Raw genomic sequence first — 69,982 nt, forward strand, 5'->3', positions numbered from 1 at the left:
GAGAGAGAGAGAGATACACACTGAGTCTCGCTACTGGTGACATCTACTGAGAGGAGAGCATCAGCTGTGCTTCGGCTGGAGAGGCCTCCCCTAGGTGCACCAGGCTGGCCTCCAAAGGCCAGACAGGAGTCTTTGGGTCCCAGAGCCACTGGGGGCAGCAGCTTTATAACATCCCTTAGCAAAATTGCATTTTGGTAAGGGGATGGGCCGCAGAAAGATGTCTTTTCCATTGCAGATACCATTATGTCACTCAGGTACCATTATGTCAATAAAGAACCACATAGCCAAGACACAGTTACTAGTTGAAGCAGCATTTTTTCACTCATGCAAGCTGCATAATAATAAATATTTGTCTGCTTGCTAATTCTAATCACAACGCAACAGCCAATAAGATTTTGCACCATAGAACACGAAAAAATATAATCCTGAGGAATCCAGCAAACCCAGAAAAAAACAAACAAAAAAAAAAACCACACATATATATATATGTTCTTCTCCACTATAGACACCAGACATTATCTTGGATTTGGCAGTTGGAACTTTTGCAGATTTCCCAAGGTACATGGGTTATGAAAGTGCTATTCAGACACAAACATCACAACGATGAGGATGTTCACAGACATGATCACCATGTAAATCATGAGGAACACTAGAAAGAGAGGTATTAATATTTATAAATGTTGCCAAATGCCCAAAGAATGATTTTCCTGACGTGTTTTTAATGTCCTCAATATCCTCATTCTTTTTCTTCTCCTTCTTTCATTTTTCTTTCAATGAATTGCAACTAGAAAAATGAATAATGTTAAAAATGAGGTCAAAAACATTAATGAGAGCAGTTCTACATGTATTCTGTATTTGAAACATACTCTAGTGTGCTTCATTCAGCAAAGATCAGACCCAAAGGGGAAAATTTTCTGCCCTCTTCTAACACTCATTTTAAAACAGGTATCTAATGGGACTGATGGAAGAGTGTGAATTGCCTTCAAGAATTTTCTCCTTTTGCACTTACTGCAGGTAGCGAGAAGACCTGTGGAAGATCTGGTGAGGAGTCATTGACTGGTAGAGTACGTGATAGCTGACCCAGCTTGTGAGACTATACACTGACCAAGTTCCCATCAGAACCAGACATACATATGACCGCTCCATTCTTAGAACCAAATGTGTCTTCCTCGGCAACACTGTTTTTCCCTAAGATCCACCATTTATCTGTTACAAAGCTTGAAATTCTGGGTGAATTTCTCTGTGCACAGATGAGCATCTCTTGGGTAGAATGGGTGGCCCAGATGTTCTTCCTTCATCTCTGGCTATACAGAGATCTGCATCCTTGATAAAACAGCCTATGAATGCTACAGGGCCAGCTGCAACCCTGGGCACTATCTCATACGTATGGGAAGTGAGTACATGGGGTGGGCACTCCCTAAGCTAACTGGGAGAAAAGCAGCCACAGAGGAGAAATAAAGGCTAGAGCAAAAGCAGTGGCAGTTTCCAGGGTCAGCTGTTGTTTTTCAGCTTTATCAACAAGAGATAAATTTCACTGTGACAAACTGGCACCTAATCTCCTTCTGTGCGGATAATCCTGGTACCTCCATTTGTGCATGCAGATGAGACTGTTTGAACTCTCTTGCCTCGCTAAGAAACATAGAAAAAGGAGATTTCTTTCAAAATTAAGTTACCATACAAAAGATACCACATTTTACCTTTATTTTGGAAGTGTGTTCAGAGTAATGTGCAAGTTTCCATTTTGAGCTAAGATTTTAGCAAGCCAAGGCTTAGTTAATTCCTTTGCTTGATTTATCCTTTCCTTTCCTTTCCTTTCCTTTCCTTTCCTTTCCTTTCCTTTCCTTTCCTTTCCTTTCCTTTCCTTTCCTTTCCTTTCCTTTCCTTTCCTTTCCTTTCCTTTCCTTTCCTTTCCTTTCCTCTCCTCTCCTCTCCTCTCCTCTCCTCTCCTCTCCTCTCCTCTCCTCTCCTCTCCTCTCCTCTCCTCTCCTCTCCTCTCCTCTCCTCTCCTCTCCTCTCCTCTCCTCTCCTCTCCTCTCCTCTCCTCTCCTCTCCTCTCCTCTCCTTTCCTTTCCTCCCCATCCTTTCCCTCTTCCCTTCCCTCCCCTTCCCTTTCCTCCCCTCCCCTCCCCTCTCCTCTCCTCCTCTCTTCTCTTTTTTTTTCCCCTATCACTGTTCAAAAGCAGTTTTAAATCTTCCATAGTTCTTACTGACAGAGCAATTAAAGATGAAATGAAAAAGTGGAGAAAATAACCCTGCTCATGCTTGATTTTTTTTCTGTTGCTATGGCCAGGAGATAATAAACATAATGCTTGAAGTCATTAGCCATAGTGTTTATTAATATTTCTCCCTTTTAAAGCAAAATCCCCTAAGATGAATGCTTGAAGGAACAATCTTTTGCCACTTCATGGGACCTTTTGATTGGCAATAGTTGCAATACTTGCAGGGTGCAGATTTTCATTTCTTATGCAGAGGCCTTCCTCCACATTGACTTTATGATCCCTGTCCTAAGTCCAAGGCATTTGGACAGAGCTCATGGACTGCACTGTGTTCTCCCTGTGTGGAAACTTGGTATTAGCTCACCTAGAAGACCTTTAAGAAGGCAAAGTGAGTTATGTGGCTTTATGGGTGAACATTAAAATGGACTCTGAACCTCTGTGCAAGGTGTAGCCACACAGATTTGCTGGGTGACTAAGTGGACTCACAGCTCTACTCCCAGTGGACTTATTAAATCTATTCCAAAGCTCATGCTGTCAGCTGCCTAGGATGATTTAACAAATCCCTTTGGGACTCACTAGTAAAGCAGGAATTTAACATTCCTTGAGTCTCAGAGCTGACTTTATACAAGCATACAGCTGCAGCTTTGTCAGTTCTCTATGACTTTATCACAGCACAAAAGGTTCTGCATTGGGTGTTGAGAGTAATTGAGTACCACAAGCCCTGGCTCTCCAGAACTAGCTGTTATAGGACAGGGTTGAAGGTGTAAGTCACTTCTACATCCTTGCGTATTCTGTCAGTGTTGAACTTCAGCTTCTCATTTAGGGCTTATCTTCTTCACATTGGCAGGAATGCTTTGGAAGTAGGCAGAAAGTTCAGCTTCTATTTTGTTTTTTTACAATGTTCATGACCTATCAAGATTCTTTTCTGTTTGCTTGTATTTGTTCTGTTTTAAGTAAAGTCTTGTACTACTTAAATATCAGAACCATCCCCCAGTATGAGGTGACCATCTGCTCAGGATAACTTGGGTGTATTAGGGGGACCATAAAAATTTTTATTCTCTTTTTCAAAAAAGTAATAGTAATAATAAAAATTAAAGCAAATACTTTCTGTTCTGTTGTCAGACTCACTAGTTCCTTTGGCTAGAAGAATTTACAGATGCTGATAAAAAGGAAGAAATTTATTTACCCATTTTCACTTTTTACACCAAAAATTACTTTTTCTTTTATGGAGAGAAAAGACTTCATTTCAGCTCATTCAAGTCAAAACCATTCTTTTTCCGGATACCACTGGAGACTACGTAAGCTCATTTTTCCTACTCTTTTTCACTTTGGGTTTCTTGCAGAGAGAAGGGGCTGAGACATTGACTAGAAAGAGAATAACACTTTGATTTGGTTGATTTTCAGTTGTTTTTGTAGGATCTTTAGTGCAGGAGAAAAAAAAAAGCATATGATTAGAGACATCAGCATCTATCTCTCAGCAGACTCGAAGAAACAGAGGAGCATCCGTGCATGTCCTTGGCATCTTTAAAGCCCTACGAAAATGTCAGTCGCGGGAGTTGTAGCAGAGTAAACTACCAATGTAATTTCACACTTAACAGGCTTGTGGCTCCACTGGTAACAGCTGTCGACCACTTTTGGGGTATTCAGCCATTTCTGGAGCATCTACCTGCTGTTAAAAATGTAGCGATCATCCAGGTGCTTGGTTAGACCTGTGCTCAGAAGCTCAGCATTAGCTGCAGCAAGGAAATCACAGTACCGTTGATTTCCAAATACAAGAACCCTGCATTCATACTCAGACATGGCTTTAGTTTAGCAAAGTGGGGAATTTTGACATGTCCTGCCACTTCCCACATCATTATTTTTGTTGTTTGACTGTCTTGAACCATACATTGTAAACAAGCTTCTCCTTTGTTGGACAGGGTTCCAATTTGATGTCCTCCTATTTCTCTGCTATTTGGAAGATGAGAATTTGTGTTTGTGTATTTTTGATTATTTTGCCAGTGTTTCCAAATTTTCATTTCAGAATGAAAATAAATAGGCAGGAATAGTGAAATACAAAATGGGGATAGATATTCAAGCTCTGAATTTGTGACTGCTGATCCCTCATAAATATGCCAGATATCAAGCCGCTAAGGTTCCTGACTGAGTGAAACACAGGTGAATCTGTCCTCCTCGAACAAGTTCACAACCGGGAAGGTGAAATCCACACACAGCTGAATTTGCAGAGCGCTCTCCATCAGGGAAAGAAAGTGTCATAGCATTCTCAGAGTCTGTGATGGGAGTTCTTCTTTAGGGAAGAGGTTAGAAACTCAGACAAGATTTAGCAAATAGTAGCAACAAGTATGTAGGGCTTTCAAATGATCTTGCAGTTGTCTAAACCTGTAATCTGTGAGATCTATGAAGAAGTTGTCAGCTGAGATCTCTGAAGCCTGTTCAGATGTCATCTCACTAAACTGCAATGACCAACACAGAAGTTTTCCACTAAGCATTTGCTTTCCTCTACAGTGAAGGAAGAGAAATATCTATAGGCACAGATTCATGCATTTCATGTCTGATAATTGCAGAAAGTAGCTTAAAGTAGACCCCTGAAATCAGGAAAGATGGTTCATGAGATTTATTCTGCCAGGAGGCAAATCCTTCTGCTTACTGATAGCTCCTGAATAATTCAGAGAAATAGATCAGCTTGCACTGCATTGTCTGGAAACGGAAGAAGTCCAGGTATCTCACTTGAAAGCCTGCTCTGGTACTCACTGTGCTCCAAATTGAATACTTCTGCTAATATTAGGCATCGCCTTTTGGGTGAGACTACTAGGCTCCACCCTGTTTTGTCTTTTGTTCCTCCATACAGCTCTAATTTGTAAGGCTGCCATCATGTTCTTTCCTCTCATACCATCAATTTAATTCTCCTTTCACTGTGTCCTTTCTCCTAGGTGCACCACAGCAGAAGACATGGTGTGGCAGAATCACACTAGGGTGAGTGATTTTTTCCTCTCAGGCCTCACCACCAACCATGCTGTAGAGCTGGCCCTCTTCATCTTCTTCATGATGATCTATGTGCTGATTATTTTGGGCAACAGTCTCATCATCTTCACAATTACGCATGATCAGTGTCTGCACACTCCCATGTACTTCCTCAGTAACCTCTCTGTCATTGACATCTGCCACTCCTCGGTGGTGATTCCCAGGATGCTAGCTGACTTCCTGGCAGACAAAAAGAGCATCTTCTTTGAGGAGTGCATGGCACAGATGTTCTTCCTCCACCTCTTTGCCTTCACAGAGATTTTTCTCCTCACCATCATGGCCTATGATCGCTACCTAGCCATCTGCAATCCCATGCATTATGGCACCATCATGAGCCGGAAGATGTGCCTCCAGCTGGCCACAGTCATGTGGATGGGAGGGCTGATACATCCTGTAGCCTTCACTGTCCTGACTCTCAACCTCCCATACTGTGGTCCCTGTGCCATCGACAACTTCTTTTGTGATGTCCCCTTGGTCATTAAGTTGGCCTGCACAAACACCCATGTCTTAGAAATGCTGATTATCTCCAACTCAGGCCTCATCTCTGTGGTCTGCTTCCTGGTGCTAGTGACTTCCTATGTGGTCATCTTGGTCTCACTGAGGAACCATCTCTCGGAAGGGCAGCACAAAGCCTTATCCACCTGTGCGGCTCACTTGACAGTTGTGACAATGTTCCTAGGACACTGCATTTTCATCTATCTCAGGCCAGCCAAGAGTTTAGCGGCAGACAAAGTAGTGTCAATCTTCTTCACTGCCATCACCCCTCTGATGAATCCCATTATCTATACTTTAAGGAATGAAGATATGCAAAATGCTTTGAAAAAGCTATGCAGGCGGCAGATTGATTGCCAAGACAAGTGACACAAGTGACACTGCTGGAGGTGACCGTGAGGATTCCAATCCCTGGGTATTGTCTGTGCCTATCCCCTTCACACAGGGTATTCTCCGGTCATTAATCTTCAGCTTTTGCCTTCTCTGCACCCAGAACATGGACTTGAAATCAAACAATGACATTAGGTTCAATGACATCTTATCTTAATCCTATCTTCTTCTTTTTATCAAGAACAGAAATTAATCATAGATGCATTTATGGCGTTGAACGTACTTTGGAGGCCACACTAGCTTCTGCCCCCTCCCAGCTTGTTTTCAACTGTATTTCTTGCAGCATATTAAAGCATTTTGTACCTGAGTGAGAGATTCCCCTTGCTTGGCGCTTCTACTAAATCTATGTCATTGAACGAGTGGTGGAGGGGGTGAGTGACACAATGCACTTCACTTGTGTGAAAGAGATAGTAATTGGTTTTATTGATGTGGACAATGGTTTCATGAGATTCTGTGGCAAGGTCACTTATTATTTACTGCATGGGGTACAAGATGATACACAGAATTACCAAGGAGACCCTCGCAACTCAGGAGCCTGCTGATCAGACCCCATACCTTCAAAGAGCTCACACTCTACCTGTGCTTGATGGAGATCACTCCCTGCCCTGCCATCATGTTATTCACACTCTTCCTCTGCCTCTGTCGTACTATCATATGAATTACAACTCGAATAGTTAGTTCCTCTAAGACCTGCTGTAAATATTTCACTTTTTTTTTCTTCATAAACATGCAGCACACATACAAATTAATAATGACGGGGATCAGTGTCGTCTGTGTTTTCTGTTAGGAGGGCACATATAATGATCTTTCTGCCAGCAGGAGGGCAGGTACAAAGTCTGTGCATGCTGCAGGTGGCTTCATCCCCACTATGGCCATTAGGGACAAAACTGGCCTTTGAGAGCCAGCATGCCCAAGGAAGAGAAGCAACGTAGGAAGTCACTATGAGGTCAGCTCACGTCCATGGGCCCAAAGCAGGTAGTGAAGTAGTGAAGCTCCAGACCCAGGAGGGGAGGAGGGGTTCACAGGTCTGTGGAGGTGATACTCTTTCTGGGAAGGAGTGTGCACTTCGTGCCTACCCCATCTTCCCCTCTTCTACCCTTTGGGTCCCTGACAGGGGGGCCTTGAGGTTGGAAGGGAAGTGAGCCTCTCCTTCATTCTCCATGGGGTGGCACTGGAGTCCAGTCCCCCAGCATCAGGGAAGATGGGGAAGGGCAGAGCTCCAACCAGCTACCTCACCATTGCCAAGTAATAGGGAACAGAGATGATCCCCAGGATGCTCAGGCCTGTAAGATCAGTGGGCTCCTCCACAGCTTCCCAATGTAGACAGCCAGTAGGTTCTCCGCAGTGTTGTGGTGGGCACAGGCAGCACAGGGATCTGCTCTGGGGTAGGTCTGGGCTGGAGCCCTGGGCAGGAAAGGGTTCGGAAGGGCAGTGACAGGCCTCCACAGAGAGCAGGTCTGTTCCCCTCCAGGCCAGAGCAGGTGAAGGGCCTCAGCACATTGACTGCACTGCAGAGTGCTGTGCTGAGCACATGAGCCCGGGCCCTCGTCCAGACAGCCCACAGGACATTGTGTGCCAGAGGGGAGATACTGTGTCAAGTTGGGGCCCTGCTCCGGCATCTCAGCTGCAGTCCTCTAGGACAATATGGGTTGCTGGGAGTGGTCTGACATACAAAATCCTGCAGTAGGGTGATGTAGAGCAGGTAATGGGGAGGAATGTTCCTGCAGTGTTCCTTTGCCTTTTTCAGGATACAATATTCAATTGCCAATGGATGGGTTTTCACTGGCTCCAGAATCACCACACTGAATGTGTGAAGTTCACATCTGGGTGGTGGCAAGCCAAGCACTACAGCAGAGGAGGGTCCTTGTAGTTAAGGCTCTTCTCCACATTAAAGGCTAATTCCTCGTGATTTCTGCAATTTAGAGATTTTGGATTTGTGAGGCAGAGAAGAGACCCAGGTTCACCTAAACATGTCTGTTCATCCCTCCCTTGCTTCAGATGGAAAATGGGCCAGATGACTGCTGAAAGGATTTAGTGGGGTGCTGCTAGGTGGAGGAAGGAGAGAGAAGGTAATGATGCTGCAGGTGGCTTGGGAGAATTTGGCTTTGCAAAAAAATTTCTGGCACAATCTGTGAATGTTTTTTGTTGCTGTTGTTGTTTTTTGCTTGTACATAGTTTTGTATATAGTTCTGTGAGGAGGACCACATTTGGTCCTCAAGGAACCCCAGATCAGCAACAGAATTTTTACCCAAGATCAACGTGCCAGTAGCCCAACGGGCAAATCTGTTCTTCATGGCCTGCAAAAGTGCTGCATTTTGATCTACTGCACTATGCCTCCTAGAGACTCACAGCAGTCTTCACTGCATAGCCTGGCAAGTTCCTCCATTTCCCAGATGTCTGAGCATTGTATAGGAAAAGGAGAATAGAAAATCCTATACAACTGTTCACCATCACCCTCTGGGGGTGGACATCCAGCCAGTCTTTCACAAAGGGAAGAGAATGGGTGTCTAAGCAATGAGCTGCCAGGTTCTCAAGGAGAAGGCACCCTGTGAGAGCTAAAAGCAGGCAGTAAGGAGTGTGCTGTGATGCTGATGAGGAGGTGCTCTGTGTTGGGGAGCAGAGCATGAGGAACTAGAGGCAGGACCGTGAGGACAGCAAGGACTCCCAGAAGGTGTCCGAGAGAGAGCAGATGTATTGGGGAGGTAAGGCAGCTTGAGGTAATGATGCTGTGAGTGGCATGAGGCCTGGGAGAGCCCCTAGTGGAGAGACTAGCAGGAAGGCCCCTAGGCCAAAACGAAACATTAGGCAGAACCCCTAAATTAGGCCTTGCCTCCTGCCTTTCCTCTCTTTCTGAACACCACAGTCACAGTGCTGTGTACAAGGAGCCATCTCTGCCCTCTCTCCCAAATTCTTCTCCTATGAACTGAAGCCAATCCCTACTGTTCCTTGCGTGCCTTGAGGTACTGGACTCTGTTACGCCCTCCGTCGCAGGACAAACATATGCTCTAGGGACCCATGCAAGGCTCTAACTAAAACCTGAGCACAAAATGCAATGGCAAGCCTGAGATACCATGTCAAAGCTTTCCCTGATGCCACAAAGGCCAAACTGCATCCATGCTTGAAGCCTTGGGACAAAGTGGTTCCTTAAGAGCCTCTAAGCATGCTGGTGTCTTTTAGGCAAATCTGGAAGGACTTTCGGAGGTGCCCCGGCCATCCTTAAACACTAGCTGGTGGCCAAACGGCGAGATAAGGCGAGACACCAAACACAACGAGTACGTAGGTATCAATGTCCAACCCCCCTGCACATACAGGGTCACCTAGAGCACGTTGCACAGGACTGCATCCAACCAGGTTTTGAAGATCTCCAGAGAAGGAGAATCCACAACCTCTCTGGGCAGCCTGTTCCAGCGCATTGTCACTCTCACCGGTAAGAAATTTTTCCTTAAGTTCCCGTGGCACTTTTGATGCTTCAGTTTCCGGCCATTTCCTCTAGTTCTGTCGGTGGCCACCACTGAAATGAGGCCAGCACCATCCTCCTCACTGCCTCCCTTGAGGTACTTCTAGACACTGCTCAGGTCCCCTCTCAGCCTTCTCTTCTCAAGGCTGAACAGGCCCAGCTCCCTCAGCATCTCCTCATAGGGCAGATGTTCCAGGCCCCTCATCATCCTTGTGGCCCTGTGCTGGACTCTCTCCAGCAGCTCCACATCCTTCTTGTACTGTGGGGCCCAGAACTGGACACAATACTCCAGATGTGGCCTCACCAGAGCTGAGTAGAGGGGCAGGATCACCTCCCTCGACCTGCTGGAGACGCTCTTCTTAATGCACCCCAGGATGTCATTGGCCTTCTTGGCCACGAGGGCACATTGCTGCCTCATGGTCCATCATAGAAGGCTATCAGGTTAGTCAAGCAAGATTTCCCCTTGGTGAATCCATGCTGATTACTCTTGAGCACCTTCTTATCCTCCATGTGCCTGGAGACAACGGCCAGTATGAGCCATTCCATCACTTTTGCAGGGACGGAGGTGAGGCTGACTGGCCTGTAGTTGCCTGGGTCCTCCTTCTTGCCTTTTTTGAAGACTGGCGTGACATTGGCCTTCTTCCAGTCTTCCGGCACCTCCCCCGTTCTCCAGGATCTTTCAAAGATGATGGAGAGCGGCTTAGCTATGACCTCTGCCAGCTCACGCAGCACTCTGGGGTGCATCCCATCAGGGCCCATGGATTTGTGGGTATCGAGGTTCCTTAGGTGCTCTCTGACCCAATCTTCCTCTACCCAGGGCAAGTCTTCCTCCCCACCGGCTTCTTCTCTTGTCCCTAGGACCTGGGGCTCTAAAGGGCTGCCCTTGGTAAACACCGAAGCAAAGAAGGCATTGAGCAACTCTGCTTTTTCTGTGTTATTTGTAACCAGGGTGCCCATCCCGTCCGCCAGCGGACCCACGTTTTCCCTGATTTTCCTTTTGCTGTTAATGTATGTGAAGAAATTTTTCTTGTTATTTTTAACGTCCCTTGCCAGATTGCGTTTCAACCGCGCCTTTGCTTTCCTTGTCACATCTCTGCATTCCCTGACTACGTTCCTGTATTTCTCCCAGGGGACCTGTCCTTTTTTCCACATTCTGTATACCGCTGCCTTCTGCTTGAGCATTGCCACAAGCTCCCTGCTCATCCACACAGGTCTCCTGCCCCCTCTGCCTGACTTCTTACACACAGGGATGCACTGTTGCTGGGCGTGGAAGAAGTGCTGCTTGAAAACTAACCAGCTCTCTTGGGCCCCCCTACCTTCTAGGGCTCTAGCGCATGGGATTCTTCCGAGCAGGTCTCTGAAGAGACTAAAGTTGGCCCTCCTGAAGTCCATCGTCGCAAGGGTACTTACAGCCCTGCCACCTCCTCATTGGATCCTGAACTCCGCCAACTCATGGTCACTGCAGCTGAGGCTACCCCTCACCTTAACACCTCCTGCTAGGCCCTCCCTATTTGATAACACGAGGTCCAGTAGCCCACCTCTGCTTGTCGGCTCCTCCACAACCTGCGTCAAAAAGTTATCGTCGACACTCTGCAGGAACCTCCAGGACTGCTTATGCCTGGCTGTGTTGTCCTCCCAGTTGATGTCGGGGTAGTCGAAGTCCCCCATGAGAACCAGGGCCTGTGACCGTGAGGCAATATCCAGCTGCCTATAGAAGGCTTCATCAACCTTCTCGTCTTGGTCAGGTGGCCTGTAGCAGACACCCACCACAGTGACTCCCACAATAGCCTGCCCTCTAATCCTTACCCACAAGTTCTCAATCTGATATCCAGATGAGCCCACCAAGAAGATCTTTCTCCCTTCCTGTTGGCAGATGATTGTGCAGCAGAGTGCACAGGCCCTAAGACATGCATGCCCTCCATTCAGAGCAGTTGCGCAGCCAGTTGCAAGCAAGGGAAGGAGACTGGTGCTCTGCACGGAACGGGGACCTGTTACCTCGGTGTGTAGCCACACAAATCCTGCGGTGCTCGGGCACAGGCATTTTGGGCCCTCTCTCTGCACAATGCACGAGCTCTCCCTGTCTCACAGAGGGAGGAGATGCTGCTGGCTGGAACCAGGTGCTACGTCAAGGAAGTCAAGCAGTGTCAGTGCTGCTTCCCCTTGCCACCATAGCCGGGCTGGGAGTGTGCACCCTGTGCTTTGCAGGGGCTGCCACAAGCAGGCAATGCCCTCCACAGCTGGGGGAACACACAGAGCTCCCCCCGCGCAAGCCCCCACACAGAGAGCTCTTTCTTGGGAAGGACCTTCTCTGGAGTCTTCTGCTGCAAGTGTTGCAGCAAGTTGGGCTCTCTTGCCCTGACCTGCCCCCACTTTCATCTCTCTGCCACTCCCATGTCTTTCTCACCTAGTCCTGGAAATTGCACCTGCTGCAGCACTGACATTGTTTGACTTCCTTGCAGACGACATCCAAATCGAGCCACTGAACTACCAGCTCTTGTCCCTGGTGACGTCCTTGCCACGGCGTGTGGTGGAAGCCTGTGTGGAAGAGACCATCCACTTATTCTCTTTCCACTTGGAGAACAAGCAGAATGTGGCCTTTGCCTTCCGGGACATTGGTGTGCTGAGCCGCCAGGGAGACACGCTCTGCATGATGTTTTACGCCAGCTGCATCCAACGGCTGGGGAGAAGGGCAAGCCTCTTTGCAGCCCTTCGCAGTGTAAGTTGCTCATCTTCCCAGGCCTACTTCCATTGCTTTGGGAAGCCTTCGTGGCCATCCTGCATTTGGCGGGCTACACAAACACCTTCCGCAGTGCGTGTCCCCCCACCCAATTCCCCACTCCCAAGGAAAACATTCCCTGTCTTCCTGGATGCCTGTCTCTACTAAATGCTTGGCATGCCTATTGAGCACTTGCAAGTCTTTGCTGTGGAGCATCTCCACTCCACAACTAGGGGCTAATGTGCATGGCAGAGGACTCAGAAGAGGGATTTGCAGCAGCAGGCTCCTCCTGTAGCAGGATGAGGGGCTGCTGCCTTTGTCAGCAGGCAGGGAGCTGCCCTGGAATCCTCCCAACGGGCCTGGGTTCCCTTGCAGGTCCCTTGGGCAGCGGATCCTGTTGAGCCAAGCGGAAACATTGTTACTCCTGGCACCAGGTCTAGCCGCGTCCACGTGTTCCCGAGGTGAGTGCGTTTCCTCTGCAGCCCTTAGCTTTGCTGACAGGGCCGCCCCCTAGATGCTGCTCGCACTCTGCACTGCCCATGCTCAGTGCTCTCAAGAACTTAAGCCACGTCCTCTGCCTTTGGACAGACACTGGCAAAAACCCTCCAAGAAGCAGATGGCAGGCAAGGTGTTCTCCGACAACAGGGAGGAGCATTAGTGCCAGCAAGAGGCCAGGGGCAGACAGCCGCCTTTCTTCAAACCTGCCTTGTCTTCTGCTTTCCAGGTTTCAGCTTCTGGAGGAAGGCAGCCCAGAAGCCAAGGCTGCTCCCGCTGCCCCTCCACACACACAGAAAAAGCCTGAGGTGCCCCAGTGTCCCAGGGCCAAGAGAGGTAAGGTCAAAGCTGCTGGCCTGCGGGGCACGTTGGCTCCCTGTCCCCCCACGCTGCCTCACAGCAGCCAGCTGGAAAGGTGCTGCTCAGCAGGCTCTGCTCAAGAGCTTCCTCCCTTTCTCCTTGCAGAATGGCAGCCTAGAAAGCTCCTGCGGCAGCGCAAGGAGCTGTGTCTGCCCATGCTGCCAAGCTGGGGGGCAGGCAGGAGGCGGCAAGGCCCCGAGAAGCAGCCTGCTGCCAGGTGAGAGCCTTGGCGGAGGCGGAAGGGACGAGGGCTGCGCTTGTTTGGACCTCTGCACCAGAGCGGGCCCCTTTGCACATGCTGGGCCTAGGACCTCCAAAAGGCTCCCGACACACACCCCACTCAAGGCTGTTCTCTTGCTGGAAGGCAAGCGTGTAGCACTTTGCGTGGGAGCCTCCCATAGCCATATCTTACCTCCAGCGTCAGGATGTTTTGAGAAGCCAAATGGAAATGCCTAGTGCAGGAGTGTTTGTCCAGGAAAGAGTCCCTCGGGACTGCAGGGAATTCCATCCTTTTCCTTGTGGGAACAAATGCTCCCTGTCCTAAACCTCTTGCCTCTCATGGTGTCTTCTCAGCAACTTGAACAAACAAGCGGGGCACATGAAGGACCCTTTGGGGCAGAAGGAGGGGAAAGTGGAGCACCGCCCACATCCTCCATCCGCTCCTCGGACTTCTGCTGCCCGTGCTGCTCCCAGGGCTGCCGCACAGGTGTGTGATGGGATGTCGCGGAAAGGGCCCTGAGCGCGGGCTCCCTACAACGCCCAGTGGGCTCTTTGGGATGTGTCCTACAATGATGCAAATTGTCTCCACACTTGCAAGCGTCTGCCTACTCATATAACATCTGCAAAACCTCTTCTGGGATTTTTTTAATCACAGAAATGGGTGGGTTTGCCCTCGAAGGCATTGCAAAGATGCCGGTGGCTCTTTCGTCCCTGATCAGTTAGGCCAGAGAGCCATATTCCCACTGTGCTGACACAGGACAAGGAGCCAGTGAGGCTCAAGGGCAGTGGTGGAAGAGAGGGGGAAGAGCAACAGCCAACAATTCCCCAATGTCCCAGTGTGGACCCTGCTTGAAAAGAGACCCTATGGGATGCCTTTGACAGCCCTCAGAACAGGGTGCATCATCCAGGAAGCCAGCTCTTGTAGCCCGTTGCATCAGCTGCTTGTATAGCCTGAGCACGGCTCTGGAAGGCTTAGGCGCCTCCTCTATGAGTGGGCTAGTGCTCTCTCCCCCGTTCTCTCCTCCCCGCTGAAACCACTTCTTCTTGCTCTTGCAATACAGATCCGAGTGCTGAAGCCTGCACGCCACCCTGAGCAGCACTGTTCCCCACACAGAGGGGTGCCCCCTGACAAGTGAGTGTGCCCTGGCATGCCAGCTGCCAGGCAGGGCCTGGCACCATGGTGGCTCCTGACCCTGTGCAGGTGCTGGCACTCAGCTGCTGAGCTGAGTCCCTTTCAGGCTCGAGAGCATCTTGGATAAAGGAGCCGGATACACAAGATGCACCATATGCTCAAGGCTCTTCTTGGGGTGGAATTGTCCAGGTGACTTCCTTAGCCAGAAAGGTGCGGGGAATGGATTTGGAAACTTAACTCTTATTCTCAGGACTCGCCAGCATGCGCTGCTGCCATGGCAATGGGACGTCATATCCAGATGAGCCCACCAAGATCTTTCTCGCTTCCTGTTGACAGATGATTGTGCAGCAGAGTGCACGTGCCCTAAGACATGCATGCCCACCATTCAGAGCGGTTACGCAGCCAGTTGCAAGCAAGGGAAGGAGACTGGTGCCCCGCAGAGAGCGGGGTTCTGTTACCTCAGTGTGTGGCCACACAAATCCTGCAGTGCTTGGGCACAAGCATTTTGGGCCCTCTCTCTGCACCATGCAGAGCACACAAGCTCTCCCTGTCTCACAGAGGGAGGAGATGCTGCTGGCTGGGTCCAGGTGCTACGTCTGCCCTGCTGCCTAAGGGCCATTCCCAGCACCACAGGCCGTTTCCTAGCAGCAACCGGAGTGCCTGGGGGCCTTGTAGCTCCTGGCCTCAGCCACTTGAGATGAGCCCAGGACACGCAAGATGGCAGCTGGGGCCCTTCCATGGACACAGAGCGGCACGGAGTGGCAGAAGTGGTCATCACTTTTCCAGGAAAAGTCTGACTGTCCTCCTGTGCTGAGACCAAGGACCCATGCAGAAAGAGCCCCACACACCTAAAAAGGTAATGGGACATTTGCAACAAGGACCGAGCCCAGTGCCTGGCAGCTGGCATGCCAGTGCACACTCACTTGTCAGGGGGCACCCCTCTGTCTGGGGAACAGTGCTGCTCAGGGTGGCGTGCAGGCTTCAGCACTCGGAGCTGTATTGCAAGAGCAAGAAGAAGAAATGGTTTCAGTGGGGAGGAGAGAACGGGGGAGAGAGCACTAGCCCACTCATAGAGGAGGCGCCTAAGCGTTCCAGAGCTGTGCTCAGGCTATACAAGCAGCTGATGCAACGGGCTACAAGAGCTGGCTTCCTGGGTGATGCACCCTGTTCTGAGGGCTGTCAAAGGCATCCCATAGGGTCTCTTTTCAAGCAGGGTCCACACTGGGACATTGGGGAATTGTTGGCTGTTGCTCTTCCCCGTCTCTTTCACCACTGTGCTTGAGCCTCCCTGGCTCCTTGTCCTGTGTCAGCACAGTGGGAATATGGCTCTCTGCTGCCCTAACTGATCAGGGACGAAAGAGCCACTGGCATCTTTCCAATGCCTTTGAGCGCAAACCCACCCATTACTGCGATTCACAAAGCCCCAGAAGACATGTTGTAGATGTTATATGAGTAGGCAGATGCTTGCAAGCGTGGAGACAATTTGCATCATTGCAGGACACATGCCAAAGAGGAAACTGGGCGTTGTAGGGAGCCCGCGCTCAGGGCCCTTTCCGCGACATCCCATCACACACCTGTGCGGCAGCCCTGGGAGCAGCACGGGCAGCGGAAGTCCAAGGAGCGGATGGAGAATGCGGACGGTGCTCCACTTTCCCCTCCTTCTGCCCCAAAGGGTCCTTCATGTGCCCCGCTTGTTTGTTCAAGTTGCTGAGAAGACACCATGAGAGGCAAGAGGTTTAGGACAGGGAGCATTTGTTCCCACAAGGAAAAGGATGGGATTCCCTGCAATCTCGAGGGACTCCTTCCTGGACAAACACTCCTGCACTAGGCATTTCCATTTGGCTTCCCAAAATATCCTGACGCGGGAGGTAAGCTATGGCCATGGGAGGCTCCCACGCAAAGTGCTACACGCTTGCCTTCCAGCAAGAGAACAGCCTTGAGTGGGGTGTGTGTCGGGAGCCTTTTGGAGGCCGTAGGGCCAGCATGTGCAAAGGGGCCCGCTCTGGTGCAGAGGTCCAAACAAGCGCAGCCCTCGTCCCTTCCGCCTCCGCCAAGGCTCTCACCTGGCAGCAGGCTGCTTCTCGGGGCCTTGCCGCCTCCTGCCTGCCCCCCAGCTTGGCAGCATGGGCAGACACAGCTCCTTGCGCTGCCGCAGGATCTTTCTAGGCTGCCACTCTGCAAGGAAGAAGGCAGGAAGCTCTTGAGCAGAGCCTGCTGAGCAGCACCTTTCCAGGTGGCTGCTGTGAGGCAGCGTGGGGGGACAGGGAGCCAACATGTCCCACACGCCAACAGCTTTGGCCTTACCTCTGTTGGCCCTGGGACACTGGGGCACCTCAGGCTTTTTCTGTGTGCGTGGAGGGGCAGCGGGAGCAGCCTTGGCTTCTGGGCTGCCTTCCTCCAGAAGCTGAAATCTGGAAAGCAGAAGACAAGGCAGGTTTGAAGAAAGGGGGCTGTCTGCCCCTGGCCTCTTGCTGGCACTAATGCTCCTCCCTGTTGTCGGAGAACACCTTGCCTGCCATCTGCTTCTTGGAGGGTTTTTGCCAGAGTCTGTCCAAAGGCAGAGGACGTGGCTTAAATTCTTGTGAGCACTGAGCATGGGCAGTGCAGAGTGCGAGCAGCATCTAGGGGCCGGCCCTGTCGGCAAAGCTAAGGGCTGCAGAGGAAACGCACTCACCTGGGGAACACGTGGACTCGGCTAGACCTGGTTCCAGGAGTAACCATGTTTCCGCTTGGCTCAACAGGATCCGCTGCCCAAGGGACTTGCAAGGCAGCCCAGGCCCTTAGAGAGGTTTCGAGGGCAGCTCCCTGCCTGCTGACAAAGGCAGCAGCCCCTCGTCCTGCTACAGGAGGAGCCTGTCGCTGCAAATCCCTCTTCTGAGTCCTCTGCCATGCACATTAGCCCCTAGTTGTGGAGTGGAGATGCTCCACAGCAAAAACTTGCAAGTGCTCAATAGTCATGCCAAGCATTTAGTAGAGACAGGTATCCAGGAAGACAGGGAGTGTTTTCCTTGGGTGTGGGGAATTAATTTGGTGGGGGACACACACTGCGGAAGGTGTTTGTGTAGCCCGCCACATGCAGGATGGCCACAGAGGCTTCCCAAAGCAATGGAAGTAGGCCTGGGAAGCTGAGCAACTTACACTGCAAAGGGCCGCAAAGAGGCTTGCCCTTCTCCCCAGCCGTTGGATGCAGCTGACGTAAAACATCATGCAGAGCATGTTTCCGTGGCGGCTCAGCACACCAATGTCCCGGAAGGCAAAGGCCACATTCTGCTTGTTCTCCAAGTGGAAAGAGAATAAGTGGATGGTCTCTTCCACACAGGCTTCCACCACACGCCGTGGCAAGGATGTCACCAGGGACAAGAGCTGGTAGTTCAGTGGCTCGATCTGGATGTCGTCTGCAAGGAAGTCAAGCAGTGTCAGTGCTGCAGCAGGCGCAATTTCCAGGACTAGGTGAGAAAGACATGGGAGTGGCAGAGAGATGAAAGTGGGGACAGGTCAGCGCAAGAGAGCCCGACTTGCTGCAACACTTGCAGCAGAAGACTCCAGAGAAGGTCCTTCCCAAGAAAGAGCTCTCTGTGTGGGGAGTTGCGCAGGGGGAGCTCTGTGTGTTCCCCTAGTTGTGAAGGGCATTGTCTGCTTGTGGCAGCCCCTGCAAAGCGCAGGGAGCACACTCCCAGCCCAGCTACAGTGGCAAGGGGAAGCGGAGGGTGGACCCTGCTGTCTCACCAGGGAGAGTCACTTCGGGGCACGTGAGCCCACGCGGCCAGACCATCTGCATGCCCAACTTGAAAATGGGTCTTCGAACCCAGAGCACCTCTTCTGCACCCAGGTACAATGGCTCTTCAACTGTACAGAAGGTGCCAAGACCCTCCAGCAGGACACCCTGCACACGGAAAAGACAAAAACATGACGAGTAAGCAGTGTGTTGGTGGAAAAGGGGAGGACTCTGCAAGCACGGGCAGGCTGCTCTGTGCTCTCCCTGCTGCTGCTGCTGCAGCTGCAATAAGGAGCACTGTGGAAAGCTTTGGAGGAGAGCTCCTTGCTGCAATGTTGTCTTCACCCTCCTCTGCACATATGGCCCTCCCTGTCCTCCGAGTATTTCCTAGCATCTCAGAGCACAAGAAGATGCCAGGGCTCTCCCCGAGCACCAAGGGAGGAAAAGGACACTGTCTCTCTGCTTGATCTCTCCATTCTGGCCACAGGCAAAAGAGTAGGCCCACGAGGTGCCGACTGGTTTCTCCCACAAGCTCTGCACGTGCTTTCTCTCCAAGTTAGCTAAGGAGCTGCTCTGCCGCACGCTGGCCGGTGGCAGTGCGCTGCCATTGCGCTGGGGGAAGGATCATTCCCAGGGCCCAGGACGGCCTGGGAAACTGCAAGGCTGCAGTGCGAGGGGAGCAGGACGCCAGCCCACCTTGCCAATCACAAGCTGCTGCAGGATGTATCGGGAAACAACATCCCAAACCATGACAATCTCTGTGAAGCAAGGGAAAGAAGTGTCAGGCAGCTCCAAGCTCTGCGCAAGCTGCTCCTCCCGGGGTGACAGAGGCACGCACATTCAAATCAACCAAAAAGCCACCTCGCAGCTGCCGAGCTTGTCTATGGCACCGTTGCAGGCTGCCCGCCTCCCGCTGATCCCCATGGAGGTGCAGAGAAGAAAGCGGGACAAGGGAAGGGTTTGGCAGAAGGGCAGCGGCCACCTGCCTCCTGGCCAAGGATGCCATCTCCAAGCTCAAGCTATGTTCTGCCCACTGGAGGCCCACGAGGATACAGGAGGAAGAAACAGAGCTTGCGTCAAACAAGAAGAGAGGCGGCATTGGTGGCAGGCTCTTTAGAGACCCGTGGGAATGCCGGGACACCTGCAGCCCCTGGAGGAAGGACCCCTTCCCACCCAGAGCCAGTCCACAGAGGGCCTCCCCCTTCCCAGGCAGATCTGACCCCACACTGCAACTCCCTGAGCAGAGGGAGCTCTGCCCAAAGCAGCATGGAGCTCAGGGCAGCAGCACGACCAAGAACCATGAGTCCCGCGCAACACTCTGTCTCCCAAGATGGATAGGATCCTCGGGCTAGGCTCTTACAACAGCCCCCAGCCCTCTGCAGGCTACAGCCCCGGAACCACAGCTGCTTTGGCAACTAACATGGTCTGCGGCACCTGCTGAAGCAGTGCCCAAAACCCTTACCCTCAGCAGAGAGCTGCAGGAGCACGGGGAACAAAACTACAGGCCTGTCAAGTTCCCCTTTAATTGTTACACTGTTCCTAGGACATTACATTTTCATCTATCTCAGGCCAGCCAAGAGTTTAGTGGCAGACAAAGTTGTGTCGATCTTCTTCACTGCCATCATCCCTCTGATGAATCTCTGATGAATCTCTCTGTGTTTGTGGCGGACCTTGTAAGTGGGATGTGAGATGTGGTCCCAAATGATTAATACCTGTTTGAATCTGAGCTGTCTGGAAGGACTGCCTTCCATTCCAAACCTGTAAAAGATGCCCTGCTTCTCCCCGGCTTCATTAAATGCACAGTTGTGACACCAGCAAGTGAGGGAAGTGCATTCAGGGATGAAGGAGCTTCCTACTCTCACCACCTACTATGCAACGAAACCACAAGCAAGGGAATGGGGTAGGCGAAAGGAGTGTGGAAAGAAGGAGCTCTTGAGCTTGACTCTAGTCTGATGCTGTGAAGAGACATGAGTGGCATAGAAGAAGGGGGAGGCCTGAGTGGTGCAATGTGTGCTGCAGCCCTCCCGCTGAGGAAATACCGCTCTTCTGATCATTTCTTCACTTCTGTGATGAGGCAGGAGATATGATTGAGGAGAACCTCAAAGGCCTCTCATTTCTGGCTTCAAGTGCCCCTCACTTCTTGGTTTAAAGTGCTCCTGGGAGGACATCAGCTGTGGAGCTTGAATGGGACTGTCAGTGTGTCAAACTGCATGGTTGAGTTGAGGAAGGACCCTTTTAAGAAGCACCTTTCTTAGACAAAGTCCTTCTTTGTGAAGAGAAGAGAAAAATTCCCAGAGCAGACAAAGGGTGCTTGCTCATTCTTCATGAGCTTTCCGTTTTGCTTTGCCTTCTTTCTGTTTGTGGTGGAACTTGAAGGTGGAATGGGCAAAGTGTTCTCCAATGACACATGCTTAGTTAGGTTTGACCTGTGGAAAGGATCACCCTCCAAACGAAACCCAGAAAAGGTACTCTGCTTTGTGCAGGGTTCATTTAAGATCCGAATTTCAGCTCATTTCTTTATGGAGGTTCGTGAATGGATGAACCAATGGAGATTCCCACTCTCCGTACGTACTATCCCGCAACGCCACAACCAAGAAGGCACTGGGTGGAATGATGAGGGAAGGAGGAGATGCTATTGAGCTTGACTCTAGGTGGACATTCTGAGGAGGTCGGCAAGGTACCCTGCTTCATAAAGGTTTCATTACATAGCCATATGCCATCTCATCTAACTAGCGGCATGCATGCATGGATGAAAGGCCTTGTCACTGTCCCTCCCTACTATGCAGCAAAACCACATCCATGGTTACGGGTATTGGATGAATGAGTGTGGAATGAGGACGCTGTTGAACTTGACTCTCTTCTGGTGTGAAGAGTCGTGAGAGTTGTAGAATAAGTGGGAGGCCCTGTGTGAATATAAGGTGTGACCCAAAGTGTGTGTAAAACGTCTGTTGGGGCTGGGCATGCTCCACTGATCACGTGGCTGCTAGTCAAGTGGGAAAGTAGGGTCCCTGGGTTGGTGCCCCAGTTTGGTTGGTGCCTGGCAGCGGACTTAGAGCTGGTGTGGCCCAGGGGAATCTGGCTGTTTAATTGAAACAAAGCATCAAGGCCCATGATGGATGTTGATGCAATGTGATTTCTGCCCAGCATTATGAATCCAAAGGTGAAGAAATTGAAAGAAGTGCAGGTAAATGGCGGGAGTAACTATGACTCTCCTAGGATGGGACCATAGTTACTAACTGGGCATTGCTGCAGAGGCAACACCTCCTTGCCGGTCCTGCTGGAGCCCAAGTTTTGGGTGACTAAGCTTGCCTCTGCCCCAGTCTTGTTACTCTCTCCCTACTGACCAGAAATCACCAGCTGCTCAGTAGTATCTCAAGGTGACTGCAAATTTATCTGAGCCAAGATTATTCATATCTAGGTCATAGCCCTTTCCCTTGGGGCTTCAATTTGCATCCCAGTTGAATTTGAGGGATTTGTTCTTCCGAGTTAATCCAAGCCTCTAGAGACATGTTTTCCAAACCAGTGAAATGCCGGGCCGTAAAGTTTGTTTCTGGGAGCACGCAGGCTGAGGAATTGCCCAGTGATACTGCAAGGACACATCCTGCAGTTGTTAGAGGTGAGCCTGTGTTCCATGTTAACCCAGGGGTCTATGAGATGTTGGCTGCCAGAGGCTCATCTCTGAGAACAGTGGTGGAATCACTCCCCAAGGAAGAGGTGAAGCCCAGTGAAGTTGCATCTGCCTCTGGGCCTGCAATCTCTTTGCCTGATGCTGTCCTGGGTGCCTCAGACCAGGCAACTGAGGTGGGAACATCAGTCGTCCAGCTACCACTAGACCACCCAGCATGTCCATGCTGTGGTACCAGAGTGGAGAAAATGGCAGCCCTAGCAGAACATTTAAAGAGGACCCATGGCCATCAACGAGTCCTTTATCAGTGCTCCCGTTGTGAGAGAACAAATGAGAACCATCATAGTATTGCCTGTCACTTCCCAAAGTGCCGTGTGCTCCCAGCTGAACCAGAAGAAGGACCCTCGGAAGTCCCAGCGTGGCAGTGTGAGGAATGTGATCGCAAGTTTAAGACCAGGAGCGGCCTCTCTCAGCACAAGAGACATGTGCATCCCATCATGAGGAACCTGGAACAGATTGAGCAGTCTCTCCCTAAGGGACAGGGTTTGAGAGGTATGCATAAGAGCTGCTGGTCTGAGGAGGAAACGGCGCAATTGATCGAACTTGAAGAGAAATTTAAGAATATGCGCTTTATTAATAAGCAGATTAGTGAACATTTGCCCACAAAAAACACCAAAGCAGATCAGTGATAAGAGATGGCAGCTGGAGGCAGCAGGGAGGGCATCGGTGCTGCCACTGAGAGCTGATCCAGAGCATGGGAGGGACATACACACTGAGATGGAGAGAGTGGAGGTTGTGAAGAGGAAATACAGGTGAGGGATTGGGGAACAAATCAGCCCTGGGCTCGTCTATCCTTGGTGGATATTATTCTATATATTATTCTAAGTTGGAGGCTCCATGCACGTACAACCTGTGCTTTGGGCTGGACAGTGGTGAAATACCTCTATTTTGATTGCTTTTGCATTTCCCTGGTGAGATGCTGGGGGGACAGAGTGGGGAGGGTGGTGACATTACCACAGTATGCCAGCAAACGATGACCACATGTGGCACCCACTTCCCTGGCAGTCTGGCTAAGCTCATGGTTCCCCATGGGCAGATGTGGCACCTCCACTTCTCCCCATGGAAGGAGGAGGGGGATGGAGGGGTGCCTGGAAGAGAGGTGAAGGGGAATGAAGAGGTGGGGAGGGGAGAGGAAGAAGCACCCATGGGAAAAGGAAGCCCAAATGGTGACTGCGTAACTCTAGATTCATAAAGGTTCTCTGTCCCTGCTGTAGAGCAGTTTGCTGATGGATTGCTGTCAACTTGACAGTTGAATTACACTCACATACTAGGACATCTGAAACAGTACTGGATTTATACTTCTAGAGCTGGTGTGACTTTCTGAATGATTATAAAGAATTCCAGTTTGCCTTCATGCATATCTTCTCCGTTTCTACCACAGACTAGCGGCAAGTGTTTGTCTTACTACTAAAATATTCACTCATAAACTGTCTCATATACGTTTTAGGAGATTGCGTGCTAAAGTTTTCAATGAAAAGAGAAAGAGAATTGCTTAGGCATCTTTAGCATAAATGTAAACACTTTTCTGCACCCTTAATGATCTTAGCAATCCTGTGCACAGAAAAGCACTGAGAACAATAGACTAAGTAATGGACTGAATCCTTGGTACAAGATCTTCTATCAGCTTCATCTCCAAAATATACACAACCTGAGAGCACTCCCTGTGCACCTAGTATTGCATTATTCGGTGCTCTTTTAGGTATTCAAGGACTTTTACAATTAACATAACTTGTTATCTCCATCTTTAGAAGAAAAGAGAAAAGAAGTGAAAAGAAGTGAAAAGAAGTGAAAAGAAAAGAAAAGAAAAGAAAAGAAAAGAAAAGAAAAGAAAAGAAAAGAAAAGAAAAGAAAAGAAAAGAAAAGAAAAGAAAAGAAAGAATTATAAAGGGATCAAAGGAAAGGATGTTAAGATAGAGACCTTAACAGGTTAACTGTGTAGTGGTATCAAAAGCAATGAAACCATGCTACCTATTCAACCTAGTATACCTGGGAATATCAAAAAGATGTTACACACTTCTTCAGAAAAGCCACATTAAAAATAATCTTTCTGAGAATTAGGCATTATATCCTTGCATATTTGAATATGTATATATTTTTATTCTACACCTTCCTCCTGTTTATGGGAGCTTGCTGTACAAATAATCATTACCAATATTAACAGGGTGTGGCTAGAGGAAAACTCATTGTTATTTTATCAGTTCAACTCCCACAACATCATAGCTTTCTATGCCCCTGAAATGCTATGCCTTGGTGTTTTCTGAAGTAAACCCCCTAAGATTCAGAGGCTTGATCCCAAGAGGAGTTAGCAAAGAGACAGGAATTTTCCTTGGCCAGAAATAAATGTGATCACTTCAGTGGCAGAGAGTACTATATAAAGAAGGAAGAATGAAAATTAATCCTCTTTGACAGCAGTGCATTATATGGGATCTACTCCACTGCTATAGTTCTCTCAGCTTCTTGAAAGATACCGTTTATTCAGCTAGGAACTGGAATGAAGAAGAAAACCTACTGCAGGACTCTTCTTTGATTTCTTTTTTATTTTTTTAAAAACGAAAACCTACAGGATTTCAGAGTAATCTTCATGCAAACATTAGGTAAACAGCCTTCCTTTTTCCATTCATCGCTGCCTGCCTTCCCCATAAATTTCTTTGCTTGCTGTTTTCAAATATGCCATTCCTTTCAGTGGGCTGGTATACAGGTGGCAATTACAGCGTCACTATCGACCCTAGAGCTTACAGCAATTCCAGCATTTGTTGAAGGGTCTGGAGTGGGACATCAAGTAATTCTTCTGTGCCCTTTTCCACAAGATCTGATACAAATCTGTGTCCTGGATTGGTATCTGATCTTTTTGATTTATGAAGCAGCATCAGCTGCTGATGCACCTTATAGAGGAGGGCTCTAGGGAATGTGTAGAGTAGCTCAGGATGGAAAGATAGCAAGCTACTGCTAAGTTAGTGTCTCTTTCCCTGCAGGCATGGAGAACCACACAGAGGTGAGGAAGTTCATCCTCCTTGGCCTGAGCAATGTTCAAGGGCTGCAGCAATTCCTGTTTGTGCTCTTCTTGCTGCTCTACCTGTCTAGCCTGCTGGGGAATATGGCAATCATGATCGTAGTGGTGTGCGAGTCCCAGCTACACACCCCCATGTACTTTTTCCTCTGCAACCTCTCCTGCCTGGATATTTTCTACTCCACAGTTACTGTACCCAAGATGCTGGCTGGCTTCCTCTTGGGGCACCCCCAGGACATTTCCTACACGGGCTGCCTAAGCCAGCTCCACTTCTTCCACTTCCTGGGCAGCAGCGAAGCTTTGCTGCTGGCTGTCATGGCCTATGACCGCTTTGTGGCCATCTGCAACCCCCTGCGCTACACCCTGCTCATGAGCCCACGGGCCTGCCTCCTGCTGGCTGCGGCCACTTGGGCTACGGGCTTCCTCCACGCTCTCATGCACACGGTCATGACCTCCCAGCTCCATTTCTGCGGCCCCAACCACATCCACCACTTCTTCTGCGACATCAAGCCTCTGGTGAGACTGGCTTGCAACAGCAACCAGCTCAACCTCAACCTTCTCAGCATCATCACTGGGGCCATTGCGATAGGCTCTTTTGTCTTCACACTTTTTTCTTACCTGTACATATTTTCCTTCCTCCAACTGAAAGTCCGGTCCACGGAGGGAAAGAGGAAAGCCTTCTCCACTTGCATCTCCCATCTCACAGTAGTCGCCTTACTTTATGTCCCTGTCATTTCTAACTATGTGCCACCTTCCTCAAGGAATTCACCCAAGAGGGACATGAGAGGCTGAGGGAGCTGGGCCTGTTCAGCCTGGAGAAGAGAAGGCTGAGAGGGGATCTAATCAGTGTATATAAATACCTCAAGGGAGGGAGTGCAGAGGACGGTCATGGTCTCTTTTCAGTGGTGGCCACTGATAGGACTAGAGGAAATGGCCGGAAACTGAAACATCAAAAATTCCATAGGAACTTAAGGAAAAATTTCTTAACAGTGAGGGTGACAGAGCACTGGAACAGGCTGCCCAGAGAGGTTGTGGAGTCTCCTTCTCTGGAGATCTTCAAAACCCGCTTGGATGCAGTCCTGTGCCACGTGCTTTAGGTGTCCCTGCGTATGCAGGGGGGTTGGACTAGATGATCTCTAGAGGTCCCTTCCAACCCTAAGCATTCTATGATTCTATGATTCTATGATTCTGTGATAGCCACTCTTATGTATAATGTTGTCACGTCAGTGCTCAACCCTTTGATTTACACTCTGAGAAATGTGGAGGTGAAACGTGCCCTAAAGAGAAGACTTTTTCCCAGAGAGTTACTGATACAGAACATGTTCTTTCGTGCAGCTTCTGTGGGGTAGTAGGCAGTGGGAAATCTAAACAGAGGAGCTTTTGGCTCTAGACTGTGATATGCAGAAATCTCCTTTTCACTCTCAATGGCTTGAATACCTTCAGAAACACCCTACATATTAGATGTGGTCTCATGTCACCTGTCTTGGGCAGTATCAATGCTGAAAGATGAATATAACATCCCTTAGCAAAATTGCATTTTGGTAAGGGGATGGGCCACAGAAAGATGCCTTTTCCATTGCAGATACCATTATGTCGCTCAGGTACCATTATGTCGATAAAGAACCACATAGCCAAGACACAGTTACTAGTTGAAGCAGCATTTTTTCACTCATGCAAGCTGCATAATAATAAATATTTGTCTGCTTGCTAATTCTAATCACAACGCAACAGCCAATAAGATTTTGCACCATAGAATACTAAAAAATATAATCCTGAGGAACCCATCAAACCCAGAAAAAAAACGAAAAAAAAAAAAAAAAAACACAAAAAACCACATATATATATATATATATATGTTGTTCTCCACTACAGAAGCCAGACATTATCTTGGACTTGGCAGTAAAACTTTCGCAGATTTCCCAAGGTACATGGGGTATGAAAGTGCTAATCAGCCATGAACATCACAATGATGAGGATGTTCACAGACATGATCACCATGTAAATCATGATCACCATGTAAATCACTAGAAAGAGAGGTATTAAAATTTATAAATGCTTCCAAATGCCCAAAGAATGATTTTCCTGACCTGTTTTTAAAGTCCTCAATATCCTCATTATTTTTTTCTTCTTCTTTCTTTTTTCTTTCAATGAATTGCACCTAGAAAAATGAATAATGTTAAAAATCAGGTCACAAACATTAATGAGAGCAGTTCTACATGTATTCTGTATTTGAAACATACTCTAGTGTGCTTCATTCAGCAAAGATCAGACCCAAAGGGGAAAAATTTCTGCCCTCTTCTAACACTCATTTTAAAACAGGTATCTGATGGGACTGATGGAAGAGTGTGAATTGCCTTCAAGAATTTTCTCCTTTTGCACTTACTGCAGGTAGTAGGAAGGCCTGTGGAAGATCTGGTGAGGAGTCATTGACTGGTAGAGTACGTGATAGCTGGCCCAGCTTGTGAGACTGTACACTGACCAAGTTCCCATCAGAACCAGACACACATATGACCGCTCCATTCTTATAACCAAATGTGTCTTCCTCAGCAATGCTTTTTTTTTCCCCTAAGATCCACCATTCATCTGTTACAAAGCTTGAAATTCTGGGTGACCTCCTCTGTGCACAGATGATCATCTCTTGGGTAGAATGGGTGGCCCAGATGTTCTTCCTTCATCTCTGGCTATACAGAGATCTGCATCCTTGATAAAACAGGCTATGAATGCTAGAGGGCCAGCTTCAACCCTGGGCACTATCTCATATGCATGCAAGAGTATGGTATGGGTACAGGGATCTCCTATGGACTGACTGGAATGATGATCAAACTGTCCCGCTTCACAGAATTTGACAGCTTGATCTATAATGAGTTGCTAGTGATTGAGGCAGCTCACACACATACCAACAGCTAGCTAAACCCCATGATCTTCATCCTGGGAAGTGAGTACATGAGGTGGGCACTCCCTAAGCTAACTGGGAGAAAAGCAGCCACAGAGGAGAAATAAAGGCTAGAGCAAAAGAAGTGGCAGTTTCCAGGGTCAGCTGTTGTTTTTCAGCTTTATCAACAAGAGATAAATTTCACTGGGACAAACTGGCACCTAATCTCCTTCTGTGCAGATAATCCTGGTACCTCCATTTGTGCATGCTGAGGAGACTGTTTGAACTCTCTTGCCTTGCTGAGAGACATAGAAAAAGGAGATTTCTTCCAAGATTAAGTTACCATACAAAAGATACCACGTTTTACCTTTATTTTGGAAGTGTGTTCAGAGTAATGTGCAAGTTTCCATTTTGAGCTAAGATTTTAGCAAGCCGAGGCTTAGTTAATTCCTTTGCTTGATATATCTTTTTTTTCTTTTTTCCTTTCCTTTCCTTTCCTTTCCTTTCCTTTCCTTTCCTTTCCTTTCCTTTCCTTTCCTTTCCTTTCCTTTCCTTTCCTTTCCTTTCCTTTCCTTTCCTTTCCTTTCCTTTCCTTTCCTTTCCTTTCCTTTCCTTTCCTTTCCTTTCGTTTCCTTTCCTTTCCTCTCCTCTCCTTTCCTTTCCTTTCCACCCCTTCCCCCTTCCCTCTTCCATTCCCTCCTCTCCTCTCCTCTCCTCTCCTCTCCTCTCCTCTCCTCTCCTCTCCTCTCCTCTCCTCTCCTCTCCTCTCCTCCCCTCCCCTCCCCTCCCCTCTTTTGTTTCCCCTATCACTGTTCAAAAGCAGTTTTAAACTTCCATACTTCTTACTGACAGAGCAATTAAAGATGCAAATGAAAAAGTGGAGAAAATAACCCTGCCCATGCTTGATTTTTTTTTCTGTTGCTATGGCCAGGAGATAATAAACATAATGCTTGAATTCATTAGCCATATTGTTTATTAATATTTCCCCCATTTAAAGAAAAATCCCCTAAGATGAATGCCTGAAGGAGCAATCTTTTGCCAGTTCATGGGACCTTTTGATTGGCAATAGTTGCAATACTTGCAGGGTGCAGATTTTCATTTCTTATGCAGAGGCCTTCCTCCACATTGACTTTATGATCCCTGTCCTAAGTCCAAGGCATTTGGACAGAACTCATGGACTGCATTGTGCTCTCCCTATGTGAAAACTTGGTATTAGCTCACCTAGAAGACCTTTAAGAAGGCAAAGTGTGTTATGTGGCTTTATGGGTGAACATTAAAATGAACTCTGAACAACTGTGTGAGGTGTAGCCACACAGATTTGCTGGGTGACTAAGTGGACTCACAGCTCTACTCCCAGTGGACTTATTAAATCTATTCCAAAGCTCATACTGTCAGCTGCCTAGGATGATTTAACAAATCCCTTTGGGACTCACTAGTAAAGTAGGAATTTAACATTCCTTGAGTCTCAGAGATGACTTTTAGACAAGTATACAGCCGCAGCTTTGTCAGTTCTCTATGACTTTATCACAGCACAAAAGGTTCTCCATTGGGTGTTGAGAGTAATTGAGTACCACAAGCCCTGGCTCTCCAGAACTAGCTGTTATAGGGCAGGGTTGAAGGTTTAAGTCACCTCTACATCCTCGTGTATTCTGTCAGTGTTGAGCTTCAGCTTCTGATTTAGGGCTTCTCTTCTTCACGTTGGCAGGAATGCCTTGGAAGTAGGCAGAAAGTTCAGCTTCTATTTTGATTTTTTTGCAATGTTTATAACCAATCAAGATTCTTTTTTGTTTGCTTGTTTTTGTTCTGTTTTCAGTAAAGTCTTGTACTACTTAAATATCAGAACCTTTCTCCAGTATGAGGGGACCATCTGCTCAGGATAACTTGGGTATATTAGGGGGACCATAAAAATTTTTATTCTCTTTTTTTTTTTAAATAATTTAAAAAAACAAATTAAAGCAAATACTTTCTGTTCCATTGCCAGACTTACTAGTTCCTTTGGCTAGAAGAATTTACAGATGCTGACAAAAAGGAAGAAATTTATTTACCCATTTTCACTTTTTACACCAAAAATTACCTTTTCTTTTATGGAGAGAAAAGACTTCAATTCAGCTCGTTCAAGTCACAATCATTCTTTTTCCAGACACCCCTGGAGACTACGTTAAGCTCATTTTTCCTACTCTTTTTCACTTTGGGTTTCTTGCAGAGAGAAGGGGCTGAGACATTGACTAGAAAGAAAATAACACTTTGATTTGGTTGATTTTCAGTTGTTTTTGTAAGATCTTTAGTGCAGGAGAAAAACAAGCATCTGATTGGAGACATCAGCATCTGTCTCTCAGCAGACTCGAAGAAACAGAGGAGCATCCGTGTATGTCCTTGGCTGCTTTAAAGCCCTATGAAAATGTCAGTCGCGGGAGTTGTGGCAGAGGAAACTACCAATGTAATTTCACACTTTACAGGCTTGCGGCTCCACTGGTAACAGCTGTCGACCACTTTTGGGGTATTCAGCCATTTCTGGAGCATCTACATGCTGTTAAAAATGTAGCGATCATCCAGGTGCTTGGTTAGTCCTGCACTCAGAAGCTCAGCATTAGCTGCAGCAAGAAAATCACAGTGCCATTGATTTCCAAATACAAGAACCCTGGGTATCATACTCAGACATGGCTTTAGTTTAGCAAAGTGGGGAATTTTGACATGTCCTGCCATTTCCCACATCATTATTTTTATTGTTTGTCTGTTTTGAACCACGCACTGTAAACAAGCTTCTCCTTTGTTGGACAGGGTTCCGATTTGATGTCCTCCTATTTCTCTGCTATTTGCAAGATGAGAATTTGTGTTTGTGTGTTTTTGATTATTTTGCCAATGTTTCTAAATTTTCATTTCAGAATGAAAATAAATAGGCAGGAATAGTGAAATACAAAATGGGGATAGATATTCAAGGTCTGAATTTGAGACTGCATGTGTTGCATTGCTGATCCCTCATAAATATGCCAGATATCAAGCCGCTAAGGTTTCTGACTGAGTGAAACACGTGAATCTGTCCTCCTCAAGCAAGTTCCCAACTGGGAAGGTGAAATCCACACACAGCTGAATATGCAGAGAGCTATCCGTCAGGAAAGAAGGTGTCATAGCATTCTCAGAGTCTGTGAGGGGGGTTCTTCTTTAGGGAGAAGGTTAGAAACTCAGACAAGGTTTAGCAAATAGTAGCAACAAGTATGTAGGGCTTTCAAATGATCTTGTAGTGAAAGTCTAAGCCTGTAATCTGTGAGATCTATGAAGAAGTTGTCAGTGAGATCTCTGAAGCCTATTCAGATGTCATCTCACTAAACTGCAAAGACCAACACAGAAGTCTTCCACTAAGCATTTGCTTTCCTTTACTGTGAAGGAAGAGAAATATCTATAGGCACAGATTCATGCATTTCGTGTCTGATAATTGCAGAAAGGTAGCTTAAAGTAGACGCCTGAAATCAGGAAAGATGGATCGTGAGATTTATTCTGCCAGGAGGCAAATCCTTCTGCTAACTGATAGCTCCTGAATAATTCAGAGAAATAGATCAGCTTGCATTGCATTGTCTGGAAACAGAAGTAGTCCAGGTATCTCACTTGAAAGCCTGTTCTGGTACTCACTGTGCTCCAAACTTGAATACTTCTGCTAATATTAGGCATCGCCTTTTGGGTGAAACTACTTGGCTTCACCCTGTTTTGTCTTTGTTCCTCCGTAGGGCTCAAATTTGTAAGTCTGCCATTGTTTTCTTTCCTCTCATACCATCAATTTAATTCTCCTTTCACTGTGTCCTTTCTCCTAGGTGCAACACAGCAGAAGACATGGTGTGGCAGAATCACACTAGGGTGAGTGATTTTTTCCTCTCGGGCCTCACCACCAACCATGCTGTAGAGCTCGTCCTCTTCATCTTCTTCATGATGATCTATGTGCTGATTATTTTGGGCAACAGTCTCATCATCTTCACAATTACACATGATCAGCGTCTGCACACTCCCATGTACTTCTTCCTCAGTAACCTCTCTGTCATTGACATATGCCACTCCTCGGTGGTGATTCCCAAGATGCTGGCTAACTCCTTGACGGACAAGAAGAGCATCTCCTTTGAGGAGTGTATGGCACAGATGTTCTTCCTCCACCTCTTTGCCTGCACAGAGATTTTTCTCCTCACCATCATGGCCTATGATCGCTACCTAGCCATCTGCAATCCCATGCGTTATGGCACCATCATGAGCCGGAAGATGTGCCTCCAGCTGGCCACAGTCATGTGGATGGGAGGACTGATACATTCTGTAGCCCTCTCTGTCCTGACTCTCAACCTCCCATACTGTGGTCCCAGTGCCATCGACAACTTCTTTTGTGACGTCCCCTTGGTCATTAAGTTGGCCTGCACAAACACCCATGTCTTAGAAATGCTGATTATCTCCAACTCAGGCCTCATCTCTGTGGTTTGCTTCCTGGTGCTGGTGACTTCCTATGTGGTCATCTTGGTCTCACTGAGGAACCATCTCTCAGAAGGGCAGCACAAAGCCTTATCCACCTGTGCGGCTCACTTGACGGTTATGACACTGTTCCTAGGACACTGCATTTTCATCTATCTCAGGCCAGCCAAGAGTTTAGCGGCAGACAAAGTTGTGTCAATCTTCTTCACTGCCATCACCCCTCTGATGAATCCTATTATCTATACTTTAAGGAATGAAGATATGCAAAATGCTTTGAGAAAGCAATGCAGGCGGCAGATTGATTGCCAAGACAAGTGACACAAGTGATACTGCTGGAGGTGACCATGAGGATGCCAATCCCTGGGTATTGCCTGTGCCTATCCCCTCTGCGCAGGGTGTTCTCCAGTCATTAATCTTCAGCTTTTGCCTTCTCTGCACCCAGAACATGGACTTGAAATCAAACAATGACATTAGGTTATCTTACCTTACCTTACCTTACCTTACCTTACCTTACCTTACCTTCTTTGTCTTTTTATCAAGAACAGAAATTAATCATAGGTGCATTTATGGCATTGAACGTACTTTGGAGGCCACACTGGCCTCTGCCCACTTCCAGCTTGTTCTTAACTGTATTTCTTACATATTAAAGTACTTTGTACATGAGTGAGAGCTTCCCCTTGCTCTGGTGCTTCTACTAAGTCTATGTCATGGAACGAGTCGTGGAGGGGGTGAGTGACGTAGGAAGTCACTATGAGGTCAGCTCACGTCCATGGGCCCAAAGCAGGTAGTGAAGTAGTGAAGCTCCAGACCCAGGAGGGAAGGAGGGGTTCCCAGGTCTGTGGAGGTGATACTCTTTCTGGGAAGGAGTGTGCACTCCGTGCCTACCTCATATTCCCCTCTTCTACCCTTTGGGTCCCTGACAGGGGGGCCTTGAGGTGGGAAGGGAAGTGAGCCTCTCCTTCATTCTCCATGGGGTAACACTGAAGTCCAGTCCCCCAGCATCAGGGAAGATGGGGAAGGGCAGAGCTCCAACCAGCTACCCCACCATTGCCAAGTAATAGGGAACAGATATGATCCCCAGGATGCTAAGGCCTGTAAGATCAGTGGGCTCCTCCACAGCTTCCCAATGTAGACAGCCAGTAGGTTCTCCGCAGTGTCCTGGTGGGCAGCACAGGGATCTGCTCTGCGGTAGGTCTGGGCTGGAGCCCTGGGTAGGAAAGGGTTCTGAAGGGCAGTGACAGGCCTCCAGAGAGAGCAGGTCTGTTCCCCTCCAGGCCAGAGCAGGTGAAGGGCCTCAGCACATTGACTGCACTGCAGAGTGCTGTGCTGAGCACATGAGCCAGGGCCCTCGTCCAGCCAGCCCACAGGACATTGCGTGTCAGAGGGGAGATACTGTGTGAAGTTGGGGCCCTGCTCCGGCATCTCAGGTGCAGTCCTCTAGGATGATATGGGTTGCTGGGAGTGGTCCATGTCCGACATACAAAATCCTGCAGTAGGGTGATGTAGAGCAAGTAACGGGGAGGAATGTTCCTGCAGTGTTCCTTTGCCTTTTTCAGAGCACAGTATTCAATTGCCAATGGACAGGTTTTCACTGGCTCCAGAATCACCACACTGAATGTGTGAAGTTCACATTTGAGTGGTGGCAAGCCAAGCACTACAGCAGAGGAGGGTCCTTGCAGTTAAGGCTCTTCCAAACCTTAAAGGTTAATTCCTTGTGATTTCTGCAATTTAAAGATTTTGGATTTGTGAGGCAGAGAAGAGACCCAGGTTCACCTAAACATGTCTGTTCATCCCTCCCTTGCTTCAGATGGAGAAGGGGCCAGATGACTGCTGAAAGGATTTAGTGGGGTGCTGCTAGGTGGAGGAAGGAGAGAGAAGGTAATGATGCTGCAGGTGGCTTGGGAGAATTTGGCTTTGCAAAAAAATTTCTGGCGCAATCTGTGAATGTTTTTTGTTGCTGTTGTTGTTTTTTGCTTGTACATAGTCTTGTACATAGTTCTTTGAGGAGGACCACACTTGGTCCTCAAGGAACCCCAGATCTGCAGCAGAATTTTTACCCAAGATCAACGTGCCAGTAGCCCAACGGGCAAATCTGTTCTTCATGGCCTGCAGAAGTGCTGCATTTTCATCTACTGCACTATGCCTCCCTAGGGACTCACAGCAGTCTTCACTGCATAGCCTGGCAAGTTCCTCCATTTCCTAGATGTCTGAGCACTGTATAGGAAAAGGAGAAAAAAAATCCTACAGAACTGTTCACCACCACTCTCTGGGGGTGGACATCCAGCCAATCTTTCACAAAGGGAAGAGTACGGGTGTCTAAGCAATGAGCTGCCAGCTTCTCAAGGAGAAGGCACCCTGCGAGAGCTAAAAGCAGGCAGTAAGGAGAGGGCTGTGATGCTGATGAGGAGGTGCTCTGTGTTGGTGAGCAGAGCATGAGGAACTAGAGGCAGGACTGTGAGGACAGAAAGGACTCCCAGAAGGTGTCCAAGAGAGAGCAGATGTATTGGGGAGGTAAGGCAGCTTGAGGTAATGATGCTGTGAGTGGCGTGAGGCCTGGGAGAGCCCCTAGTGGAGAGACTAGCAGGAAGGCCCCTAGGCCAAAACGAAACATGAGGCAGAACCCCTAAATTAGGCCTTGCTTCCTGCCTTTTCTCTCTTTCCGAACACCATAGTCACGGTGCTGTGCTCAAGGTGTTAACTCTGCCCTCTCTCCCAAATTCTTTTGCTATGAACTGAAGCCAATCCCTACGGTTCCTTGCATGCCTTGAGGTACTGGACTCTGTTAGGCCCTCCGTTGCAGGACAAACATATGCTCTAGGGACCCATGCAAGGCCCTAACTAAAACCTGAGCACAAAATGCAAAGGCAAGCCTGAGCTACCATCTCAAATCTTTCCCTGATGCCACAAAGGCCAAACTGTGCATCCATGCTTGAAGCCTTGGGACAAAGTGGTTCCTTAAGAGCCTCTAAGCATGTTGGTGTCTTTTCGGAAAACTTGGAAGGGCTTTCAGAGGTGGGAGTAAGAGGAAGGGCAAGGCATGTGGAATGTTGCCATGAAGAATTACAACAGCCTTTTAAACCTTCACCAATTCTGATTGCACCATGAGCCATCCATGGTGCACCAACAGAAAACATTTGATTTACAGATGCTTCAGCAAAAAGGGTAAAGGGCAAATGGCTAAGGCTGTTGCATTAAATATTACCGCTGGTGGAGAAATAATAGAAGAAGGTGAAGTCAGCACACAAGTAGAAGGGTTAAGAGCAGTAGTTTTAGCTGCACAAAATGGAGCAAGGGTTATGTATGCTGTGTGGACTGGTGCCACCCAATGGCTTTGTCAGTGGGAAGCTCTTCACCAGGAAGTAAATAGAACCCCAGTCTGAAGAAAACAGCACTGGCAGCTCTTGCTAGAGATAGCAAGAAAAATACCATCTAAAATGGGATGGGTAAAAGCTCATGCTAAGGATAATCAACCAGCCACAAAGTGGAATCAGGAAGTAGATGAGTTGACTAACATTAGGAAAATCACCTTAGATCCAGAGTAGTATCGGCTGGGAGAATGGTAACAGCAAATCCTAGGCCACACCGGTAAGGAAGCGCTTTACTTTGCTGCACAGAGTAGGGGCTGGCCCGTATACAGCACAACTTGTGAAACTATTCTCACAGAATGTCCCCAGTGTAAATGAAGGTTGCAAGCAGATCATCCTGCTAAAGCTCCACCTATCCATATCAATGAGGAGAAAGCTGTGTGGTCTACGTGGAAAATTCACTATGTTGGACCATTCAAATCCTCTTCAGGATATGAATACCTCCTCACAGGAGGGGATGTGGTCTGCAGCTTGCTTATGGCAACTAAGAGTAGGAAAGCCAATGGGCAGAGAGTGTGGTGCAAGGACTGTTGTTTTGGTTCTCACATCTACCTACTCTCAATATTATCCAAAGCCATTCACATTTCTCATGTAAAGAAGTGCAAGACTGGACAAAGCAAGAAGGAATTCTGTGGGTATTCCACACCTCGTAGTACTCCCAATCAAAAGAGACTGTAGAAAGAGCTATTGGCTTGTTAAAAAAGAGCCTCAACCCACACAAGGCTCAATGGGATAGCCCACTTCCCAAAATGCTCCAACGATTTAAAAAATCATAATGGGCCTCCTGGAAGCACCATACACCGAACATTCTTTGTGAAAATTGAGCTTAGTGCTCAACCTACAGGTAAAACAGAATGTCCAACAAGATTACAGCCAGGACAGCCTGTGACGGTCAATTTACCATCCATCGGTACTGTGCCTTTGACTCTAACTAAACCTCCTTGCCCACTTTCTGGGGAAAGCTACTGATAGCAGTGCTGTAAAACATAGCATTAGTGCACCATAGATTTTTCCTTCTTTTTAAATGGTGTAACCCCTTCGGCCTCACCTCACCGAAACAAGTTTCTATTTTCTCTTGCAGAAATGTGCAGATTGGCGGATGGAAATCATAGAATCATAGAATGCTTAAGGTTGGAAGGGACCTCTAGAGGTCATCTAGTCCAACCCCTCTGCATACGCAGGGTCACCTAGAGCAGGTGGCACAGGACTGCATCCAAGCGGGTTTTGAAGGTCTCCAGAAAAGGAGAATCCACAACCTCTCTGGGCAGCCTGTTCCAGGGCTCTGTCACCCTCACTGTTAAGAAAGATTTCCTTCAGTTTCCTTTACTTCAGTTTCCGGCCGTTTCCTCTAGTTCTGTCGGTGGCCACCAGTGAGAAGAGGCTGGCCCCATCCTCCTCACTGCCTCCCTTGCAGTACTTATAGACACTGCTCAGGTCCCATCTCAGCCTTCTCTTCTCCAGGCTGAACAGGCCCAGCTCCCTCAGCTTCTCCTCACAGAGCAGATGTTCCAGGCCCCTGATCATCCTTGTAGCCCTGTGCTGGACTCTCTCCAGCAGTTCCACATCCCTCTTGTACTGTGGAGTCCAGAACTGGACACAATACTCCAGATGTGGCCATAGCGGGGCTGAGTAGAGGGGCAGGATCCCCTCCCTCGACCTGCTGGAGACGCTCTTCTTAATGCACCTCAGGATCCCATTGACCTTCTTGGCCACGAGGGCACACTGCTGCCTCATGGTCAACTTCTCGTCCACCATGACGCCCAAGTCCCTGTCTGCAGAGCTGCTCTCCAGAAGGTCGGTCCCCAGCCTGTACTGGTGTCTGGGCTTATTCCTCCCCAGGTGCAGGACCTTGCACTTGGCCTTGTTGAATTGCATGAGGTTTTTCACCCCCCAGTTGTCTAGTCTGTCCAGGTCTCTCTGGATGGCAGCGCAGCCCTCTGGGGTATCAGCTACTCCTCCCAGTTTGGTATCATCAGCAAACTTGCTGAGGGAGCACTCTGTGCCTTCATCCAGGTCATTGATGAATAAATTGAACAGGACTGGACCAAGGACTGACCTCTGGGGGACCCCGCTAGCTACAGGCCTCCACCTAGACTCGGCACCACTGATCACCACCCTCTGAGCTTTGCCATCCAGCCAGTTCTAATCCACCTCACTGTGCACTCATCTATCCCACACTTCGGGAGCTTGCCCAGGAGGATATTGTGAGGGACGGTGTCAAAAGCCTTGGTGAAGTCGAGATAGACGACATCCACCGCTCTACCCTCATCTATCCAGTTCGTCACTCCATCATAGAAGGCTATCAGGTTAGTCAAGCAAGATTTCCCCTTGGGGAATCCATGCTGACTCCTCTTAAGCACCTTCTTGTCCTCCATGTGCCTGGAGAAAATGGCCAGTATGAGCCGTTCCATCACTTTTCTAGGGACGGAGGTGAGACTCACTGGCCTGTAGTGCCTGGGATCTCCTTCTTGGCTGTTTTGAAGGCTGGCGTGACATTGGCTTTCTTCCAGTCCTCTGGCACCTCCCCTGTTCTCCAGGATCTTTCAAAGATAATGGAAAGTGTCTGGGGTGCATCCCATCAGGGCCCATGGATTTGTGGGTATCGAGCTTCCTTAGGTGCTCTCTGGCCCAATCTTCCTCTACCCACAGCAAATCTTCCTCTCTCCAGGCTTCTTCTCTTGTCCCTAGGGCCTGGGACACTGAAGGGCAGCCCTTGGTAAACACTGAAGCAAAGAAGGCATTCACCAACTCTGCTTTTTCTGTGTTATTCATAACCAGGGTGCCCATCCCGTTCACCAGTGGACCCACCTTTTCCCTGATCTTCCTTTTGCTGGTAATATATTTGAAGAAGTTTTTCTTGTTATTTTTAACATCCCTTGCCAGATTGCGTTCCACACATGCCTTAGCTTTCCTTGTCGCATCTCTGCATTCCCAGACTATGTTCCTGTACTATGTTCACCACCCAGGAGGGGTGAAAGAGGACCCTCTGTGATCATTTCCTATCCTCACTTCTGCCCCCTCCAGTGGGCAGAACACAGCTTGAGCTTGGAGATGGCATCCTTGGCCAGGAGGCAGGTGGCCGCTGCCCTTCTGCCAAACCCTTCCCTTGTCCCGCTTTCTTCTCTGCACCTCCATGGGGATCAGCGGGAGGCGGGCAGCCTGCAACGGTGCCATAGGCCAGCTCGGCAGCTGGTGGAGTGGCTTTTTGGTTGATTTGAATGTGCGTGCCTCTGTCACCCCGGGAGGAGCAGCTTGCGCAGAGCTTGGAGCTGCCTGACACTTCTTTCCCTTGCTTCACAGATATTGTCATGGTTGGGGATGCTGTTTCCCATTACATCCTGCAGCAGCTTGTGATCGATAAGGTGGGCTGGCATCCTGCGACCCTCGCCATGCAGCTCTGGAGTTGGTTTTGCACAGGTGGCTCCCGTAGGCAAGACCTGGAGCTGCATGGCTTTTGTGTGCGCAGGTGCACAGCGTGTTTGAAGAGAGTAAAGGCAGAGTGCGGTGGGAAGGTCCTCCCTGCGCTGGAGTCGGGGCCTGTTGCAAATGTCCCATTGCGTTTTTATGCATCGGGGCTCTTTCTGCATGGGTCCTTGGTCTCAGTACAGGAGGAGAGACAGGAGGTCCTGGTGGGACTTTTCCCAGAAAAGTGAACAGATTCTGCCTAAGGAAGTCACCTGGACAGTTCCACCCCAAGAAGAGCCTTGAGCATATGGTGCTTCTCGAGTATCCGGCTCCTTTATCCAAGATGCTCTCAAGCCTGAAAGGGACTAGGAGCTGGAGAAGAGCAGGAGGAAGAATGGCATTCTGTGCTAGAACCAGAGGAGGGCTCTCCCTAGTGGCTGTTTCTTCGCCAGCCATAAAGAGCAAAGCAGGGATCCTGGCAGCAGCATCCCCCATCCGGGGAAGGAGTTTAGGCCTTCCCACCTGCTGAACCCCGGTGTGTGTAACTCACCAAACATCTTCTTCCATTTTGCCATCCAGAACATAAGACGCTTTGTTTCCCACTGCATATGAATTGACATGTCTCAGAGCAGGATTTAGGCAAGGTTTTCCCCATGATATGGTCTCCCGGAGCTGGGAAGGGTCTTTCTTAGAGTAAAGGAAGCTGCCCGCAGGGAGGAGCTGCCAGGCTGCGCAGGACTGCCCCACAGGCGTGCCGACTTTGCTTTTGGCTACTGATGGGGGATAGCTTGTGCCTCGCAAGCATGTCCTCTCCCTGCGGGAGCCCGCCTGCCCTTGCTCAAGGCTTGTCCCAGGGTGCAAAAAGCAGTGTCGCAGCGCCCAGCGTCATCTCAGAAACGGCTGCCCTGGAGGGCCTTTCTAATGGCCTTTCTTCTTCCTTTTCTCTGGTCAAGACAGGCATGACCCAGAGCGAGAGTGTCCCGGGATGGGGGCTCCAAGCTCTCCCTGCTGCCCTGTGTCCCCTGCATGTCCCTCCCAAGCTGCCCTGGTGCCACTTGCAAGCTTCACACTGCACCAAAGAAAGGCTCACATGAACTCAGAAAGGGAGTTTATTTTGGGGGGAAAAAGACATTTCTCCCGGATGCGTCCAGCTTGTGGCCCCGCTGCTCTTTCTTCTGGAGGCTGCACATTACTGAAGCACTGAGGGGTAGAGGAGAAAGATGCTGAGTGTGTCATGACATGCAGGTGCCTCCTGGAAATCCAATGGCACATCCCAGCCCCACCCCATTTCCCCACAAGGGATGGCTGGGCACAGGAGAGGCCAAGCTCCAAGGGCACTTGTGTGCCCTGGCGTAGGGGGCAGCGAAAGACCCTCTTTCCCCCGGGCCTTGGCACAAAGGGCTTGGCAGGAGCAGGGACCCTGCCTGCCTTGGGAGCTACTTACCGGCGAGCCTCCTCCTGCAGCTGCAGCCTCTGGCGGTTTTGGACCACCTTCTCCCTCCAGCGATCCCGGAGGACTTTGTAGGATTCCACGAGCTGCAAGGTCTGCTTTGCTCGTGGCGAGAGGTACCTGCAAAGGATCAACAAAGTCCTGCTGCTGCTCCCTGGGGGCCCCTTGGGGCTTCTTCTCTCCTCAGCCCCTGCACATCCCCACCAGCTGAAAGGAGGGCCTGTCGTCTGCTGTGCTCAGCAGCTGAGTGCCAGCACCTGCACAGGGTCGGGAGCCACCATGGTGCCAGGCCCTGCCTGGCAGCTGGCATGCCAGGGCACACTCACTTGTCAGGGGGCACCCCTCTGTGTGGGGAACAGTGCTGCTCAGGGTGGCGTGCAGGCTTCAGCACTCGGATCTGTATTGCAAGAGCAAGAAGAAGAAAAGGTTTCATTGGGGAGGAGAGAACGGGGGAGAGAGCACTAGCCCACTCATAGAGGAGGCACCTAAGCGTTCCAGAGCCGTGCTCAGGCTATACAAGCAGCTGATGCAACGGGCTACAAAAGCTGGCTTCCTGGGTGATGCACCCTGTTCTGAGGGCTGTCAAAGGCATCCCATAGGATCTCTTTTCAAGCAGGGTCCACACTGGGACATTGGGGAATTGTTGGCTGTTGCTCTTCCCCCTCTCTTCCACCACTGCCCTGAGCCTTACTGGCTCCTTGTCCTGTGTCAGCACAGTGGGAATATGGCTCTCTGCTGCCCTAACTGATCAGGGACGAAAGAGCCACCGGCATCTTACTAATGCCTTTGAGTGCAAACCCACCCATTTCTGCGATTAACAAAACCCCAGAAGAGGTTTTGCAGACGTTATATGAGTAGGCAGACGCTTGAAAGTGAGGAGATAATTTGCGTCATTGCAGGACACATGCCAAAGAGCCCACTGGGCGTTGTAGGGAGCCCGCGCTCAGGGCCCTTTCCGCGACATCCCATCACACACCTGTGCGGCAGCCCTGGGAGCAGCACGGGCAGCAGAAGTCCGAGGAGCGGATGGAGGATGTGGGCGGTGCTCCACTTTCCCCTCCTTCTGCCCCAAAGGGTCCTTCATGTGCCCCACTTGTTTGTTCAAGTTGCTGAGAAGACACCATGAGAGGCAAAACGTTTAGGACAGGGAGCATTTGTTCCCACAAGGGAAAGGATGGGATTCCCTGCAATCTTGAGGGACTCCTTCCTGGACAAACACTCCTGCACTAGGCATTTCCATTTGGCTTCCCAAAATATCCTGACGCGGGAGGTAAGCTATGGCTATGGGAGGCTCCCACGCAAAGTGCTACACGCTTGCCTTCCAGCAGGAGAACAGCCTTGAGTGGGGTGTGTGTCGGGGGCATTTTGGAGGCCCTAGGCCCAGCATGTGCAAAGGGGCCTGCTCTGGTGCAGAGGTCCAAACAAGCGCAGCCCTCGTCCCTCCCGCCTTCGCCAAGGCTCTCACCTGGCAGCAGGCTGCTTCTCGGGGCCTTGCCGCCTCCTGCCTACCCCCCAGCTTGGCAGCATGGGCAGACACAGCTCCTTGCGCTGCCGCAGGAGCTTTCTAGGCTGCCACTCTGCAAGGAGGAAGGGAGGAAGCTCTTGAGCAGAGCCTGCTGAGCAGCACCTTTCCAGGTGGCTGCTGTGAGGCAGCGTGGGGGGACAGGGAGCCAACGTGCCCCGCAGGCCGGCAGCTTTGGCCTTACCTCTCTTGGCCCTGGGACACTGGGGCACCTCAGGCTTCTTCTGCGTGCGTGGAGGGGCAGCAGGAGCAGCCTTGGCTTCTGGGCTGCCTTCCTCCAGAAGCTGAAACCTGGAAAGCAGAAGACAAGGCAGGTTTGAAGAAAGGGGGCTGTCTGCCCCTGGCCTCTTGCTGGCACTAATGCTCCTCCCTGTTGTCGGAGAACACCTTGCCTGCCATCTGCTTCTTGGAGGGTTTTTGCCAGTGTCTGTCCAAAGGCAGAGGACGTGGCTTAAATTCTTGTGAGCACTGAGCATGGGCAGTGCAGAGTGTGAGCAGCATCTAGGGGGCGGCCCTGTCAGCAAAGCTAAGGGCTGCAGAGGAAACGCACTCACCTGGGGAACACGTGGACGCGGCTAGACCTGGTGCCAGGAGTATCGATGTTTCCGCTTGGCTCAACAGGATCCGCTGCCCAAGGGACCTGCAAGACAACCCAGGCCCGTTGGGAGGTTTCTGAGGCAGCTCCCTGCCTGCTGACAAAGGCAGCAGCCCCTCGTCCTGCTACAGGAGGAGCCTGTCGCTGCAAATCCCTCTTCTGAGTCCTCTGCCATGCACATTAGCCCCTAGTTGTGGAGTGGAGACGCTCCACAGCAAAGACCTGCAAGTGCTCAATAGTCATGCCAAGCATTTAGTAGAGACAGGCATCCAGGAAGACAGGGAGTGTTTTCCTAGGGAGTGGGGAATTTGGCGGGGGGACATACACTGCGCAAGGTGTTTGTGTAGCCCGCCACATGCAGGATGGCCACGGAGGCTTCCCAACGTAATGGAAGTAGGCCTGGGAAGCTGAGCAACTTACACTGCGAAGGGCCGCAAAGAGGCTTGCCCTTCTCCCCAGCCGTTGGATGCAGCTGGCGTAAAACATCATGCAGAGCGTGTCTCCCTGGCGGCTCAGCACACCCATGTCCCGGAAGGCAAAGGCCACATTCTGCTTGTTCTCCAAGTGGAAAGAGAATAAGTGGATGGTCTCTTCCACACAGGCTTCCACCACACGCCGTGACAAGGACGTCACCAGGGACAAGAGCTGGTAGTTCAGTGGCTCGATCTGGATGTCGTCTGCAAGGAAGTCAAACAGTGTCAGTGCTGCAGCAGGCGCAATTTCCAGGACTGGGTGAGAAAGACATGGGAGTGGCAGAGAGATGAAAGTGGGGGCAGGTTAGGGCAAGAGAGCCCAACTTGCTGCAACACTTGCAGCAGAAGACTCCAGAGAAGGTCCTTCCCAAGAAAGAGATCTCTGTGTGGGGAGTTGCGCAGGGGGAGCTCTGTGTGTTCCCCTAATTGTGGAGGGCATTGCCTGCTTCTGGCAGCCCCTGCAAAGCGCAGGGAGCACACTCCCAGCCCGGGTACAGTGGCAAGGGGAAGCAGAGGGTGGTCCCTGCTGTCTCACCAGGGACAGTAACTTCGGGGCACGTGAGCCCACGCGGCCAGACCATCTGCATGCCCAACTTGAAAATGGGTCTTCGAACCCAGAGCACCTCTTCTGCACCCAGGTACAATGGCTCTTCAACTGTACAGAAGGTGCCAAGACCCTCCAGCAGGACACCCTGCACACGGAAAAGACAAAAACATGACGAGTAAGCAGTGTGCTGGTGGAAAAGGGGAGGACTCTGCAAGCGTGGGCAGGCTGCTCTGTGCTGTCCCTGCTGCTGCTGCTGCAGCTGCACGAAGGAGCACTGTGGAAAGCTTTGGAGGAGAGCTCCTTGCTGCAATGTTGTCTTCACCCTCCTCTGCACACATGGCCCTCCCTGTCCTCCAAGTATTTCCTAGCATTTCAGAGCACAAGAAGCTGCCGGAGCTCTCTCAGAGCACCAAGGGAGGAAACTGCCTCTGTCTCTCTGCTTGATCTCTCCATTCTGGCCACAGCCAAAAGAGAAGGCCCACGAGGTGCCGACTGCTTTCTCCCACAAGCTCTGCACGTGCTTTCTCCCCAAGTTAGCTATGGAGCTGCTCTGCCGCACGCTGGCCGGTGGCAGTGCGCTGCCATGGCGCTGGGGGAAGGATCATTCCCAGGGCCCAGGACGGCCTGGGAAACTGCAATGCTGCAGGGCGAGGGGAGCAGGACGCCAGCCCACCTTGCCGATCACAAGTTGCTGCAGGATGTATCGGGAAACAACATCCCAAACCATGACAATCTCTGTGAAGCAAGGGAAAGAAGTGTTAGGCAGCTCCAAGCTCTGCGCAAGCTGCTCCTCCCGGGGTGACAGAGGCACGCACATTCAAATCAACCAAAAAGCCAATCCACCAGCTGCCGAGCAGGCCTATGGCACCATTGCAGGGTGCCCGCCTCCCGCTGATCCCCGTGGAGGTGCAGAGAAGAAAGCGGGACAAGGGAAGGGTTTGGCAGAAGGGCAGCGGCCACCTGCCTCCTGGCCAAGGATGCCATCTCCAAGCTCAAGCTATGTTCTGCCCACTGGAGGCCCACGAGGATACAGGAGGAAGAAACAGAGCTTGCGTCAAACAAGAAGAGAGGTGGCATTGGTGGCAGGCTCTTGAGAGGCCCGTGGGAATGCCGGGACACCTGCAGCCCCTGGAGGAAGGACCCCTTCCCACCCAGAGCCAGTCCCCAGGGGGCCTCCCCCTTCCCAGGCAGATCTGACCCCACACTGCAACTCCCTGAGCAGAGGGAGCTATGCCCAAAGGAGCTTGGGGCTCAGGGCAGCAGCATGACCAAGAACCATGAGTCCCGCACAACACTCTGTCTCCCAAGCGGGACAGGATCCTCGGACCAGGCTCTTACAACAGCCCCCAACCCTCTGCAGGCTACAGCCCCGGAGCCACAGCTGCTTTGACAACTAACATGGTCTGCAGCACCTGCTGAAGCAGCGCCCAAAGCCCTTACCCTCAGCAGAGAGCTGCAGGAGCACAGGGAACAAAACGGAGTACGCCGGACTGATGATCTGAGTCCAGAAGCCCTCCATCTTGGCTTCCCACCTGTCCTTGGTTCGCTGGTCAAGCAGGGAAGAAGGATTCTCTTCCCGCAACCTCGCCAAGGACTCCTCTCTCTCCAACGAGCCGCTTGTTCTCAGCCCGTGAGGGAGAGCTTCCCCGAGCACTCTCACTGCCTCCTGTGTGCGCTCCTCGTCACCGAGAAGCTCCAAAGGGCAGCAGTGGAGCAGAGCACGGCGAGCAGTGACCAGCAGCGCGCGTGCCTGGCAGGGAAGTGACGGGGCCCTGCCGGTCGCTGGGGTCACCTCCTTGTGATGCAGCACAAGCCAGTGTGACCTCAGCGCGTGTCACCAGGGGCTGCATGAGGGGAGTGGCAGCTGAAACACCCAGGGAAGGCGGAGATTCCTCCCAGGGAAGGAGATTGTAGTGAGGTAGGGGGGGTCCATCACTTCTCCAGAATTACCACAGCTACGACAAGAGGAAATGGCCTCAAGCAGCACCACGGGAGGTTCAGTTAAGACCGTAGGAGGAATGTCTACAGTGTAAGACGAGCCAAGCATTGGAACAGGCTGCCCAGGAACATCATGGAGTCACAGTCCCTGGCAGTGCTCAAGACGTGTGTGGATGACGTACTTAAGGACATGGTTTAGCAGGTGTGGTATTGAACTGTTTATAGTTCAACTCAGTCATCTAAAAAGGTGTTTTCTAAGCAAAACAGGTCTCTGATTCTATGATTCTAAGGTTTTGGCACTAGCAATGATCAAGGTGGAGCTGGTGTGGAACAGAAGGGGACCATGCCCTTCACACACAGTGTCTGCAGGTGTTTGCCCAGGCTCCTGGGCCCAGCACAAGGCAGCGGGTCCCACTCCATGGCTGTCCCCCATGACCCGGCAGTGGAGGTTATGCACGTGGCCTGGGCGCCGTGGTCCTCATGCCTGGTGTAGTGTGATGACCAAGACTGGGGATGCTGGGGCAGATGTTTTTTCTGGGGGGAGCACTGCCGGATTAGGTGGTGTTTGTGGGGATGCTGGTAGTCTGGGGCGTTGGCCCATTTTGTGGAATATTTCTGTGCTTCAGGGATGTTCCAGTCTTTGTGGACTGGTGCCAATTGAAGTGGGTGGTTCCCGTTGCAGTGTTGCTGGTGTTTTGAGGGTGCTGGCCCTGCTCCTTGGAGGCCCTGGGAAATGCTGCTCGAGACTGGCCCATGCAGCTCTGCAGTTGGTTTTGCACGGCTGGCTCCCACAGGCAGCGACCGGAGCTCCATGGCTTTTGTGTGTACAGGTGCTCAGCATGTTTGAAGGGAAGAAAGGCAGAGGGTGATGGGAAGGTCCTCCCTGCACTGGGGTCGGTCCCTATTGCAAATGTCCCATTACATGTTTAGGTGTGAGGGGCTCTTTCTGCATGGGTCCTTGGTCTCAGTACAGGAAGAGAGTCAGACTTTTCCTGGAAAAGTGATGACCGCTTCTGCCACTCCGTGCCGCTCTGTGTCCATGGAAGGGCCCCAGCTGCCATCTTGCGTGTCCTGGGCTCATCTCAAGTGGCTGTGACCAGGAGCTGCAAGGCCCCCAGACACTGCGGTTGCTGCTAGGAAATGGCCTGTGGTGCTGGGAATGGCCCTTAGGCAGCAGGACAGACGAAGCACCTGGCCCTGGCCAGCAGCATCTCCTCCCTCTGTGAGACAGGGAGAGCTCGTGTGCTCTGCATGGTGCAGAGAGAGGGCCCAAAATGCCTGTGCCCAAGCACCGCAGGATTTGTGTGCCACACACTGAGGCAACAGAGCCCCGCTCTCTGCGGGGCACCAGTCTCCTTCCCTTGCTTGCAACTGGCTGTTCAACTGCTCTGAATGGTGGGCATGCATGTCTTAGGGCACATGCACTCTGCTGCACAATCATCTGCCAACAGGAAGGGAGAAAGAGCTTCTTGGTGTGCTGATCTGGATATCACGTGCCATTGCCAGGGGAGCAGGGCATGCTGGCAAGTCCTGAGAGGAAGAGTTCACCTTCCTAATCCATTCCCTGCACCTTAACTTCAGAAGAGGAGATTCTGCCCAAGGAAGTCACCTGGACTATTCTACCCCAAAAAGAGCCTTGAGCATATGGTGCTTCTCGAGTATCCGGCTCCTTTATCCAAGATGCTCTCGAGCCTGAAAGGAACTACGAGGTGAAGAGCAGGAGGAAGAATGGCATTCTGTGCTAGAACAAGAGGAGGACTCTCCCTCGTGGCTGTTTCTTCACAAGCCTTAAAGAGCAATGCAGGCATCCTGGCGGCAGCATCCCCCATCAGGGGAGGGAGTTTAGGCCTTCCCACCTGCTGAACCCGGGTGTGTGTAACTCACAAAACATCTTCTTCCATTTTGCCATTCAGAACATAATACGCTTTTTTTCCCAATATGTATGAATTGGCATGTCTCAGAGCAGGATTTAGGCAAGGTTTTCTCCATGCTACGGTCTCCCGGAGCTGGGAAGGGTCTTGCTTAGAGCCAAGGAAGCTGCCCGCAGGGAGGAGCTGCCAGGCTGCACAGGACTGCCCCACAGGCTTGCTGAATTTGCTTTTGGCTACTGATGGGGGATAGCTTGTGCCTCGCAAGCACGTCCTCTCCCTGCGGGAGCCCGCCTGCCCTTGCTCAAGGCTTGTCCCAGGGTGCAGAAAGCGCCCAGCGTCATCTCAGAAACGTCTGCCTTGGAGGGCCTTTCCAATGGCCTTTAAGCAGCCCGGCTAGCTCAGTCAGTAGAGCATGAGACCCTTAATCACAGGGTCGTGGGTTAGAGCACCACGTTGGGCGCTTTGTTTTAGGGAAGCCACCCTGAGAACTCCCGATTCAGTCAGAAAATCCAGTGCCCCCTTGCCCTAGGGCAGAGGGGGCAGAATTAACAGTATCCAGGGACAATCAACAATGGAAACGGGTCCCCACTCGAGGTGGCAGAAGATCCCCTCCACGGCCCACCTCACCTCCAGCTGTAACCAAATTCAACAGGTACGAGGCCCTGGAACTTGCGGATCAGACAGAGGAGGCCTTGAACCAAGACCCGTCTAGGGGGCTCTCTCCAGAGAGGCAGTCTGGTCCATGCTGCAAGGCTGCTCCCCCTAAAAAGAGAAGGAGCACTCGGAAGAAGCGGCGGGTGGTCGTTGTGGGTGACTCCATGCTACAGGGCCGGAGGCACCGATATGTAGACTGGACCCCTCATCCAGAGAGGTCTGCTGCTTGCCAGGGACCTGAATAAAGGATGTTGCAGAAAGGCTTCCAAGGCTTGTTCAGGAGTCGGACTAGTATTGTTTCATGTGGGGGCTAATGATGCCATGGGGAAAATTAGGTATATCAAGCAAGACTTCAGAGCTCTAGGGATGGCCATCAAAGGTACAGTTGCAAAGGTAGTGTTCTCCTCTATTCTGTCAATGAGGGGAATGGATTCAAGGAGGAGAAGGCGGATATGGCAGATTAACAACTGGCTGCGCCGCTGGGCTTGGCAACAGGGTTTTGGTTTCTGTGACCTTGAGACTCTGTTTCATGATCACCAGCTAGTGGGGAATGATGGGACCCATCTCAGCAAGAGGGGCACACGTCTCTTTGCCAAAAGGCTGGCCAACCTGGTTAGGAGGGCTTTAAACTAGGCAAGAAGGGGGAGGGGGAGTGTCACACAGACACGGCAAGCAGTAGCACACAGCCTAGGTCAGATGGCATCCAGCGGGAGTATGCTAGTGGGCAGTGAGGATAGGAAATGATCACGGAGCGTCGTCTTTCACCCCTCCTGGGAAACCTGTGGCCTCTGTTGCTTCCCTGAAATGCCTGTACACCAATGCATGAAGCATGGGGAAAAAGTAGGATGAACTGGAGATCTGTGTGCGGTCCCAGCGTCATGATCTTATTGGTATCACAGAGACGTGGTAGGATAGCTCGCACGACTGGAGCGCTGCCATAGAAGGCTATGTGCTCTTTAGGAAGGACAGGCTGGGAAGGCGAGGTGGGGGAGTTGCTCTTTATGTGAGAGAGCAACTGGAATGCATGGAGCACAACCTGGGAGTGGAGTATGAGAGAGTTGAGAGCTTGTGGGTAAGGATTAGAGGGCAGGCTAATGTGGGAGACACTGTGGTGGGTGTCTGCTACAGGCCACCTGACCAAGATGAGGAGGTTGATGAGGCCTTCTATAGGCAGCTGGATATTGCCTCATGTTCACAGGCCCTGGTTCTCATGGGGGACTTCAACTAACCCGACATCAACTGGAAGGACAACACAGCCAGGCACAAATAGTCCTGGAGGTTCCTGCAGAGCGTTGACGATAACTTTTTGACACAGGTTGTGGAGGAGCCGACGAGGAGAGGTGGGCTACTGGACCTCGTGCTATCAAATAGGGAGGGCCTAGTAGGAGATGTGAAAGTGGGGGATAGCCTCGGCTGCAGTGACCATGAATTGGTGGAGTTCAGGATTCAACGAGGAGGAGGCAGGGCTGTAAGTAGCCTTGCAGTCATGGACTTCAGGAGGGCCAACTTTAGTCTCTTCAGAGACCTCCTCAGTAGAATCCCATGGGCTAAAGCTCCAGAAGGAAGGGGGGCCCAAGAGAGCTGGTTATTTTTCAAGCGTCGCTTCCTCCACGCCCAGCAACAGTGCATCCCTGTGTGTAGGAAGGCAGGCAGAGGGGGCAAGAAACCTGTGTGGATGAGCAGGGAGCTTGTGGCAATGCTCAAGCAGAAGGCAGCGGTATACAGAATGTGGAAAAAAGGACAGGTCCCCTGGGAGAAATACAGGAACGTAGTCAGGGAATGCAGAGATGCAACAAGGAAAGCTAAGGCATGGTTGAAACGCAATCTGGTAAGTGAGGTTAAAAATAACAAGAAAAATTTCTTTAAATACATTAACAGCAAAAGGAAAATCAGGGAAAACGTGGGTCCGCTGGCGGACGGGATGGGCACCCAGGTTACAAATAACACAGAAAAAGCAGAGTTGCTCAATGCCTTCTTTGCTTCGGTGTTTACCAAGGGCAGCCCATTAGAGCCCCAGGTCCTAGGGACAAGAGAAGAAGCCTGGAGAGAGGAACACCTAACCTGGGTAGAGGAGGATTGGGTCAGAGAGCACCTAAGGAAGCTCAATACCCACAAATCCATGGGCCCTGATCGGATGCACCCCAGAGTGCTGCGTGAGCTGGCGGATGTCATAGCTAAGACACTTTCCATTATCTTTGAAAGATCCGGGAGAACAGGGGAGGTGCCAGAGGACTGGAAGAAAGCCAATGTCACGCCAGTCTTCAAAAAAGGCAAGCAGGAGGATCCAGGCAACTACAGGCCAGTGAGTCTCACCTCCATCCCCAGAAAAGTGATGGAACGGCTCATACTGGCCATTTTCTCCAGGCACATGGGGGACAAGAAGGTTCTCAAGAGTAGTCAGTATGGATTCACCAAGGGGAAATCTTGTTTGACTAACCTGATAGCCTTCTATGACGGACCATGAGGCAGCAATGTGCCCTCGTGGCCAAGAAGGCCAATGGCATCCTGGGGTGCATTAAGAAGAGCGTCTCCAGCAGGTCAAGGGAGGTGATCCTGCCCCTCTACTCAGGCCTGGTGAGGCCACATGTGGAGTATTGTGTCCGGTTCTGGGCCCCACAGTACAAGAAGGATGTGGAGCTGCTGGAGAGAGTCCAGCACAGGGCCACAAGGATGATGAGGGGCCTGGAACATCTGCCCTATGAGGAGAGGCTGAGGGAGCTGGGCCTGTTCAGCCTTGAGAAGAGAAGGCTGAGAGGGGATCTAATCAGTGTCTATAAGTACTGCAAGGGAGGCAGTGAGGAGGATGGTGCTGGCTTCTTTTCAGTGGTGGCCACTGACAGGACTAGAGGAAATGGCCGGAAACTGAAGCACCTAAAGTTCCACAGGAACTTAAGGAAAAATTTCTTACCAGTGAGGGTGACGGAGCACTGGAACACGCTGCCCAGAGAGGTTGTGGAGTCTCCTTCTCTGGAGATCTTCAAAACCCGCTTGGATGCAGTCCTGTGCCACGTGCTCTAGGTGACCGTGTGTGCGCAGCGGGGTTGGACATTGATACCTACGTGCTCGTTGTGTTTGGTTTCTCGCCTTATCTCATTCCTTTTGGCCACCAGCTAGTGTTTAAGGATGGCCAGGGTACCTCCGAAAGTCCTTCCAGATTTGCCTAAAAGACACCAGCATGCTTAGAGGCTCTTAAGGAACCACTTTGTCCCAAGGCTTCAAGCATGGATGCAGTTTGGCCTTTATGGCATCAGGGAAAGCTTTGAGATGGTAGCTCAGGCTTGCCTTTGCATTTTGTGCTCAGGTTTTAGTTAGGGCCTTGCATGGGTCCCTAGAGCATATGTTTGTCCTGCAACGGAGGGCCTAACAGAGTCCAATACCTCAAGGCACGCAAGGAACAGTAGGGATTGGCTTCAGTTCATAGGAGAAGAATTTGGGAGAGAGGGCAGAGATGGCTCCTTGTGCACAGCACTGTGACTGTGGTGTTCGGAAAGAGAGGAAAGGCAGGAGGCAAGGCCTAATTTAGGGGTTCTGCCTCATGTTTCATTTTGGCCTAGGGGCCTTCCTGCTAGTCTCTCCACTAGGGGCTCTCCCAGGCCTCATGCCACTCACAGCATCAATATCTCAAGCTGCCTTACCTCCCCAATACATCTGCTCTCTCTTGGACACCTTCTGGGAGTCCTTGCTATCCTCATGGTCCTGCCTCTAGTTCCTCATGCTCTGCTGATCAACACAGAGCACCTCCTCATCAGCATCACAGCCCTCTCCTTACTGCCTGCTTTTAGCTCTCACAGGGTGCCTTCTCCTTGAGAAGCTGGCAGCTCATTGCTTAGACACCCGTACTCTTCCCTTTGTGAAAGATTGGCTGGATGTCCACCCCCAGAGAGTGGTGGTGAACAATTGTGTAGGATTTTCTATTCTCCTTTTCCTATACAATGCTCAGACATCTGGGGAATGGAGGAACTTGCCAGGCTATGCAGTGAAGACTGCTGTGAGTCCCTAGGGAGGCATAGTGCAATAGACCAAAATGCAGCACTTCTGCAGGCCATGAAGAACAGATCTGCCCCTTGGGCTACTGGCACATTGATCTTGGGTAAAAATTCTGCTGCAGATCTGGGATTCCTTGAGGACCAAATGTGGTCCTCCTCACAGAACTATATACAAGACTATGTACAAGCAAAAAACAACAACAGCAACAAAAAACATTCACAGATTGTGCCAGAATTTTTTTTGCAAAGCCAAATTCTCTCAAGCCACCTGCAGCATCATTACCTTCTCTCTCCTTCCTCCACCTAGCAGCACCCCACTAAATCCTTTCATCAGTCATCTGATCCCTTCTCCATCTGAAGCAAGGGAGGGATGAAGAGACATGTTTAGGTGAACCTGGGTCTCTTCTCTGCCTCACAAATCCGAAATCTTTAGATTGCAGAAATCACAAGGAATTAACCTTTAACGTGTGGAAGAGCCTTAACTGCAAGGACCCTCCTCTGCTGTAGTTCTTGGCTTGCCGCCACTCAGATATGAACTTCACACATTCAGTGTGGTGATTCTGGAGCCAGTGAAAAAAAAACCTGTCCATTGGCAATTGAATACTGTGCTCTGAAAAAGGCAAAGGAACACTGCAAGAACATTCTTCCCCATTACCTGCTCTACATCACCCTACTGCAGGATTTTGTATGTCAGACAGGAACCACTCCCAGCAACCCGTATCGTCCTAGAGGACTGCACCTAATATGCTGGAGCAGGGCCCCAACTTGACACAGTATCTCCCCTCTGGCACACAATGTCCTGTGGGCTGTCTGGATGAGGGCCCAGGCTCATGTGCTCAGCACAGCACTCTGCAGTGCAGTCAATGTGCTGAGGCCCTTCACCTGCTCTGGCCTGGAGGGGAACAGACCTGCTCTCTGTGGAGGCCTGTCACTGCCCCTCAGAACCTTTCCTGCCCAGGGCTCCAGCCCAGACCTACCCCAGAGCAGATCCTTGTGCTGCCTCTGCCCACCAGGACACTGCGGAGAACCTACCTGCTGTCTACATTGGGGAGCTGTGGAGGAGCCCACTGATCTTACAGACCTTAGCATCCTGGGGATCATATCTGTTCCCTATTACTTGGCAATGGTGGGGTAGCTGGTTGGAGCTCTGCCCTTCCCCATCTTCCCTGATGCTGGGGGACTGGACTCCAGCGCTACCCCATGGAGAATGAAGGAGAGGCTCACTTCCCTTCCCACCTCAAGGCCCCCCTGCCAGGGACCCAAAGGGTAGAAGAGGGGAAGATGGGGTAGGCACGAAGTGCACACTCCTTCCCAGAAAGAGTATCGCCTCCACAGACCTGTGAACCCCTCCTCCCCTCCTGGGTCTGGAGCTTGCCTACTTCACTACCTGCTTTGGGCCCATGGACATGAGCTGACCTCATAGTGACTTCCTACGTTGCTTCTCTTCCTTGGGTCATACTGGCTCTCAAAGGCCAGTTTTGTCCCTAATGGCCATAGTGGGGATGAAGCCACCTGCAGCATGCACAGACTTCGTACCTGCCCTCCTGCTGGCAGAAAGATCATTATATGTGCCCTCCTAACAGAAAACACAGACGACACTGATCCCCATCATTATTAATTTGTATGTGTGCTGCATGTTTATGAAGAAAAAAAACAGTGAAATATTTACAGCAGGACTTAGAGGAACTAACTATTCGAGTTGTAATTCATATGATAGTACGACAGAGGCAGAGGAAGAGTGTGAATAACATGATGGCAGGGCAGGGACTGATCTCCATCAAGTACAGGTAGAGTGTGAGCTCTTTGAAGGTATGGGGTCTGATCAGCAGGCTCCTGAGTTGCGAGGGTCTCCTTGGTAATTCTGTGTATCATCTTGTACCCCATGCAGTAAATAATAAGTGACCTTGCCACAGAATCTCATGACACCATTGTCCACATCAATAAAACTGATTACTCTCTCTTTCACACGAGTGAAGTGCATTGTGTCACTCACCCCCTCCACCACTCGTTCCATGACATAGATTTAGTAGAAGCGCCAAGCAAGGGGAATCTCTCACTCAGGTACAAAGTGCTTTAATATGCTGCAAGAAATAGAGTTGAGAACAAGCTGGGAGTGGGCAGAAGCTAGTATGGCCTCCAAAGTACGTTCAACGCCATAAATGCATCTATGATTGGTTTCTGTTCTTGATAAAAAGACGAAGAAGATAATATTAAGATAAGATGTCATTAAACCTAATGTCATTGTTTGATTTCAAGTCCATGTTCTGGGTGCAGAGAAGGCAAAAGCTGAAGATTAATGACCGGAGAATACCCTGCGCGAAGGGGGTAGGCACAGACAATACCCAGGGATTGGAATCCTCACGGTCACCTCCAGCAGTGTCACTTGTGTCACTTGTCTTGGCAATCAATCTGCCGCCTGCATTGCTTTCTCAAAGCATTTTGCATATCTTCATTTCTTAAAGTATAGATAATGGGATTCATCAGAGGGGTGATGGCAGTGAAGAAGATTGACACTACTTTGTCTGCCGCTAAGCTCTTGGCTGGCCTGAGATAGATGAAAATGCAGTGTCCTAGGAACATTGTCACAACTGTCAAGTGAGCCGCACAGGTGGATAAGGCTTTGTGCTGCCCTTCCGAGAGATGGTTCCTCAGTGAGACCAAGATGACCCCATAGGAAGTCACCAGCACCAGGAAGCAGACCACAGAGATGAGGCCTGAGCTGGAGATAATGAGCATTTCTAAGACATTGGTGTTTGTGCAGGCCAACTTAATGACCAAGGGGACATCACAAAAGAAGTTGTCGATGGCACTGGGACCACAGTATGGGAGGTTGAGAGGCAGGACAGTGAGGGCTACAGAGTGTATCAGCCCTCCCATCCACATGACTGTGGCCAGCTGGAGGCACATCTTCCGGCTCATGATGGTGCCATAATGCATGGGATTGCAGATGGCTAGGTAGCGATCATAGGCCATGATGGTGAGGAGAAAAATCTCTGTGCAGGCAAAGAGGTGGAGGAAGAACATCTGTGCCATGCACTCCTCAAAGGAGATGCTCTTCTTGTCCGTCAAGGAGTTAGCCAGCATCTTGGGAATCACCACCGAGGAATGGCAAATGTCAATGACAGAGAGGTTACTGAGGAAGAAGTACATGGGAGTGTGCAGACACTGATCATGTGTAATTGTGAAGATGATGAGACTGTTGCCCAAAATAATCAGCACATAGATCATCATGAAGAAGATGAAGAGGGCCAGTTCTACAGCATGGTTGGTGGTGAGGCCCGAGAGGAAAAAATCACTCACCCTAGTGTGATTCTGCCACACCATGTCTTCTGCTGTGTTGCACCTAGGAGAAAGGGCACAGTGAAAGGAGAATTAAATTGATGGTATGAGAGGAAAGAAAACAATGGCAGACTTACAAATTTGAGCTCTACGGAGGAACAAAGACAAAAGAGAGTGAAGCCTAGTAGTCTCACCCAAAAGGCGATGCCTAATATTAGCAGAAGTATTCAAGTTTGGAGCACTGTGAGTACCAGAACAGGCTTTCAAATGAGATACCTGGAATTCTTCCGTTTCCAGACAAGGCAGTGCAAGTTGATCTATTTCTCTGAATTATTCAGGAGCTATCAGTTAGCAGGAGGATTTGCCTCCTGGCAGAATAAATCTCACGATCCATCTTTCCTGATTTCCGGGATCTTGTTTAAGCTACCTTTCTGCAATTACCAGTCATGAAATGCATGAATCTGTGCCTATAGATATTTCTCTTCCTTCACTGTAGAGGAAGCAAATGCTTAGTGGAAAACTTCTGTGTTGGTCATTGCAGTTTAGTGAGATGACATCTGAATAGGCTTCAGTGATCTCACTGACAACTTCTTCATAGATCTCACAGATTACAGGTTAAGACTTTCACTACAAGATCATTTGAAAGCCCTACATACTTGTTGCTACTATTTGCTAAATCTTGTCTGAGTTTCTAACCTCTTCCCTAAAGAAGAACTCCCATCACAGACTCTGAGAATGCTATGACACCTTCTTTCCCTGATGGATAGCTCTCTGCATATTCAGCTGTGTGTGGATTTCACCTTCCCAGTTGGGAACTTGCTTGAGGAGGACAGATTCACGTGTTTCACTCAGTCAGAAACCTTAGCGGCTTGATATCTGGCATATTTATGAGGGATCAGCTATGCAACACATGCAGTCACAAATTCAGACCTTGAATATCTATCCCCATTTTGTATTTCACTATTCCTGCCTATTTATTTTCATTCTGAAATGAAAATTTAGAAACATTGGCAAAATAATCAAAAATACACAAATTCTCATCTTGCAAATAGCAGAGAAATAGGAGGACATCAAATCGGAACCCTGTCCAACAAAGGAGAAGCTTGTTTACAGTGCGTGGTTCAAAACAGACAGACAATAAAAATAATGATGTGGGAAATGGCAGGACATGTCAAAATTCCCCACTTTGCTAAACTAAAGCCATGTCTGAGTATGAATGCAGGGTTCTTGTATTTGCAAATCAATGGCACTGTGATTTATTTGCTGCAGCTATGCTGAGCTTCTGAGCACAGGTCTAACCAAGCACCTGGATGATCGCTACATTTTTAACAGCATGTAGATGCTCCAGAAATGGCTGAATACCCCAAAAGTGGTCTACAGCTCTTTCCAGTGGAGCCACAAGCCTGTAAAGTGTGAATTTACATTGGTACTTTCCTCTGCTACAACTCCCGCGACTGACATTTTCATAGGGCTTTAAAGCGGCCAAGGACATGCACGGATGCTCCTCTGTTTCTTTGAGTCTGCTGAGAGACAGATGCTGATGTCTCCAATCAGATGCTTGTTTTTCTCCTGCACTAAAGATCTTACAAAAACAACTGAAAATCAACCAAATCAAAGTGTTATTTTCTTTCTAGTCAATGTCTCAGCCCCTTCTCTCTGCAAGAAACCCAAAGTGAAAAAGAGTAGGAAAAATGAGCTTACGTAGTCTCCAGTGGTGTCTGGAAAAAGTATGGTTGTGACTTGAATGAGTTGAAGTCTTTTCTCTCCATAAAAGAAAAAGTAATTTTTGGTGTAAAAAGTGAAAATGGGTAAATAAATTTCTTCCTTTTTATCAGCATCTGTGAATTCTTCGAGCCAAAGGAACTAGTAAGTCTGGCAATAGAACAGAAAGTATTTGCTTTAATTTGTTTTTTTTAAATTATTTTTAAAAAAGAGAATAAAATGTTTTATGGTCCCCCTAATATACCCAAGTTATCCTGAGCAGATGGTCCCCTCGTACTGGAGGATGGTTCTGATATTTAAGTAATATAACACTTTACTTAGAACAAAAACAAGCAAACAAAAAAGAATCTTGATTGGTTATGAACATTGCAAAAAATCAAAATAGAAGCTGAACTTTCTGCCTATGTCCCAAAGCATTCCTGCCAACGTGAAGAAGAGAAGCCCTAAATCAGAAGCTGAAGCTCAACACTGACAGAATACACGAGGATGTAGAGGTGACTTACACCTTCAACCCTGCCCTATAACAGCTAGTTCTGGAGAGCCAGGGCTTGTGGTACTCAATTACTCTCAACACCCAATGCAGAACCTTTTGTGCTGTGATAAAGTCATAGAGAACTGACAAAGCTGCGGCTGTATGCTTGTCTAAAAGTCAGCTGTGAGACTCAAGGAATGTTAAATTCCTGCTTTACTAGTGAGTCCCAAAGGGATTTGTTAAATCATCCTAGGCAGCTGACAGTATGAGCTTTGCAATAGATTTAATAAGTCCACTGGGAGTAGAGCTGTGAGTCCATTAGTCACTCAGCAAATCTGTATGGCTACACCTTGCACAGAGGTTCAGAGTGCATTTTAATGTTCACCCGTAAAGCCACATAACTCACTTTGCCTTCTTAAAGGTCTTCTAGGTGAGCTAATACCAAGTTTCCACACAGGGAGAACACAGTGCAGTCCATGAGCTCTGTCAAATTGCCTTGGACTTAGGACAGGGATCATAAAGTCAATGTGGAGGAAGGCCTCTGTGTAAGAAATGAAAATCTGCACACTGCAAGTATTGCAACTATTGCCAATCAAAAGGTCCCATGAAGTGGCAAAAGATTGCTCCTTCAGGCATTAATCTTAGGGGATTTTGCTTTAAAAGGGAGAAATATTAATAAACAGTATGGCTAATGAATTCAAGCATTATGTTTATTATCTCCTGGCCATAGCAACAGAAAAAAAAATCAAGCATGAGCAGGGTTATTTTCTCCACTTTTTCATTTGCATCTTTAATTGCTCTGTCAGTAAGAAGTATGGAAGTGTAAAACTGCTTTTGAACAGTGATAGGGGAAACGAAGGAGGGGAGGAAGGAGGGAAGGAGAGGGGAGGGAAGGGAAAGGAAGGAAAGGAAAGGAAAGGAAAGGAAAGGAAAGGAAAGGAAAGGAAAGGAAAGGAAAGGAAAGGAAAGGAAAGGAAAGGAAAGGAAAGGAAAGGAAAGGAAAGGAAAGGAAAGGAAAGGAAAGGAAAGGAAAGGAAAGGAAAGGAAGGTAAGGCAAGGGAAGGCAAGAGAAGGCAAGAGAAGGCAAGAGAAGGCAAGGCAAGGGAAGGCAAGGGAAGGGGAAGGGGAAGGGGAAGGGAAGGGAAAGGAAAGGAAAGGAAAGGAAAGGAAAGGAAAGGAAAGGAAAGGAAAGGAAAGGAAAGGAAAGGAAAGGAAAGGAAAGAAAAGGAAAGGAAAGGAAAGGAAAGGAAAGGAAAGGAAAGGAAAGGAAAGGAAAGGAAAGGAAAGGAAAGGAAAGGAAAGGAAAGGAAAGGAAAGGAGAAAAAAAAAGGATAAATCAAGCAAAGGAATTAACTAAGGCCTTGGCTTGCTAAAATCTTAGCTCAAAATGAAAACTTCCACATTACTCTGAACACACTTCCAAAATAAAGGTAAAACATGGTATCGTTTGTATGGTAACTTAATCTTGGAAGAAATCTCCTTTTTCTATGTTTCTCAGCGAGGCAAGAGAGTTCAAACAGTCTCATCAGCACGCACAAATGGAGGTACTAGGATTATCCGCACAGAAGGAGATTAGGTGCCAGTTTGTCCCAGTGAAATTTATCTCTTGTTGATAAAGCTGAAAAACAACAGCTGACCCTGGAAACTGCCACTGCTTTTGCTCTAGCCTTTATTTCTCCTCTGTGGCTGCTTTTCTCCCAGTTAGCTTAGGGAGTGCCCACCTCATGTACTCATTTCCCAGGATGAAGATCATGGGGTTTAGCTAGCTGTTGGTATGTGTGTGAGCTGGCTCAATCACTAGCAACTCATTACAGATCAAGCTGTCAAAATGTGTGAAGCGGGACAGTTTGATCATCATTCCAGTCAGTCCATAGGAGATCCCTGTACCTGCACCATACTCTTGCATGCGTATGAAATAGTGCCGAGGGTTGCAGCTGGACCTGTAGCATTCATAGGCTGTTTTATCAAGGATGCAGATCTCTGTATAGACAGAGATGAAGGAAGAACATCTGGGCCACCCATTCTACCCAAGAGATGCTCCTCCGTGCACAGAGGAGGTCACCCAGAATTTCAAGCTTTGTAACCGATGAATGGTGGATCTTAGGGAAAAACAGTGTTGCTGAGGAAGACACATTTGGTTCTAAGAATGGAGAGATCATATGTGTGTCTGGTTCTGATGGGAACTTGGTCAGTGTACAGTCTCACAAGCTGGGCCAGCTATCACGTACTCTACCAGTCAATGACTCCTCACCAGATCTTCCACAGGTCTTCTCACTACCTGCAGTAAGTGCAAAAGGAGAAAATTCTTGAAGGCAATTCACACTCTTCTATCACTCCCATCAGATACCTGTTTTAAAATGAGTCTTAGAAGAGGGCAGAAAATTTTCCCCTTTGGGTCTGATCTTTGCTGAATGAAGCACACTAGAGTATGTTTCAAATACAGAATACATGTAGAACTGCTCTCATTAATGTTTTTGACCTGATTTTTAACATTGTTCATTTTTCTAGGTGCAATTCATTGAAAGAAAAAAGAAAGAAGAAGAAGAAGAAGAATGAGGATATTGAGGACATGAAAAACACGTCAGGAAAATCATTCTTTGGGCATTTGGAAGCATTTATAAATTTTAATACCTCTCTTTCTAGTGCTCCTCATGATTTACATGGTGATCATGTTTGTGAACATCCTCATCGTCGTGATGTTTGTGGCTGATTAGCACTTTCATAACCCATGTACCTTGGAAATGTGCGAATGTTCCACTGCCAAGTCCAAGATAATGCCTGATTTCTATAGTGGAGAAGAACATGTATATATATGTGTGTGGTTTTTTTGTTTGTTTATTTGTTTTTTTTTCTGGGTTTGCTGGGTTCCTCAGGATTATATTTTTTAGTGTTCTATGGTGCAAAATCTGATTGGCTGTTGCGTTGTGATTAGAATTAGCAAGCAGGCAAATATTTTTATTATGCAGCTTGCATGAGTGAAAAAATGCTGCTTCAACTAGTAATTGTGTCTTGGCTATGTGTTTTTTTATCTACGTAATGGTACCTGAGTGATATAATGGTATCAGCAAAGGAAAAGACATCTTTCTGCGGCCCATCCCCTTACCAAAATGCAATTTTGCTAAGGGATGTTATAAAGCTGCTGCCCTCAGTGGCTCTGGGACCCAAAGACTCCTGTCTGGCCTTTGGAGGCCAGCCTGGTGCACCTAGGGGAGGCCTCTCCACCCCAAGCACAGCTGATGCTCTCCTGTCTGTAGATGCCACCAGTAGCGAGACTCAGTGTGTATCTCTCACACACACACACACACCAGGTCACTTGGTTAACAGCTTGTCCTCCTCCTCCTGCAGCTGCTGCCAAGGTACATGGGCACTATGACTTGTGATCCCCTGCTCTAGCTGCTGACACAGACCCTCACTCCCCTCTCCCACGATCCCCTCACTAACCTACATTCCCATATGCTGGCACAGCGACCCATGGTCCTGCTCCAGTAAGTGATGCTTCAACCTTCTCTTGCCCCAGTTAAGAGCACAACAGGAGCCACTATCACCTGGGGTCTGACTCCACTTTCTGAACCCAGGCTGCTCATTCTTGTATCTCCACCTAGATCTTACAGTACTCACAAAAAGGATATGAAAACTCAAGGTGTAGGAAAATAAACCGAGTCCTGGTTCAGTTGGATGGAAGCCACCGCTGGACTAAAACCATTGCAGAAGGTCAATATCTTGAAGGGTGAAATAACTGCAAAGTCAAGCTATTTCATGGACCATGGTGTGCCTCCACAGCCTTGAGTATTCAGTCAGCAGCTAAAGGCTACTGTCATTTTCCTGTCTGTATCTGTGATTCCACATTCCACCCAAATACTAAAGACAGTGGCTTGGGGAATCACTCGGTTGGCAGGTATGAATTTCAAATGGGCAGTCTGTCAGGCTGCATAGAGTTCTCCACTCCCCATATGGCATTATTTTATCAGTAGAACTAAAGAAAGATATTGATAAAGATTTTAAAGGACTGTGGATGGTAGCTGAGTGAAACAAACATTAGAAACCATTAGTTTCGGATAAAACAGTGATCAAAGTGATCCCAGTCACATGCGAAGAAGGCAAGGTGGTCTTAGAATGAGAGACCCTTTTCCAAAATCTATTTTTCCAAGTCTACAGACTTGGAGAGAGGAGGAATTTGTGAAATGGACCAAGCTACATTGTCAAGGTGCTGCTACTTCAAACTTTGAAAATGAAACTATCAGAAAACACTGGGCAGTAAAGTTACAGAGAGTGACTGCAAGCCAATGTAAATGCTAGCAGAGAATTCCTGTCTAAAGAAAAAAGGGGAAACCCTAAAAATATCATCAGGCATTGTTTGGTGGAGAGCAAAAATAGCTGCTGTATTATTGATTACTGGCATTTGTATCAAATGCCAGTATTGAAAGACGTAATGTATTATGTGAGATACTGACAAGTGAAGTTGCCTGCACAGAGGTGCCTAGCATCACCTTAGAGGGCCCAGCATATTTGACATCCATACAGGGCTGGTAGATGTGGTGCAGAGCCTATGAAAGACCTTTGCCTTTCTGGAGCATCAGAGAGACACCAGCTAAGAGATCTCTGTAGCATTTCAAGTGGCATGACTTACACTTCTATATATGGCCAACTGAAATGCAAGAAAAGAACTGAATCCTTCCTTCTCAATTGGCTTTACAAAAAGATGAACTTCTTTGAAAAAAAAAAGTCAGGTGACTTGGAGGGAAAACCACTCCAACAAAGCTGTTTTTATTTAAGTATCCTTCTCTGCAATTTCTCTTTTCCAGCCAGATGAATGGGAATGGCTATTCCACCAATGTATATTCATCTTTCAGCATTGATACTGCCCAAGACAGGTGACATGAGACCTCATCCAATATGTAGGGTGTTTATGAAGGTATTCAAGCCGTTGGGAGTGAAAAGAAGATTTCTGCATAACACAGACTAGAGCCAAAAGCTCCTCTGTTTAGATTTCCCACTGCCTACTACCCCACAGAAGCTGCACGGAAAAACATGTTCTGTACCAGTAACTCTCTGCGGAAAAGTCTTCCCTTTAGGGCACGTTTCACCTCCACGTTTCTCAGAGTGTAAATCAAAGGGTTGAGCACTGACGTGACAACATTATACATAAGAGTGGCTATCATGTCCCTCTTGGGTGAATTCCTTGAGGAAGGTGGCACATAGTTAGAAATGACAGGGACATAAAGTAAGGCGACTACTGTGAGATGGGAGATGCAAGTGGAGAAGGCTTTCCTCCTTCCCTCCGTGGACCGGACTTTCAGTTGGAGGAAGGAAAATATGTACAGGTAAGAAAAGAGTGTGAAGACAAAGGGGCCTATCACAATGGCCCCAGTGATGATGCTGAGAAGGTTGAGGTTGAGTTGGTTGCTGTTGCAAGCCAGTCTCAGCAGAGGCTTGATGTCACAGAAGAAGTGGTGGATGCGGTTGGGGCCGCAGAAATGGAGCTGGGAGGTCATGACCGTGTGCATGAGAGCGTGGAGGAAGCCCGTAGCCCAAGTGGCCGCAGCCAGCAGGAGGCAGGCCCGTGGGCTCATGAGCAGGGTGTAGCGCAGGGGGTTGCAGATGGCCACAAAGCGGTCATAGGCCATGACAGCCAGCAGCAAAGCTTCGCTGCTGCCCAGGAAGTGGAAGAAGTGGAGCTGGCTTAGGCAGCCCATGTAGGAAATGTCCTGGGGGTGCCCCAAGAGGAAGCCAGCCAGCATCTTGGGTACGGTAACTGTGGAGTAGAAAATATCCAGGCAGGAGAGGTTGCAGAGGAAAAAGTACATGGGGGTGTGTAGCCGGGACTCGCACACCACTACAATCATGATTGCCATATTCCCCAGCAGGCTAGACAGGTAGAGGAGCAAGAAGAGCACAAACAGGAATTGCTGCAGCCCTTGAACATTGCTCAGGCCAAGGAGGATGAACTTCCTCACCTCTGTGTGGTTCTCCATGCCTGCAGGGAAAGAGACACTAACTTAGCAGTAGCTTGCTATCTTTCCATCCTGAGCTACTCTACACATTCCCTAGAGCCCTCCTCTATAAGGTGCATCAGCAGCTGATGCTGCTTCATTAATCAAAAAGATCAGATACCAATCTGAGACACAGATTTGTATCAGATCTTGTGGAAAAGGGCACAAATAATTACTTGATGTCCCACTCCAGACCCTTCAACAAATGCTGGAATTGCTGTAAGCTCTAGGGTCGATAGTGACGCTGTAATTGCCACCTGTGTACCAGCCCACTAAAAGCAATGGCATATTTGAAAACAGCAAGCAAAGAAAATTCTGGGGAAGGCAGGCAGCGAGGAAGGGACAAAGGAAGGCTGGTTACCTAATGTTTGCATGAAGATTACTCTGAAATCCTGTAGGTTTTCCTTTTTAAAAAAAAGAAATCAAAGAAGAGCCCTGCAGTATGTTTTCTTCTTCATTCCAGCTCCTAGCTGAATAAACGGTATCTTTACCGAAGCTGAGAGAACTAGAGCAGTAGAGTAGATCCCATATAATGCACTGCTGTCAAAGAGGATTAATTTTCATCCTTCTTTCTTTATATAGTACTCTCTGCCTCTGAAGTGATCACATATATTTCTGGCCAAGGAAAATTCCTGTCTCTTTGCTAACTCCTCTTGGGATCAAGCCTCTGAATCTTAGGGGGTTTACTTCAGAAAACACCAAGGCATAGCATTTCAGGGGCATAGAAAGCTAATGATGTTGTGGGGAGTTGAACTGATAAAATAACAATGAGTTTTCCTCTAGCTACATCCTGTTAATATTGGTAATGATTATTTGTATAGCAAGCTCTCATAAACAGGAGGAAGGTGTAGAATAAAAATATATAAATATTAAAATATGCAAGGATATAATGCCTGATTCTAAGAAAGACTGTTTTAAAGGTGGCTTTTTCGAAGAATTGTGTGACATCTTTTTGATATTCCCAGGCATACTAAGTTGAATAGGTATCATGGTTTCATTGCTTCTGATACAACTACCCAGATAACCTGTTAAGCTCTCTATCTTAACATCCTTTCCTTTGATCCCTTCATAACCTTTCCTCTTCTCTTCTCTTCTCTTCTCTTCTCTTCTCTTCTCTTCTCTTCTCTTCTCTTCTCTTCTCTTCTCTTTTCTCCTCTCCTCTCTTCTCTTTTCCCTTTTCTTTTCTTTTCTTTTCTTTTCCCTTTTCCCTTTTCTTTTCCCTTTTCTTTTCCCTTTTCTTTTCCCCTTTCTTTTCCCCTTTCTTTTCCCTTTTCTTTTCCCTTTTCTTTTCCCTTTTCTTTTCCCTTTTCTTGTCTTGTCTTGTCTTGACTTGTCTTTTCTTTTCTTTGATGGTCTCCAGGAGGTCTTCATCATCTTCCAGGACCTTCTCCAATGCAATAGTGGAGGAAAGGGTTTCCACTCTCATCATTTCAGCCACATTTTTATATACGTTCTTGACCATTTCTGTCTTTTGCCTCTCCACTGGTCTGTCCCCTTGGTGCAACTACTCCACTTTTCGCAGTGGTGCTAATTCCCTGAGGCCCTCGTGGCTGGGACTTCCGACGGTCCTCCTTCTTCTTCAGCTGAGAGCACACAGCACTTTGGGAAGTGACAGGCAATACTATGATGGTTCTCCTTTGTTCTGCCACAACAGGAGCACTGATAAAGGACTCGTTGATGGCCATGGGTCCTCTTTAAATGTTCTGCTAGGCCTGCCATCTTCTCCACTCTGGTAGCACAGCATGGACATGCTGGGTGGTCTTGTGGTAGCTGGACGACTGATGTTCCCACCTCAGTTGCCTGGCCTGAGGCACCCAGGACAGCATCAGGCAAAGAGATTGCAGGCCCATAGGCAGATGCTAGTTCACTGAGCTTCACCTCTTCCTTGGGGAGTGATTCCACCACTGTTCTCAGAGATGAGCCTCCGACAGCCAACACATCATGGACCTGTGGGTTAACATGGAACATAGGCTCAGCTCTAACAACCACAGGATGTGTCCTTGCAGTATCACTGGGCAATTCCTCAGCCTGCATGCTCCCAGAAACAAAATTTATGACATGAGGTTTCACTGGTTTGGAAGACATGTCTACAGAGGTCTGGATTAACTCAGAAGAACCAATCCCTCAAATTCAACTGGGATGCCAATTGAAGCCCCAAGGGAAAGGGCTATGACCTAGACATGAATAATCTTGGCTCAGATAATTTTGGAGTCACCTTGAGATACTACTGAGCAGCTGGTGATTTCTGGTCAGTAGGGAGAGAGTAACAAGACTGGGGCAGAGGCAAGCTTAGTCACCCAAAACTTGGGCTGCAGCGGGACCGGCCAGGAGGTGCTGCCTCTGCAGCAATGCCCAGTTGCTAACTATGGTCCCATCCTAGGAGAGTCATAGTTACTCCCGCCATTTAGAATCATAGAATCATTGAATCATAGAATGCTTAGGGTTGGAAGGGACCTCTAGAGATCATCTAGTCCAACCCCCCTGCATATGCAGGGACACCTAGAGCATGTGGAACAGGACTGCATCCAAGCGGGTTTTGAAGATCTCCAGAGAAGGAGACTCCGCAACCTCTCTGGGCAGCCTGTTCCAGTGCTCTGTCACCCTCACTGTTAAGAAACCACTGCCACCACTGAAAAGAGACCATCACCGTCCTCTGCACTCCCTCCCTTGAGGTATTTATATACACTGATTAGATCCCCTCTCAGCCTTCTCTTCTCCAGGCTGAACCGGCCCAGCTCCCTCAGCCTCTCCTCATAGGGCAGATGTTCCAGGCCCCTGATCATCCTTGTAGCCCTGCGCTGGACTCTCTCCAGCAGCTCCACAGTACAAGAGGGAGTAGAGGGGCAGGATCACCTCCCTCGACCTGCTGGAGATGCTCTTCTTAATGCAGCCCAGGATTCCATTGGCCTTCTTGGCCACGAGGGCACACTGCTGCCTCATGGTCAACTTGTCGTCCACCATGACACCCAGGTCTTTCTCCACAGAGCTGCTCTCCAGGAGGTCAGTCCCCAGCCTGTACTGGTGTCTGGGGTTATTCCTCCCCAGGTGCAGAACCTTGCACTTGGCCTTGTTGAATTGCATGAGGTTTTTCACCGCCCAGTTGTCCAGTCTATCCAGGTCCCTCTGGATGGTAGCGCAACCCTCTGGGGTATCGGCTACTCCTCCCAGTTTCGTGTCATCAGCAAACTTGCTGAGGGAGCACTCTGTGCCTTCATCCAGGTGATTGATGAATAAATTGAACAGGACTGGACCAAGGACTGACCCCTGGGGGACCCCGCTAGCTACAGGCCTCCAACTAGACTCTGCACCGCTGATCACCACTCTCTGGGCCCTGCCATCCAGCCAGTTCCTAATCCACCTCACTGTCCACTCATCTATCTCACATTTCCGGAGCTTGCCCAGGAGGATGTTGTGAGGGACGGTGTCAAAAGCCTTGGTGAAGTCGAGATAGACGACATCCACCACTCTCCCCTCGTCTATCCAGCCGGTCATTTCATCATAGAAGGCTATCAGGTTAGTCAAACAAGATTTCCCCTTGGTGAATCCATACTGACTACTCTTGAGAACCTTCTTGTCCTCCATGTGCCTGGAGAAAATGGCCAGTATGAGCCGTTCCATCACTTTTCTGGGGATGGAGGTGAGACTCACTGGCCTGTAGTTGCCTGGGTCCTCCTTCTTGCCTTTTTTGAAGACTGGCGTGACATTGGCCTTCTTCCAGTCTTCCGGCACCTCCCCCGTTCTCCAGGATCTTTCAAAGATGATGGAGAGCGGCTTAGCTATGGCATCTGCCAGCTCACGCAGCACTCTGGGGTGCATCCCATCAGGGCCCATGGATTTGTGGGTATCGAAGTTCCTTAGGTGCTCTCTGACCCAATCTTCCTCTACCCAGGGCAAGTCTTGCTCTCCACCAGCTTCTTCTCTTGTCTCTAGGGCCTGGGGCTCTAAAGGGCTGCCCTTGGTAAACACCGAAGCAAAGAAGGCATTGAGCAACTCTGCTTTTTCTGTGTTATGTGTAACCAGGGTGCCCATCCCATCCGCCAGCGGACCCACGTTTTCCCTGATCTTCCTTTTGCTGTTAATGTATTTGAAGAATTTTTTTTTGTTATTTTTAACGTCCCTTGCCAGCTTGCCTTCCAGACGTGCCTTAGCTTTCCTTGTCGCATCTCTGCATTCCCTGACCACGTTCCTGTACTTCTCCCATGGGACCTGTCCTTTTTTCCACATTCCGTATACCGCTGCCTTCTGCTTGAGCATTGCCACAAGCTCCCGGCTCATCCACGCAGGTCGCCTGCCCCCTCTGCCTCCCTTCCTACACACAGGGATGCACTGTTGCTGGGCATGGAGGAAGTGCCGCTTGAAAACTAACCAGCTCTCTTGGGCCCCCCTGCCTTCTAGAGCACTAGCCCATGGGATTCTTCCGAGGAGGTCTCTGAAGAGGCTAAAGTTGGCCCTCCTGAAGTCCATCGTCGCAAGGCTACTTACAGCCCTGCCTCCTCCTCGTTGAATCCTGAACTCCACCAACTCATGGTCACTGCAGCCGAAGCAATTTACCTGCACTTCTTTCAATTTCTTCATCTTTGCATTCATAATGCTGGGCAGAAATCACATTCCATCAACATCCATCATGGGCCTTCATGATGATTTGTTTTAATTAAACAGTCAGATTCCCCAGGGACACACCAGCTCTAAGTCAGCTGCCAGCCACCAACCAAACTGGGCCACCAACCCAGGGACCCTACTTTCCCACTTGACTGGCAGCCACGTGATCAGTGGAGCATGCCCAGCCCCAACAGACGTTTTACACACACTTTGGGTCACACCTTATATTCACACAGGGCCTCCCACTTATTCTACAACTCTCATGACTCTTCACACCAGAATAGAGTCAAGTTCAACAGCGTCTTCATTCCACACTCATTCATCCAAAGCCCGTAACCATGGATGTGGTTTTCCTGGATAGTAGGGAGGGACAGTGACAAGGCCTTTCATCCATGCATGCATGCCGCTAGTTAGATGAGATGGCATATGGCTATGTAATGAAACCTGTATGAAGCAGGGTACCTTGCCGACCTCCTCAGAATGTCCACCTAGAGTCAAGCTCAACAGCATCTCCTCCTTCCCTGATCATTCCACCCAGCATCTTCATGGTTGTGGCGTTGCAGGATAGAACATAGGGAGAGTTTGAATCATAGAATCATAGAACCACAGAATGCTTAATGTTGGAAGGGACCTCTAGAGGTCATCTAGTCCAATCCCCCTGCACACGCAGGGTCACCTAAAGCACGTGGCACAGGACTGCGTCCAAGCGGGTTTTGAAGATCTCCAGAGAAGGAGACTCCACAACCTCTCTGGGCAGCCTGTTCCGGTGCTCTGTCACCCTCACTGTAAAGAAATTTTTCCTTGAGTTCATGCGGAACTTCTGGTGCTTCAGTTTGTGGCCTCCATTGGTACATCCATTCACAAACCTCCATAAATAATGAGCTGAAATTTGGATCTTAAATGACCCCTGCACAAAGCAGAGTACCTTTTCTGGGTTTCATTTGAAGGGTGATCCTTTCCACAGGTCAAACCTGACTAAGCATGTGTCACTGGGGAACACTTTGCCCATCCCACCTTCAAGTTCCACCACAAACAGAAAGAATGCAAAGCAAAACGGAAAGTTCATGAAGAATGAGCAAGCACCCTTTGTCTGCTCCGGGAATTTTTCTCTTCTCTTCACAAAGAAGGACTTTGTCTAAGAAAGGTGCTTCTTAAAAGGGTCCTTCTAGAACTCAACCATGCAGTTTGACACACTGACAGTCCCATTCAAGCCCCACAGCTGATGTCCTCCCAGGAGTACTTTAAACCAAGAAGTGGGGGCACTTGGAACCAGAAATGAGAGGCCTTTGAGGTTCTCCTCAATCATATCTCCTGCCTCATCACAGAAGTGACAAAATGATCAGAGGAGCGGTATTTCCCCTGCAGGAGGGCTGCAGCACACATTGCACCACTCAGGCCTCCCCCTTCTTCTATGCCACTCATGTCTCTTCACAGCATCAGACTAGAGTCAAGAGCACCTTCTTTCCAGACTCCTTTCGCCTACCCCATTCCCTTGCTTGTGGTTTCGCTGCAGAGCAGGTGGTGAGAGTGGGAAGCTCGTTCATCCCTGAATGCACTTCCCTCATTTACTGGTGTCACAACTGTGCATTTAATGAACCCGGGGAGAAGCAGGGCATCTTTTACAGGTTTGGAATGGAAGGCGGTCCTTCCAGACAGCTCAGATTCAAACAGGTATTAATCATTTGGGACCACATCTCACATCCCAAGTACAAGCACCACCACAAACACAAATGGACTAGAGCAAAATGGAGCAGTACAGAAAACAGAGCAAGCTCCTGTTGTCTGTGTGAAGACTATTTTGCTTGCCTTCCCATGGAAGGTCTTGATATGCAGATGAGCCCACCAAGAAGCTCTTTCTCCCTTCCTGTTGGCAGATGATTGTGCAGCAGAGTGCACG

General features: G+C 49.2%; 5 protein-coding genes across 5 annotated transcripts; 3 read left to right on the plus strand and 2 right to left on the minus strand.

The window, feature by feature from the left end:
* Positions 1-5,165: 5,165 nt before the first annotated feature.
* LOC148594369 (olfactory receptor 4E1-like) lies at positions 5,166-6,139 on the plus strand. Its single transcript, XM_088526647.1, has one exon. It carries the CDS (start codon positions 5,166-5,168, stop codon positions 6,096-6,098), a length of 933 nt encoding a protein of 310 aa, XP_088382773.1. The 3' UTR covers positions 6,099-6,139.
* An 18,733-nt stretch (positions 6,140-24,872) lies between these two features.
* LOC148594370 (olfactory receptor 12D1-like) lies at positions 24,873-26,254 on the plus strand. The gene is made up of 2 exons (XM_088526637.1): positions 24,873-25,692; positions 26,103-26,254. Exons 1-2 carry the CDS (start codon positions 24,873-24,875, stop codon positions 26,252-26,254), a joined length of 972 nt encoding a protein of 323 aa, XP_088382763.1.
* A 5,345-nt stretch (positions 26,255-31,599) lies between these two features.
* LOC148594371 (olfactory receptor 4E1-like) lies at positions 31,600-32,535 on the plus strand. The gene has a single exon (XM_088526648.1). It carries the CDS (start codon positions 31,600-31,602, stop codon positions 32,533-32,535), a length of 936 nt encoding a protein of 311 aa, XP_088382774.1.
* Positions 32,536-54,411: 21,876 nt separating this feature from the next.
* Positions 54,412-55,359, minus strand: LOC148594372 (olfactory receptor 4E1-like). Its single transcript, XM_088526638.1, has one exon. It carries the CDS (start codon positions 55,345-55,347, stop codon positions 54,412-54,414), a length of 936 nt encoding a protein of 311 aa, XP_088382764.1. The 5' UTR covers positions 55,348-55,359.
* Positions 55,360-62,491: 7,132 nt separating this feature from the next.
* Positions 62,492-63,468, minus strand: LOC148594373 (olfactory receptor 12D1-like). Its single transcript, XM_088526649.1, has one exon. The coding sequence runs from the start codon at positions 63,466-63,468 to the stop codon at positions 62,497-62,499; it is 972 nt and encodes a 323-aa protein (XP_088382775.1). The 3' UTR covers positions 62,492-62,496.
* Between the last annotated feature and the right edge of the window lie 6,514 nt (positions 63,469-69,982).

Source organism: Tinamus guttatus, unplaced genomic scaffold (genome assembly GCF_059628265.1).
Source record: "Tinamus guttatus ecotype Peru unplaced genomic scaffold, ASM5962826v1 Tinamus_guttatus_pri_ptg000248l, whole genome shotgun sequence".
In the NCBI taxonomy this organism is placed as follows: domain Eukaryota; kingdom Metazoa; phylum Chordata; class Aves; order Tinamiformes; family Tinamidae; genus Tinamus; species Tinamus guttatus.

Excerpts from the sequence above, each read along its gene's own strand:
- LOC148594369 (XM_088526647.1), top strand. The coding sequence starts at position 5,166 with ATGGTGTGGCAGAATCACACTAGGGTGAGTGATTTTTTCCTCTCAGGC.
- LOC148594370 (XM_088526637.1), top strand. The coding sequence starts at position 24,873 with ATGGAGAACCACACAGAGGTGAGGAAGTTCATCCTCCTTGGCCTGAGC. Across the intron at positions 25,693-26,102 it reads ACCCAAGAGGGACATGAGAG|CCACTCTTATGTATAATGTT; the intron begins GCTGAGGGAGCT and ends ATTCTGTGATAG.
- LOC148594371 (XM_088526648.1), top strand. The coding sequence starts at position 31,600 with ATGGTGTGGCAGAATCACACTAGGGTGAGTGATTTTTTCCTCTCGGGC.
- LOC148594372 (XM_088526638.1), bottom strand. The coding sequence starts at position 55,347 with ATGGTGTGGCAGAATCACACTAGGGTGAGTGATTTTTTCCTCTCGGGC.
- LOC148594373 (XM_088526649.1), bottom strand. The coding sequence starts at position 63,468 with ATGGAGAACCACACAGAGGTGAGGAAGTTCATCCTCCTTGGCCTGAGC.